This window comes from Balaenoptera physalus, assembly GCF_965194825.1.
Source record: "Balaenoptera physalus genome assembly, chromosome: 9".
NCBI lineage: Eukaryota > Metazoa > Chordata > Mammalia > Artiodactyla > Balaenopteridae > Balaenoptera > Balaenoptera physalus.
This window is the reverse complement of record NC_138888.1, coordinates 63,983,163-64,055,251: the sequence shown is the minus strand read 5'-3', so window position 1 is coordinate 64,055,251 and position 72,089 is coordinate 63,983,163.

The window sequence follows — 72,089 nt, the reverse complement described above, 5'->3', positions numbered from 1 at the left end:
TATATAGTAGTGTGTATCTGTTAATCCCAAACTCCTAATTTATCCTTCTCCCACCCCCTGTCCCATCTGATAACCATAAGTTTGTTTTCTATGTCTGTGAGTCTTTTTTCTGTTTTGTAAATAAGTTCATTGGTATCATATTTTAGATTCCGCTTATAAGTGATATCATATGGTATTTGTCTTTCTCTGTTTGACTAACTTCAGTTAGTATAATAATCTCTTGTTGAGTTTTAAGAGTACTTTGTATATTTTGGATAACAGCTCTTTATCAGATGTATCTTTTGAGAATAATTTTTTCCCATTCTGTGGCTTGCCTTCTAATTCTCTTAATATTATCTTTTGAAGGGCAGAAGTTTTTAATTTTAAAAAAGTCCAGCTTACGCATGATTTCTTTCATGGATTGTGTCTCTGGTGGTGTATCTGAAAAGACATCACTACATCACTGTATCCAGGTCTCCAAGGTTTTCTTCTATGTTATATTCTAGGAGTTTTACAGTTTTGGGGTTTACATTTAGGTAGGTCTGTGATCCATTTTAAGTTAATTTTTGTGAAGAGTATATGTGTCTAGATTCTTTTTCCTTTTTTTTTTTTTTGTGGAGGGACTATCTTTGCTCCATTGTGTTGACTACATTCCTTTATCAAAGATCAGTTGACAATATATAGGGGCTCTCTATTCAGTTTTATTAATCATTTTGTCTGTTTTCCCACCAAGCTTGATTACTGTAGCTTTAAATCTGGTAGCTTTAATTACTTTAATTACTGTAGCTTTAAATCAGTCTTAAAATCTGGTAGCATCAATTCTTCAACTTTGTTCTCCTTCATTATTGTGTTAGCTATTCTGAGTCTTTTGCCTCTTCATATAAACTTGAGAATCATTTTGTTGATATCCACAAAATAACTTGCTGCAATTTTGATTGGGATTGCACTGAATGTATAGATCAATTTGCTGTAATTTTGATTGGGATTGCATTGAATGTATAGATCAAGACCTTTATCTTGAAAATATTGAATCTTCCTATCCATGAGCATGGAATCTCTCTCCATTTATTTAGTTCTTTGATTTTGTTCATCAGAGTTTTTTAGTTTTTCTCATATAGAACTTGTATATATTATTTTATACTTATACTTAAGTATTTTATTTTTTGGGTGCTAATGTAAATGGTATTATGTTTTTAATTTCAACTTCTACTTGTTCATTTTTGGTTAGGAAAGCAATTGACTTTTGTATATTAACCTTGTATCCTGCAACCTTACTATAACCACTTTTTAGTTCTAGGACGTTTTTTGTCAATTCTTTCAGATTTTCTACTTAGGCAATCATGTCATTTGCAAACAAAGAGAGTTTTATGTCTTTCTTCCCAAACTGTATACATTTTATGTTCTTTTCTTGTCTTATTGCATAAACAAAGACTTCCAGTATGATGTTGAGAATGAATGGTAAGAGAGGATATCCTTGCCTTGTACCTGATCTTTGTAGGAAAGCTTCAAGTTTCTCAGCATTAACTATGGTGTTAGCTGTAGCGGGTTTTTTGTTTTGTTTTGTTTTGTTTGTAGATAGTCTTACATATATACATGAAACACTCTAAACAAAAATTTCTGTGAGGAACAAGTAGAATACTTTGTATAAAAGCAACTTTCATACTTCTGACATCAAATGTGTGGGATTTTCTTTACATCAACCAATTCTCCAGACACCAACTGGATGTCCTACAATTCCTTTCAGTTCTAACACTAACTACCTGGAGTTAGTGCAGCCCCCATAGGTGAAGGGCTCAGTCTTACCAGACTGTCTTCACTTCAGATGCCAACTGCAAATCCAGGCTTCCCATACTTCTGACCAACTGGCTATAAATCACTGGTTCCCATGACCCGCGTCTCAGGTTTTATAATTTGCTACAATGGCTCACAGAACTCAGGAAGACACTTTACTTACTGTTGCTAGTTTATTATAAAGGATACAACTCAGGAACAGCCAAGCAAAAGCAATTCATAGGGCAAGCAACGGGGTGCACTCATTTTGTTCACCAATCCATAAGCTCCCTGGGGTCCTTCATTTAGCAGTTTTTATGGAGGTTCCATCACGTGGGCATGATTGAGTAAATCATTTGCCATTAGTGACTGAACTCAATTTCCAGCCCCTCTCTCCTACTTGGAGGTCTGAGGGGGAGGGGTGGGGCTGAGGGTTCTCTAATCCCATGGTGAGCTCCCATCCTGAAACTATCTAGGGGACCACTGAGTCATCTCTTTAGCATAAATTCAGATATGGTTCTGAGTGGTTCATATTCAGTTTCCACTTCCACTTTTACATAAGTTTGTGCAACAATCAAAAGAGACGATGCCTGTATACAGTCAGAAGTACTCAGGACACAGTGCTCCTATGCATGACACATACTGTAGCTGCCTTGGCTGCTACCACCACTATTACTGTTGCCGCAATTAAGTCTGTTACTAACATTTGTAAAACAGTATACTTGATTAAGCTTCATAGTAGACATAAGGCTTAAAGACTTTTTAAATATAAAGAATGAAAAAATATTTATATGTAAAATATAAGGTGGTTTGAAGGGTTTGGAAAAAGCAGGACAGGACCAGGTTATGGGTGTGAGCAAGACAAAAGCCTGGGCTAATTTCCAAAAGAGTCCTTTCTATGTGCTTCCATACCATTTTACGCTTACCTCCGTTAAACCATTTAATAGACAGTTTGGAGATTATTCGCATCTGAGTTTGTGTTTAGACTGATAATGATTTGTAGAGAGAAAAAGTGCTTGGTTTTCTTTATTGTTTACATTCACAGAATAAACCCAGAATCTACCACTTAGTAGGTACTCAAGAAATACAAGTTGAGAAAATAAGAATCCATGTCTAAGATTTTTTTTAAGCTATGTGGCTGTTTCAGTAAATTTTGACAATATCCCTAAGACATGAAGATACCATGTGTAGGTATCTAAAAGTGTATTTGATCTTGCTAAGAAATAATACCACAAACCACAACAGAACCTCAATGTGCTAATTTATGGGCTAGAAAACCCATATATTTTTATTCTTCACATTTATATTTTGTATAAAAATTCCTCTCCATTTTATTGATAGGTGAATGTTCATAAGTTTTTAAAATTTATTTTGCTATATGCAAAATTTTTATTAAGTTAAATATCTAATATACTTTTTAAATGTAGTAAATTTCTAATTTGTTATTTTCCAGTTAACCTTTTGCCAGAAAATTAATTATCATGACAATTAATCATAGTAGTCATTAAATGTATAGTGGCAGTCATAATCAATAAATCATCATCTAAAATAATATTTTTACAGTGGTAAAGTATGTATTAGTTGATAACACTTAAAATGAATTACATATTGACTTTCAAAACAATTTTAAAAACAAAATTAATTACATATTATAAGGAAAGAAAAATACTTCAAAAATGTCTATGTTATTCAGCTTATACACATTCCTATTACCCTTAGAATACATCCTTAAGTGTCTCTGCTCAAAAACCCTATATTTCTATTAATCTACTTTAGAAATTACAAATGAAATATGTTTAGTGAAGAAATAATATTTATAAATAAAATTATGGGGAGAAAGATTAGCTGTAATCCCATGCCCCTCCCCCAACCACTGCTAACATGCTATACTGCTTTCCAGTATAACATATATATTTGTAAAAGGAAAAGTGGACTCTCCAAAAAAGCAATAAGCAAAATGCTATCATTAAAAGAAGAGAATCAAACCTGTGTACCTATTCACATTGAGAACTTCCCAAACACCTGGGAACTTTACCTTCAGTTCACTACATATCAGCTGGTTGCCATATTTTATTTGTTACTTTACATTATAATGACATGGTAAGGAAGAGACAAATCTGTTGCTTTCTTGCTGACGATGTAATCAATATACACCTGTTTTCTTCTGGGAAAACTGCAGCAGTAGATGTGGTGGCATTTTAACCAGTAAGATGGTGACAAAGTAGCAGGCTGGAAACACATGAATCTGACAAACTTTCACATACTGTTTGCAAATTGATCACAAGCAGTGGGATGCTGGCATATGCTACTATTTCCATGATGACAGATTATGATGCTTCAGGTAAAAGCATCATTCATGGAAACGAAGAGGAAACCCAGTCATGAGACAAAGCTATAAGATATATATATATTTTTTCATGTTTTCTAATATCTTCCAAATATATTTATTTTTTAAAAACATCGTTATTGGAGTATAATTGCTTTACAATGGTGTGTTACTTTCTGCTTTATAACAAAGTGAATCAGTTATACATATACATATGTCCCCCTATCTCTTCCCTCTTGCATCTCCCTCCCTCCCACCCTCCCTATCCCACCCCTCTACGTGGTCACAAAGCACCGAGCTGATCTCCCTGTGCTATGCGGCTGCTTCCCACTAGCTACCTATTTTACGTTTGGTAGTGTATATATGTCCATGCCACTCTCTCACTTTGTCCCAGCTTACCCTTCCCCCTCCCCGTATCCTCAAGTCCATTCTCTAGTATGTCTATGTCTTTATTCCCATCTTGCCACTAGGTTCTTCATGACCTTTTTTTTTTTTTTCCTTAGATTCCATATATATGTGTTAGCATACTGTATTTGTTTTTCTCTTTCTGACTTACTTCACTCTGTATGACAGACTCTAGGTCCATCCACCTCTATATTTTTTAATATGAAGTTTCTTCTAAAAGCAAAAATGTCAGCAATATATAAAAGTAGGGAGATGTAAAATACATTAAACTTTTTCTTGAATTCTTGGTATTAATATATTTCAGACAAAATTCAAAGATCTAAATATGATGTTTTGAATAACTTTTAATTTTCTTTAAAATTAGTCACTTATGCAATGCATATGTAAAGATAAGCTGTATCTGAATATTATACCATCAGTTACTCTTCCTCCAAATTAGGATATATTATCTACATTGTTAGTCTGTTTCACACAGAATTGAACAAATTGGCCACATGATCAAATACTTTCTTACTTAGAACAAAACAAACAAGAAGAAACATTATTGGGTTTGTGATCAATTATACTTTGTCATTTGCTGTGTATGCTTTTAAAGAATGTTATTATTTCACTTTTATATTGAAGGGAAATCCAATAGCATTTTAGAAACTATTCAAAAATTATTATTTGTGTTGGCAATTTTGTAAGTATTCTTTATTAATAATAACAAATAAAATTTCAAGTCTTTGTATGTTTATCAATACATTTATAGATTTATTAGTTAGCTATTTTTCTTCATACATGATCATACAAAAATAAAGTCTATTTGTCTTCAAGCTCTAATTAAGAAAAGTTGATCTGAAGACAATCTCCAACCAAAATCATGGTATTTTGAAAGAATTACATTGTAACTAAATCATCTAAAATTATAATTTTTTGTTTAAAAAGAGCACAGATTTTCTAATTACTCTTTGTTATCCTGTATATTTTGTAGATTATATTATAATATTTAATTTAGTTGTTATTTATACAGTTTGTATAACGCCATTTTCATCAAGTATTAAATAATAAACTGGTTCAGAATGCGATGCTAAAAATTTTAATTGCACATGATTCTTTTTACAGCAGGAAGTTAATGCTTCTGTAACAAAAAAGAGAAGGAAAAACTGAGATAACAAAAGCATTAGCTTTCCCTTTTAAAAGTTTGCTTTGTGTATAATAAAATCAACCAATCACCCACGTGGAGATTATAGGAGATATAGCACCAAACATTTCTCTTATCCTGATTAGCCAGTAGACCCCTCCATCACTTGCAATTTATAATCTGCCATTTACTGAGAGGCAAAATAATAATGCTGTTGAGCTGCCACTTATGTCTCATAAGTCTAGGTCTTTGGATGACGCCTTGCCTGACTCATTCCTATTTTGTTCAAGTATCTTACTCTTATATAAAATTGTTCTTGTTTATTCATTTGCCCTTGGTTTTGTTGCACTTGTTGTCAGACTTCCTAAAATAAAATGTAAAAATTCTTAAAGGAAGTATCCTTGTCTATCTGATTCATTGCTATTCCCAAGATGTCAAGGACAGTGTGTGATACATGTTACATACTCAGTCAACACTGGAGTTTACTGGAATGAAAGAATAAATAAATGAACAAATGAACCACCTATGCTAAAAATTTAAAAAGTGTTTTAGAACTTGACCCACATTGTCTACACTATGTAGCTTTATTTGGACCAATCTGTGGCCATATAATATAACCTTCTGTCAATAAGAATTCTCTCAAAATCCAGGCTAAATCTCTAGGGCCACTAAGAAGTTCTAGTCAATTTTGCTGACAAGACTGATGTTTATTTTCTCTATTATTGATCCTTTTCCCCACTGCATTTATTTCGAAACAGAATAAAGCCATGATTTTAGACTTGGATATTTATCTATTTATGTTTATGCTTACTCTACTTGAATACCCTGTAGTAATAGAATCTATGGTAGAAATTACAGATTCTTAATTCTGTATGGAAGAAAATCTCATATAAAGAAAATTATTCTTGAAAATACGTTATGAAACCATGACGTTGCACTCTTACACACCACCCCAGAACAAATCCAAACCAGCTAGTTTTCCTTCCAGTTTGAAAAAGACTATTGTTTCTTCAGTTAAGTGTTAGAAGATGCAATTGGTTTGTGTTTAAGGCCCATTTCAGTTAAAATATGAACCTTAAACATGAGAATTGCACTTACTATTTTATCATATTTACACTACCAGAGGGCATAGGGGTATACATTACAGTCTCAAATCTTACTTCTGGACACACATACCAACTGAGAGGAAAAGTGGGGATAAATGCTTATACAACTAAACTTACTGTCTCTGGGGAGTAGAATTCAACTTCACTCTAATACATCAAGGTTCCTTTAAGATCTGCTTCAAAGGAAAGAGACAATACATTTTTCTTGCCTTGAATCAGATAATTATTACGAGATTGAACAAAGCAGTAATAGCAGCTCACACAGAACTGACCTTAGTGCCCCTATTGTCTGTGTTCATTTTGATACATTCAGCTGGCCAGCATGTGTTTGACTTGCGTTCAGTCCATCTCTACATTCTTAAATCCAGCTGTCTTGGGATCTGACACTGCCAAGGCATGGTCTACACCATCTGCTCTGACTGACTGCCACGATTCCCGGCTGCCCTGACAAGCCTGGAGAGACATTCTGGTTTTTGTGTCTCCTGTGAATATTTGAGGTTTCTGAATAGGTGACTCTCAGAGAGGTGAAATATTACAATGTCCCAATCATAGACAATAATATTTCCCTTCCACTGGTATTTGAGATGATTTCTCACTGTAAAAATCTCAATCACCTAAAGTATGTTACTTTGTTTTAGGTGACAAAATTGACAATAAACATTGACAAACTGAAGCATATGTAGAGTAGACTAGCACGATGATGTTAGTTCTTCTAACTATATTTGAGAAGTAGTATATAAAGAAACAGACATTTGAGTCTTGGAAAATGGAATATTAAGGAATAATAGTCTAGTGGTGACTTCATCTTCAAATGAGAAAACACAGTTCAAGGAATGAGGAGAGTCTTTTAAAGAGTCTACACTCTCACTGGGTGTTCATCAATGAAAAACTCTTTTCAGTTCAGTTTAGCAAATGCTTTCAAAATTGCAAGCACTTGACTGTTTTACGGACTGGAGTCTCAGCACTCAAGATCCTCAGGGTCTGGTGTTCAAGATTTGTTCAAATGTAGAACATGGTCGGTCTCAAAATTGATTGATTCATAATATCATCCTACAAAGCACTGACATTAGTCTTTGTATAAAGTAGACAGTTGTGTGCAAACTATTTTAAATCACTTATTGTTCTTTTTTTCACCTTCCTCATTTGTAAAATAGAGATACTGATGATATATCAATCTGAGTCCTGACAATTTATGTAAAACGTTCAGCTTTCAAGCTATTTTAAAAACCATGAGAAATCTGAACATACTAAAATTCGAAGTAATATGTTTTCTAGTAATTCAAAAACAGAGAACTTTAAACCCATTTATTATTTGTAATATTTATTTTCGTTATATAGGTTAGATTAATGGATTGAAGAAGACTATTTTGTCTTTGTTTTCAATTTTACTGCTTATATTTGAGCCAATTCTATGATGGGAAAGTTTTTAAAGAATGAAATTAAAGTGATTCTTGCTTTGAGAACTTATATTTAAAAGATATGAGCCTCCTGACGCTATGAGGTTTATTCATTGTAATTAATACATGACAAGACTTTCTGTTGAATGTTTTAAAACACTCAACAACTTGCAAATATACTTTTCTTAAAAACAATTTATAATCCATCATATATTAACTGCATTTGGAGAAGCTATGGAATCAGATTACCCATAGTAGTATAAAAGGCAATATAATTGATAAATATAGTTGTTTAATCTAGAATAAATATTTTTTCATTGAGCATTTGGCATTTTATTTATTGTTTGCTTATACTGATTTATTAAGAAGTTTTAGCAAATATGTTCAAAGCTGAAGTTTTAGAGAAGATATATTTTAGAAAATATATAATTATTTTATGATTGAAAGGTTTCTCTCTCGCTCTCTTTCATATACACACACACGTACATACATATACGTATCTCTAACCACACACATATGTAAGCATAATATATTTTTTCCTGATATCAGTAATAGAAAGGAAAAAAGAAGTAGCTGAGTAAAATAAAGGCAGCATCCAGCAATAACAGCCAGGAAGAAAGAAGAGTAGAGGTTTGAATGAGATCCAGATTAACAAAACTAGAAATTTTGTTCACTGTATCTAATGTGTCACCTAATTTTCCACTTGTAGGCAACCATGGATTATTTAATAGAGAATGTTTGTCACCTTGTAAAAGGGCAGACTATGTCTATTTATCTTCATTTCCCTTCCCTTCTTGCTAAAACAAGGTTGGGAGGGGGGAAGTGAGAGACCCAAAGACAAAACTATATAAAGGAAGCTCAAATATATTAAGACTATTACAGGAAGACCACCAAAAGATAATATTTATTATAGCACATACAGTAGGCTAGGGTTCATACTATACAGTAATTATATAAGAGAGTAGTATGGTAAGTGGAATTCATAATGTACTAATCATTAATAACTAGTGAATTATTGAGTATTTCTACACCAAAGAATGGTTTAATGCTTTGAGCATAAAAATATATAGAACACATTGTAACTCTCTAAATCAAATGAGTATCATTATTAGTAACAATGATGAACATTGTATATATGTTAAATATATATACAATGATTAATATCATAATCATTGTAAATATAACAATATAACACAATTGATTTTCTGTATCTTTCGATTTCAGTCTTTTGTCTCCCAGCACCTTTCATGAAAGATTTTACTACATCATCAGAGAGATGTTCTTCAGCTGAAAGTCTAAATCTAGTCAATGCAGTTTCTAAAAGTGCTATAAATTATCACTTAATAATAAATATTTAATTATAGGAAGCCTGCTATTTATTTTTAAAAGCCTGATTCTTAGCCAGTATACAATTCAAATATAAATTTTTATTCTCCTGTCCCACCGAAACCAAACAAACCCCATATATCTTTCTACTTAGATACTTTATTTATTCTTCAAATACATATTAATTGAGCATGAATTTTGTGACAGATTCAATCATCTTTAAGTATCCATATGTGTCATGCATATTTGCTTAATGGAAAACAAGTGGGTATCAGTTCTCTCCATTTCTGTAAAAGGAAGACTGATTATTGCTCAGAACTAGTGAATGGTATTCACTTTTCATTTTCCACTTTACTAACTCAGAGTTTTTTGAGGTTATTGTCATCTCCCATTATGGAATGAGTATGTTATGAGCAGATAAATGGAACTTTAGTTTCTGGGTTACAAATATGAAGAGCCACATCTATATCTGATATCAAGAGCTACCCAGCACCAGATATAGAAGACATTGGGCTTCACTGAGTAACTGGATATGATCTTGTGGTTGTTCCCCTTTGGCAAGGATGAATGCGACTAATGAGACATTGATTTTAGCACAGTTAATAAGTGATATTTTACATCTTCCTTTGCAGGTAAGATGACTAAAGGAAGGAAAGGAAGACTGAGTGTAACTTTATTTTTATTTATTTATTTATTTTTTAGAGAAGGGTCTTTTTTTTTTTTAATTTTATTTTTGGCTGCGTTGGGTCTTTGTTGCTGCACTCAGGCTTTCTCCAGTTGTGGCGAGCGGGGGCTACTCTTCATTGAGATGTGTGGGCTTCTCATTGCGGTGGCTTCTCTTGTTGTAGAGCACGGGCTCTAGGTGCGCAGGCTTCAGTAGATGTGGCTCGCGGGCTCTAGAGCGCAGGCTCAGTAGTTGTAGAGCATGGTCCTAGTTGCTCCGCGGCATGTGGGATCTTCCCGGACCGGAGCTCAAACTCATGTCCCCTGCATTGGCAGGCAGATTCCTAAGCACTGTGCCACCAGGGAAGCCGCTGAGTGGAACTTAAAAAAGTTGTTTAAAAGGGATTATCAAAGTTGAGAGAGGTGTATTTTACCTTTCACATACAATCCTTCTTTTCCCTTGAAATAGTAATTTGATGCTGAAAATCGTAACCACTCACTAAGGAAGGCAGAGAAGGGTTGAAAAACAAAAAAACGAAAAACAGGAAGATGCTGTATTCCTGATGTCCATGGAGCGTCCATTAACATACTTGGGTTTCAACCTCCAGAATCCTTTTAGGTAAGAGAAACTAAATCAGTATCTTGAAAATTCCATTACTATTTTGGATTATAAAAAGTATATATCCTAAATGATAGAGCATCAGAAGGACAACAGGACTAAAGAAGCAGTTTGTGCTAATATTTTTAAAGGAAAAGTTAGGAATAGAGTGAATTTTTAAACAAGGACAGACATTATCATCTCCATTAACAATGATATAAGTGCTTTTCAGGGAGTTAAGTTTTATAGACAAATGATAAATAATTGGTGGATACACATTTACTATCATTTCAGATTCTTTAACAAAAGCCATTTTTTTTGTTCTTTTGATAAAATTTAGCCCAAAAGTATTTTAGAAAAAAGTGATAAAATCACCGTAGATACAAAATAGTAACAAACAAAAGTCTCAGTAAGACAGCAGTTCTTTTACTATAGGAGAATTTAAGATCTCAGGTTAGTTGACATAAACCGTTGCACTAAAAGCACAATCCTCCAACTCTACATGGGCATTTAAATACCACAAGTACTAGATATCACATGTGTATTATATCAATAAAATGACATTAGGTTATTTTCCTCCTACATTGAGAAGATTGTTAGAGCTCGCACTCTAAAGTACTAATAACTGCAAATTTTCATTTGGGATAGTTTCTCATTCTTTATAGAGAACGAAGTTTCACTGTGGTTCACAGTATATTCATTTTGGCATCCAATTTAAAATAATAGTTACATAGTTATTATTACTACTAACAAGAGTAATAAAATTAATAAAATAATTACAAAATGAGTATTTTAAAAGTTTCTGCTATTTGCTAGGCATAAAAATTATTTGAATCTTTTCCAAAATTGATTGTAGGCATTATTACCTTTAATTAACATGCGTACTTATAAATACTTAAATCAAGGCAGTTACTTTCTCAAGGTTACACATCTATAATATCTTAATGGAAATTCCACTTTCTGTTCTTAAAACTGTACTCACTCTATTATGTTATAACATTGGCACTAATTTACCAGTTTATATTCTCAAGAACAATGGAATTTGCATTCAAGATATTATGAATAAGGAAGAAGAGTAGGCTTGATCATTGTCTTAAAATCATGTTTTCTTTTTATCAATGTGTCTATGTATGTATTTATGTAATTTACACCTAAAATTCGCTATTTTTGTTATAAGTTCTAATGAGCTTTGACAAATACACAGAGACGTGTCTCTTTCACCACAGTCAAGATAAAGAGCAGTTCCACTACCCCAAGAAATTTGCTTGTGCAGCCACTTTATAACCAATCCTCTCACACTCCCAATCACAGGCAACCATTGTATTTATATAAATGGAATTATTCAGTATGTAGCTTTTTGAATGTGGCCACTTTCACTAAATTGCCATGTAGATTCATCTATCCTATTATAAATATGTATTAACTGTTTGTTCCTTTTTACTGTTAAGCAGTATTCCATTATATAGATGTAATACAGTTTGTTATCCAATCACCAGTTAAACCTTTTCTTAATTTAGCAATTATAAACAAAGCTACTATAAACATTTGTATAGAGGTTTTCACATGAGCAAAAACTTCAAATTTTAATCATACAGTTGACATCAGTTTAACTTTATAACAAATTGCCAAACTGTTTTCCAAAGTGGCCAACCATTTTGCATTCCCACAAACAATGAATGAAAGCTCCAAAACCTAGGTATCTATGTCAGCACTTGGTCTTTTCTTTTTAAGTTTCATTTTAACTCCACTTTCTTTTATAAACCATTCTCTACTGCAAATAACACTATCTGGCATAGAGATTTAATTCCCTCTTTCAAAGCATTTCTCTGCCACAAACTATGTGATCAGGTGCACACAATTGATATTTTTCTTATAAAGTGTAATATTTACCCTTAGTATAACTGACAATGTCTTCAAACAGGGAAAACTTATTTTCTAAAAGCTTCTGTTATATGCTCACTTTACTTTTGAGGTTCTGAGGGTTTTTTTTTTTCTTTCAGTTGTTATATAATCTCTCAAGAATTCCAAGCTGTCTATAATCAGTATAAACAGGATGCCAACTGTTACACATGCAAACTTGCATTTGATTTTCAAATAACAGTGATTCAAAGGCAAGTCTAAAGAGCATAGGTTAAAAAATGATTAAACACATTACTAGATCAATCCTGGTTATCCAAATATATATACAGACCCATGATTTGAATTTGCATCTATACATACATACATGCATCTATAATACATGCATGCAAAAACACATTTATATATATACATTTAAATATTTATATTTTAATGATGACAATGATAAAAGTTTTTCTAAAGATTTTTCATTTAAAAAATGCAGTACTCATTAATTTCTAATATTGAAAGAACATATTAAGTTGAAAAATAAAAAAGTTATAAATTATATGTTTTAATTAAAATCTGTATGTGTATATCCATCTAAGATCATAATTTAAGTATAGACAGTGTCCAATTTGTATAAAATTGGATCATATTCTACAAACAGTTCTCTAAAATGTGTATTTGAAACACATACAAATTATGGGTTGGAAGACTGCATGTCAAAAGCTAACGGCTTTTTTGGAGACCTTCAAGATGGCGGAGGAGTGAGACGTGGAGATCGCCTTCCTCCCCACAAATATGTCAGAAATACATATACATGTGGAACAACTCCTTCAGAACACCAACTGAACGCTGGCAGAAGACCTCAGACCTCCCAAAAGGCAAGAAACTCCCCTCGTACCTGGGTAAGGCAAAAGAAAAAAGAAAAAACAGAGCCAAAAGAATAGACATGGGACCCGCACCAGTGGGAGGGAGCTGTGAAGGAGGAAAGGTTTCCACACACTAGGAAGGCCTTTCGCGGGCGGAGACTGCGAGTGGCGGAGGGGGGAAGCTTCGGAGCCACGGAGGAGAGCGCAGCAACAGGGGTGCGGAGGGCAAAGTGGAGAGATTCCCGCACAGAGGATCGGTGCTGACCAGCACTCACCAGCCCGAGAGGCTTGTCTGCTCAGCCGCCAGGACGGGCGGGGCTGGGTGCTGAGGCTCGGGCTTCGGTCGGATCGCAGGGAGAGGACTGGGGTTGGCGGCATGAACACAGCCTGAAGGGGCTAGTGCACCACAGCTAGCTGGGAGGGAGTCCGGGAAAAAGTCTGGAGCTGCTGAAGAGATGAGACTTTTTCTTGCCTCTTTGTTTCCTGGTGCGTGAGGAGAGGGGATTAAGAGCGCCGCTTAAAGGCGCTCCAGAGACAGGTGCGAGCCGCAGCGATCAGCGCGTACCCCAGAGATGGAAATGAGACGCTAAGGCTGCTGCTGCCGCCACCAAGAAGTCTGTGTGTGAGCACAGGTCACTCTCCACACCGCCCCTCCCGGGAGCCTGTGCAGCCCGCCACTGCCAGGGTCCCGTGATCCAGGGACAACTTCCCCAGGAGAACACACGGCGCGCCTCAGGCTGGTGCAACGTCACGCTGGCCTCTGCCGCCACAGGCTCGCCGCGCATCCATACCCCCCTCCCTCCCCCACGGCCTGAGTGAGCCAGAGCCCCTGAAGCAGCTGCTCCTTTAACCCCGTCCTGTCTGAGCGAAGAACAGATGCCCTCAGGCGACCTACACGCAGAGGTGGGGCCAAATTCAAAGCTGAACCCCGGGAGCTGTGCGAACAAAGAAGAGAAAAGGAGATTTCTCCCAGCAGCCTTAGGAGCAGCGGATTAAATCTCCACAATCAACTTGATGTGCCCTGCATCTCTGGAATACTTGAATAGACAACGAATCATCCCAAAATTGAGGTGGTACACTTTGGGAGCAACGATATATATGTATTTTTCCATTTTCTCTTTTTGTGTGTATGTGTATGCTTCTTTGTGTGAGTTTGTCTGTATACCTTTGCTTTTACCATTTGTCCAAGGGCTCTGTCTGTCCGTTTTTTTGTTTGTTTGTTTTTTCAGTAGAGTTTTTAGCACTTGTTATCTTTGTGGATTTGTTTTTTGGTTTGTTCGCTCTCTTCTTTTTTTAAAAATTACTTTTTAATTTTTAAAAAAATTTTAATAATTATTTTTTTTATTTTAATAACTTTTAAATTTTTTCTTTCTTCCTTCCTTCCTTCCTTCCTTCCTTCCTTCCTTCCTTCCTTCCTTCCTTCCTTCCTTCCTTCCTCCTTCCCTCCCTCCCCGCTCCCTCCCTCCCTCTCTCTCTCTCTTTCTTTCTTTCTTTCTTTTTTTCTCCCTTGTATTCTGAGCCATGTGGCTGACAGTGTCTCGGTGCTCCGGCCGGGTGTCAGCCCTGTGCCTCTGTGGTGGGAGAGCCGAGTTCAGGACATTGGTCCACCAGAGACCTCCCGGCTCCACGTAATATTAAATGGTGAAACTCTCCCAGAGATCTCCATCTCAACACTAAGACCCAGATCCAATCAATGACCAGCAAGCTACAGTGCTGGACACTCTATGCCAAACAACTAGCAAGACAGGAATATGACCCAACCCATTAACAGAGAGGCTGCCTAAAATCATAATAAGGTCACAGACACCCCAAAACACACCACCAGATGTGGTCCTGCCCACCAGAAAGACAAGATCCAGGCTTATCCTCCAGAATACGGGCACCAGACCCCTCCACCAGGAAGCCTAAACAACCCACTGAACCAACCTTAGCCACTGGGGGCAGACACCAAAAACAACAGGAACTACGAACCTGCAGCCTGTGAAAAGGAGACCCCAAACACGGTAAGTTAAGCAAAATGAGAAGACAGAGAAACACACAGCAGATGAAGGAGCAAGGTAAAAAACCACCAGACCAAACAAATGAAGAGGAAATAGGCAGTCTACCTGAAAAACAATTCAGAGTAATTATAGTAAAGATGACCCAAAATCTTGGAAATAGAATGGAGAAAATAAAAGAAACATTTAACAAGGAGCTAGAAGAACTAAAGAGCAAGCAAACAGTGATAAACAACACAAAAAATGAAATTAAAAATTCTCTAGAAGGATCAATAGCAGAATAATGGAGGCAGAAGAACGGATAAGTGACTTGGAAGATAAAATAGTCGAAAAAACTACTGCAGAGCAGAATAAAGATAAAAGAATGAAAAGAATTGAGGACAGTCTCAGAGGCCACTGGGACAACATTAAATGCACCAACATTCGAAGTATAGGGGTCCCAGAAGAAGAAGAGGACAAGAAAGGGACTAAGAAAATATTTGAAGAGATTAGAGTTGAAAACTTCCCTAATACAGGAAAGGAGACAGTTAATCAAGTCCAGGAAGCACAGAGAGTGCCATACAGGATAAATCCAAGGAGAAACACACCAAGACATATACTAATCAAACTATCAAAAGTTAAATACAAAGAAAAAATATTAAAATCAGCAAGGGAAAAATAAAAAATAATATACAAGGGAATCCCCATAAGGTTAACAGCTGATCTTTCAGCAGAAACTCTGCAAGCCAGAAGGGAGTGGCAGGACATATTTAAAGTGATGAAAGGGAAAAACCTACAACCAAGATTACTGTACCCAGCAAGGATCTCATTAGAATTCGACGGAGAGATTAAAACCTTTACAGACAAGCAAAAGTTAAGAGAATTCAGCACCACCAAACAAGCTCTACAACAAATGCTAAAGGAACTTCTCTAGGCAGGAAGCACAAGAGAAGGAAAACACAGTAACAAACCCAAAACAGTTAAGAAAATGATAATAGGAACGTACATATCGATAATTACCTGAAATGCAAATGGATTAAATGCTCCAACCAAAAGACATAGACTGGCTGAGTGGTTACAAAAACAAGACCCATATATATGCGGTCTACAAGAGACCCACTTTAGATCTAAGGGACACATACAGACTGAAAGGGAGGGGATGGAAAAAGATATTCCATGCAAATGGAAATCAAATGAAAGCTGGAGTAGCAATTCTCATATCACAGAAAATAGACTTAAAAATAAAGACTATTACAAGACACAAAGAAGGACACTACATAATGATTAAGTGATTAATCCAAGAAGATATAACAATTGTAAATATTTATGCACCCAACATAGGAGCACCTCAATACATAAGACAAATGCTAACAGCAATAAAAGGGGAAATCGACAGTAACACAGTCACAGTAGGAGACCTTAACACCCCACTTTCACCAATGGACAGATCATCTAAAATGAAAATAAATAAGGAAACACAAACTTTAAATGACACATGAACAAGATGGAAGTAATTGGTATTTACAGGAAATTCCATCCAAAAACAACAGAATACACTTTCTTCTCAAGTGCTCATGGAACATTCTCCAGGATAGATCACATCTTGGGTCATGAATCAAACCTTGGTAAATTTAAGAAAATTTAAATCGTATCAAGTATCTTTTCCGACCACAACACTATGAGACTAGATATCAATTACAGGAAAAAATCTGTAAAAAATACAAACAAATGGAGGCTAAACAATACTCTACTTAATAACCAAGAGATCACTAAAGAAATCAAAGAGGAAATCAAAAAATACCTAGAAACACATGACAATGAAAACACGACAACCCAAAACATATGGGATGCAGCAAGAGCAGTTCTAAGGGGGAAGTTTATAGCAATAAATTCCTACCTCAAGAAACAAGAAACATCTCAAATAAACAACCTAACCTTACACCTAAAGCAATTAGAGAAAGAGGAACAAAAATACCCCACAAAGTTAGCAGAAGAAAAGAAATCATAAAGATCAGATCAGAAATAATTGAAAAAGAAATGAAGAAAACAATAGCAAAGATCAATAAAACTAAAAGCTGGTGATTTGAGAAGATAAATAAAATTGATAAACCATTAGCCAGACTCATCAAGAAAAATAGGGAGAAGAATCAAATCAAAGAATAAGAAATGAAAAAGGAGAAGTAACAACTGACACTGCAGAAATACAAACGATCATGAGAGATTACTACAAGCAACTATATGCCAATAAAATGGACAACCTGGAAGAAATGGACGCATTCTTAGAAAAGCACAATTTTCCAAGACTGAACCAGGAAGAAATAGAAAATATGAACCGACCAGTCACAAGCAGTGAAATTGAGACTGTGATTAAAAATCTTCTAACAAACAAAAGCTCAGGACCAGGTGGTTTCACAGGCGAATTCTATCAAATATTTAGAGGAGAGCTAACACCTATCCTTCTCAAACTCTTCCAAAATATAGCAGAGGAAGGAACATTCCCAAAGTCATTTTACAAGGTTACCATACCCTGTTACCAAAACCAGACAAAGATGTCAAAAAGAAAGAGAACTACAGGCCAATATCACTGATGAACATAGATGCAAAAAATCCTCACTAGAATACTAGCAAACAGAATCCAACAGCACATGAAAAGGATCATACACCATGATCAAGTGGGGATATACCAGGAATGCAAGGATTCTTCAATATATGCAAATCAATCAATGTGATAAACCATATTAACAAATTGAAGGAGAAAAGCCATATAATAATCTCAATAGATGCAGAAAAAGCTTTCAACAAAATTCAACACCCATTTATGATAAAAACCCTCCAGAAAGTAGGCATAGAGAGAACTTTCCTCAACATAATAAAGGCCATATATGACAAACCCGCAGCCAACATCATTCTCAATGGTGAAAAACTGAAACCATTTCCACTAAGATCAGGAACAAGACAAGGTTGCCCAGTCTCACCACTATTATTCAACATAGTTTTGGAAGTTTTAGCCACAGCAGTCAGAGAAGAAAAAGAAATAAAAGGAATCCAAATCGGAAAAGAAGAAGTAAAGTTGTAACTCTTTGCAGATGACATGATACAATACATAGAGAATCCTAAAGATGCTACCAGAAAACTACTAGAGCTAATCAATGAATTTGGTAAAGTAGCAGGATACAAATTTAATGTACAGAAATCTCTTGCATTCTTATACACTAATGATGAAAAATCTGAAAGAGAAATTAAGGAAACACTCCCATTTACCTTTGCAACAAAAAGAATACAATACCTAGGAATAAACCTACCTAAGGAGACAGGAGACCTGTATGCAGAAAACTATAAGACACTGATGAAAGAAATTAAAGATGATACAAACAGATGGAGAGATATACCATGTTCTTGGATTGGAAGAATCAACCTTGTGAGAATGACTATACTATCCAAAGCAATCTACAGATTCAGTGCAATCCCTATCAAACTACCAATGGCATTTTTCACAGAAGTAGAACAAAAAATTTCACAATTTTTATGGAAACACAAAAGACCCCGAATAGCCAAAGCAATCTTGAGAAAGAAAAACTGAGCTGGAGGAATCAGGCTCCTGGACTTCAGACTATAGTACAAAGCTACAGTAATCAAGACAGTATGGTACTGGCACAAAAACAGAAATATAGATCAATGGAACAGGATAGAAATCCCAGAGATAAACCACACACATATGGTCAACTTATTTTTGATAAAGGAGGCAAGAAGGTACAATGGAGAAGAGACAGCCTCTTCAGTAAGTGGTGCTGAGAAAACTGGACAGCTACATGTAAATGAATGAAATTAGAACACTCCCTAACACCATACACAAAAATAAACTCAAAATAGATTAAAGACCTAAATGTAAGGCCAGACACTATAAAACTCTTAGAAGAAAACACAGGCAGAACACTCTGTGACATAAAGCACAGCAAGATCCTTTTTGACCCACCTCCTAGAGAAATGGAAATAAAAACAAAAATCAACAAATGGGACCTAGTGAAATTTAAAAGCTTTTGCACAGCAAAGGAAACCATAAACAAGATGAAAAGACAGCCCTCAGAATGGGAGAAAATATTTCCAAAGAAGCAACTGACAAAGGATTAATCTCCAAAATTTACAAGCAGCTCATGCAGCTCAATATCAAAAAAACAAACAACCCAATCCAAAAATGGGCAGAAGACCTAAATAGACATTTCTCCAAAGAAGATATACAGATTGCCAATAAACACATGAAAGGATGTTCAACATCACTAATCATTAGAGAATTGCAAATCAAAACTGCAATGAGGTGTCACCTCACACCAGTCAGAATGCCCATCGTCCAAAAATCTACAAACAATAAATGCTGGAGAGGGTGTGGAGACAAGGGAACCCTCTTGCACTGTTGGTGGGAATGTAAATTGATACAGCCACTATGGAGAACAGTACGGATGTTCCTTGAAAAACTAAAAATAGAATTACCCTATGACCCAGCAATCCCACTACTGGGCATATACTCTGAGAAAACCATAATTCAAAAAGCCATGTACCACAATGTTCATAGCAGCTCTATTTACAATAGCCAGGACATGGAACAACCTAAGTGTCCATTGACAGATGAATAGATACAGAAGATGTGGAACATATATACAATGAAACATTACTTAGCCTTAAAAAGAAATGAAATTGAATTATTTGTAGTGAGGTGGATGGACCTGGAGTCTGTCATACAGAGTGAAGTAAGTCGGAAAGAGAAAAGCAAATAGTGTATGCTAACACATATATATGGAAGCTCAAAAAAAAAAAACAAAAGTTTATGAAGACCTACGGACCAGGAATAAAGACGCAGATGTAGAGAATGGATTTGAGGACACGGGGAGGGGGAAGGGTAGGCTGGGACAAAGTTAGAGAGTGGCATGGACCAATATATACTACCAAATGTAAAATAGCTAGTGGGAAGCAGCCGCATAGCACAGGGAGATCAGCTCCGTGCTTTGTGACCACCTAGAGGGGTAGGTTAGGGAGGGAGGGAGAGGGACGTGAGAGGGAGGAGATATGGGGATATATGTATATGTATAGCTGATTCACTTTGTTATAAAGCAGAAATTAACACACCAATGTAAAGCAATTATACTCCAATAAAGATGTTTACAAAATAAATAAATAAATAAAAAATAAAGTATTTTTTGATATTTAGAAAAAAAGCTAATGGCAATTATCCACTAGGTGGTAGAATTTTTGTTTTTTAATTCATCACATTAACTCTATCAATTGATAATTAAGTATAATAAACCCTAATTTTATTTGCTCTTAAAGCTTTTTAAAATTATCAGTAATTTTAGAGTAGTTAAATTGCACATACACACAATGTGAAATTAAATGGCTATAAATAAGCATAACGTTAAACATAAAACTATGAATATTTTTAAAAGGGTATGCTTAAAATTGCGAATTTTATAACTCACTGACATGTTTATAGTTATGCAAAGTAGTAGAAGAGAATTCATATCTCATACTTCAGCACTCAAAGAATTATTGATGTAAAATAAAATAATTACTTATAATTTTTATGTTGCTTTTACAGAATTATGTTCTATAGGTATAAAAAGACACACTTAGTTTTAATTACTGGTACAAGTAAAACAATTACTTGTTCAGTTTTACAAAATTAGTTTAAAATACTTGTTTTCAAGATAGTGTTTCACAAAAGTAAATAAATATTTATAGGCAAGGAGAAATTTCTTGGTACAACACTGTTTGGACTGTAAATTTCTTACAAGTAAGCCCCATAACATTGCTTAATAGTATTATTTTACTGAATAAATTAGTTTAATTTAACTTAATTTAGTCAATTAATTATTTAATCCTATCTCTGAACTTTTATTCTTTTTTATTTTGTATTTTTTAAAACATCTTTATTGGAGTATAATTGCTTTACAATGGTGTGTTAGTTTCTGCTTTATCTCTGAATTTTTAAATGAGGTTTGATTTTCTCTCTATTCCTTCCTGAATTCCTGTATAACATCCCAAGAACACAGCAACCCAGAATCCTGCATTACATCTCAAGGTTGCTCTGATTCCTCCTTTCATACTCATGTACAGTTCGTTCTCCTCTAAGTTGCTTTTACCTGGCAGAATCCCTTTGCCAGTATTTCACTATGGTTGGCACATTATTTCATTAATGTTTTTTTAATTGCTTTAACATCATTTTTTAAATTCTACTTTTGTTCTCTTATGGTTTTGTGATAAAGAAGTAAAAATAACATGCCTTCTTGCTTTTTAAATAACACCGCCACAATAATTCACATATTTCTGTTTGTTGAACTTGTCTAAACTTTTCATTCTCATTCAGTGCTATAGGATAATATTAATTCTTGCTTATTTGAGTGTCTTGTCCAATAAAACATTAGTTCAACAATGCATAAGACTTAAAATGCCTGCAGTATTTTATAGTCTCTATTGTTGATCACATTACTTAGGGTAGACATCTACTAGATGCCAGATGCATTGTTTACCAAATTTTTGCTCATCATGTTTCTTGCTGTATCTGTGTATCACAAGAAATCTTATTTTATTATAATATATAATCCAAAAGATCACAACTGTGTGCATAGAAATTCAGAGACAGAAATGTAGTGAGTGTCCCCTCTTGGTTCTGCTAGCCATATAGTTGAATACTTGCAGGGGAAGATTCAGTTGCTGCAGGTGTGAAGTTGACATAGATACACCTAAGCATCAGGTCTGTAATTCAGGCACTCAGAACAAGCTAGAATACTAAAACACTTCCCACAAAAGCCTCCTTCTAATCAATAATACCCCTAAAATCATAGCTTTTATGTTTTATGTTTTATGTTGTATATTTTTAATGTGTACATTTAAGTAAGTATATAAAACAAAAATTAAAATTTTCATCATTATTGATGTAAAACTATCTCACAAATCACCAGTAGTAGTTTGGGAAACAGTGACCAAGAACACTTAAATGGAACGAATTTATAGAATTTCTATCATAGCCTAACTTCCTTTCTTCTGATTGTATTTACATGAATACCAAATGTACCTAGGCATACATGTTTTGTTAAAATGATCCATAGGGGTATAAATACTATAACCTTACTATTTTATGAATCATGTTTATTTTTTGAGGAAAAGAATCAAGTTTATTTCTCTGTTATTATTACTCTTTACATTACTGGCATCTAGCATATTACTTGGGTCATAAGACTTATGCCACATATACTTAAACTGAATCCTGGAATAAATGCAAATTTTAAGGAACATAATAAAAATATTTGTAATACTATAATATGGTACTCTAATATATATATACATATATATTAACACACATATATATTCATTATGTACATTTACTACTGTAGTACTACAACTACTGTGCAAATTTCCCATGCCATATATTTTCTTTCTCATTTTACATCTATATTTCACATATTTTCTTTCCTTCTTTCTCTCTCTTTCTTTCTTTCTTCCTTTCTTTTTCTTTCTTTCCTTCCTTCCCTCCCTCCTCCCTTCCTTCCTTCCTTCCTTCCTTTCCTCTCTCCCTCCCTCTCCCTCCCCCTCCCTCCCTCCTTTCTTTCTTTCTTCCTTCCTTCCTTCCTTCCTTCCTTCCTTCCTTCCTTCCTTCCTTCCTCCCTTCCTTCCTTCAGTTCTTTATCTTTCTTTCTTCCTTCCTTCCTTTCTTTCTTTCTTTCTTTCTTTCTTTTCTTTCTTTTCTTTCTCTTCCTTCCTTCCTTCCTTCCTTCCTTCCTTCCTTCCTTCCTTCCTTCCTTTCTTTCTTTCTTTCTTTCTTTCTTTCTTTCTTTCTTTCTTTCTTTCTTTCTTTCTTTCTTTCTTTCTTTCTTTCTTTCTTTCTTTCTTTCTTTCTTTCTTTCTTCTTTCTTTCTTTCTCTTTCTTTCATTCCTCAAACATCAGTCCAGGGAGCTCTACAAATTCCTGAGTTGTGTTCTGAGATTCTGAAAGAGATTCTGATATAGTGAGTCTGGAGAGGTGCTCAAAGAAGTGAATTTTTAGCAAAGATCTCTGGTAATTCTAATGCAGATGGTCATTTGATAACACTTTAGGATTCCCTGTAGTTATAAAATGAAGATAATTTGGTTAATTTGTGAAAACAAAGCAATATGCTAATGAACCATTTTGGTAAATTGTAATGTTTGTGTAACAATGTGCCATAAATAAAATGGCACATCATTAATGCAAGAGATCAAGAAATAGAGAAATCAATATAAAATGGAAGTCTCTCCTCAATTAGATATTTAGCTTATAGTATATAGTCAGTAGAAAACATGTGATTGAGAAACATAACACCTACAATAAAAACATGAATGAATTTATGAACTCACTTAAAAGTTTAGCATGAGTAACAATAACAATGACAACCATAATAGCAGGATTGTAAATAAGAAGAATATCAATAATATTTTACATATGTTAAATATATAACAGTGGGTTATATTTTTCTTCTCTGTTAGACATAATTCAATGTCTATCTGAATGTGAGACTTGGATTTGCTAAAATCCACTGTTCAAGATGACCTGTGACCCTGGCGACCTAGAGAACATAGGTTCAAACATTCCAAGCCTACCCTACTTCATGGGCTCTTGTGGAACCACAATTACAATAGCTATTTTTTATAACCCTATATTCAAATCTTTTTTTTTAAAACATCTTTATTGTAGTATAATTGCTTTACAATGGTGTGTTAGTTTCTGCTGTATAACAAAGTGAAGCAGCTATACATATACATATATCCCCATATCTCCTCCCTCTTGCATCTCCCTCCCAACCTCCCTATCCCACTAGATGGACACAAAGCACTGAGCTGATCTCCCTGTGCTATGTGGCTGCTTCCTACTAGCTATCTTACATTTGGTAGTGTATATATGTCCATGCCACTCTCTCACTTTGTCCCAGCTTACACTTCCCCCTCCCCGTGTCCTCATGTCCATTCTCTATGCCTGCATCTTTATTCCTGCTGCACCTAGGAATATTACTCAGCCATAAAAAGAAACAAAATTGAGTTATTTGTAGTGAGGTGGATGGACCTAGGGACTGTCATACAAAGTGAAGTCAGAAAGAGGAAAACAAATACCATATGCTAACACACATATATGGAATCTAAAAAAAAAAACAACAAACAAAAAGTCTTTTATATTTACTGAAATATAGAAAACTAATGGAGAAATTTATTAGTGACCAAGATAGCCTTTACATTCCTCTCATGTTGACCAAATTTCAGACAGTTGTGTTTTTGTTTTTGTTTTTGTTTTCCTATCTACCTCTGACTTTCCTTTTCTCAGAGCATTTACTTTAGAAAACTTGAAATTGTAAATTCTTTCTTGGCCCCTTTGAGATGTACATTTTCTCCCAGCCTCTAGCCAATTTCACAACCCAGGTGTGCCTTTCTCAAGGATCTGGGAGCTATCCCTTTGAAATATAGTCATAAAGGAAGAAAGCATCCCAATTCCCAGTCTCCATGGGAGGGAAGGAGCCTAACTTTGATGCTGCAATTGCAAACAGATGGCCTAATCACACCCTCCAACCTCTGCGCTGATGTCCTCTAGCACTTTTGACTATCTCACCCTTCCTGCCTTGTGTTTTAGGGGGATAGGGTTCAATCTCTCTCCGTTATGGCAATAGTCTTGAATAAAGACTTTCCTGCCTGTTTAACACTGTCCAGTGCAATTTTTTTTGACATTAGTACTTACATTTTTCACTTAGTATTACAAGAAAAACTCTTAAAATACCAAGAAAACTTTAAAAATCAGAAACTTTTAACATGTGATATCAGAAAACTCTTCAGCTCCACGATATCTAGCCAGTCAATGGCTGCTTAATTAGACTTATAATTACTAGTAACTCTCTCATTATAAATAGCAGTCAATATTGATGTGTCCTTTTAACTTATCTCTGTAATCCCAGGTTGTCATACGTATCCCCACCAATAATCTCTTTCTACAAGTTCCACATTTGTATCAGCATTACTTCCTAATTCAAATAGAGGCATGTAAGATGAAAATAATTGGATGATTTTTTGAAAAGTGAACAGTTATTATTCTCTCCAAGTCTAGTTTTCGGATCTGTAAATGCTCTCTCAAAGTTTGATAGATTGAAACAATTTACCTAGTAAATTCTTGATATGTTATTTTAAAAATATAAATATCCAATTAAAACTACTGGCTATTCAAAAATATAAAAGTTGATTCATTCTAACAATGGGATATATATTCCCCATATCCTAATTTTAAGGCATCATCAATTAAATCATTTTTAATTTTCTCTAGACTTGATCATAATATTCTTAAAAGAAAGAAAATGACCAGAATGAAAATTACTTAAATTAAAATAATTTCTTTCCTAAGTATAAATCCTAATAGTATTGTTGATGTATTTGAATAACATTCACATAATTACAAGACAATGGCAACCATAAGTTGGCGTATAAATCATATGATGACATTAACGATTTTATGGGGGGAGCAATTAAGTTTCAATATGTAAGGGAATGCTTTGGGAAATTTAAATATCTTTTATAACCTCATTATGTTAAAATTTAGCTCTATAGAGTTGAAGCACATGTTCACAGCTAGGGCTTCCTTAAACTACACTAGAAAATTGTTTAATTTTGAAAATGAGTTATATAGCCACACTTTTACAAATTTTTCTCGTGAGTCTGATTTTTTTTCTAACTTGAAAAAAATTTATCTCAAATATGTAATAATGATTAAAATATTCACTGATTGCATGCAAACACAACAAAAAAGCAAAACAAATAAAACACCTTGTATCCTCCCTTTCATAATGCATATCACTTCTATCAGCTTATCTTAACGTCCTCTCACATTTCTCACAATTTAGGCACAGTATGTTCATCTAGTTTTTCTTAACATTTCTCATGTCTTGGCTCTAGTTATTGGAAGATATGACTTAAAGTCACAGCTATCAGACACTGAGCTTTGAATTCTCTGAGTTTGGAAATCCTAAAATTTCTGCCCAATAGAGGATTTGTACATGTCCCATTTAAGCAAAATCCTTAGTCACTAAATCTTGAGCTGTTAAAATCAGCTTTCAACTAAAACAGGTCTATTGGATTGTTCCTGGAACCTATAATCCTCTAACACTGGGATGTTGCCCCGGAAAGAATCTAAGAACCAAATAAAAATGTCGGTCTCTCTAGTAGGAAAAACAAAAGAGTCAGTATGACTTTATTGATTTTTATAACAAAGCAAACATTTGTTCTAGTAAAATTGTAGTCTTTCCCCCCAAAATATAACTTGCATTTTCAAAACATTTTAGAAGCAATATTAATTAATAAAAATGACATTAACTGTTAATGTCACATTTATTAGTTAAAAATTTACATTAAATTAAAAGTTCATTTAAACTTTCAAAATAGAAATAAAATAAGAGCTATGTATCTTTACTATTTGTATTTAGGAATATCTTTTCACATTCAGCTTCTTATATTTACCTTCATTCCCCATTTTTTAATGTCCCCAAACATTTAAATGGTAATAGTTTATTTCTCAGAAATTTGTTTTCTAAAAAACTATATGGATACTTGAAATACATGCATGGATACTTGAAAAACATTCTCCTTTCCAAAATATTTATATTGAAATTGCTAATGTATTAATTTTTATAACTATAACAGCACAAAATTTTGAAAATTATAAGGGAAGAATTTCTGCTTACTGAATTCATGCCCACAGCTCTTCAATATAAAATAAGTTTGCAAAATTCAAACTTTTATATATAATATTTGATTCTGTAGCTGTGCTACCAATAATTTACTGGCAGCATAAATCATGTACATAGATGAAATTGTACAGTGGTGAAAGGAATCCAGGTCATTAGTAGGGAAAAATAAGAATGTGGGATAAATATGGAGTGTGGTGATGATGAGGCATAGACACATCTACAGGTTCAATGATTTCTTCCTTTTAAATAAAATTACAAAAGATTCAGGAGTAATAAAACTTTAGCAAGCTTCTTGGCCCATTGCTAATTCTATGCTTAAATTGAGAAATGAAGTGACCATAATACTAAGTCATCTTTTAATTACATTGGACATACATTTTTATTTTCCTCCATTTAATATGGAAAATTGCTTTGTCTACAAATGTCCTTTTTTTTCTCCTATTTTAAAAATGTAGCCCCTGTGTTTTAATCTATAATCTCCTGAAGTATTGAATTATGTGGTTTGACTTTACACTATGTGAAGATTGAGTATTTCCTTTTATTCCTTTTAAATTAAACTTCCATTAGTTTTGAGTGATCTCTCCTTCTTATATTATGGAATAGCATATAAAAAGGATCTTATCAATTTTTACTATACTCTTCAAAATCTTAAATAACTCAATTATATTTGCTCTATCTCTTCACATTTCCAGGCAATAATCTTAGCTTCCCTACTTTCCTTTTGTGTATGCATAAGTTTCATTCTACTTTAAACATTTTATGTGTCCTTTTATGAACTCTTTGATCCTTATCTTCCCCCAGGGAATGTATCCTAACTTAAGACTGCTTCACTTTGGAAGATTCTGTATACAATTATAACATACATTAGTGCTATTAATTTGCATTTATATACCATTTCATTTATGCAAAGTGCTTTTCAGTTTATCTTTATAATATTGCTGGGAACTTATTAGCACATGTTTTTGGAAAGAGAAAGTACAAAGAGGTTGAAACTAACCCCAAATCACTAGAGGTGCATCTAAATCATCCTTTTAAAACAACAAAAAATGATCCCGTTTATTTAAATAATCTATTTAAAATGCTAATATGATTGATAGGAACTTACTAAAAGGCCTTGCTAATTTTCTAGCAATAGAAAGAACAAGTGAACAAAATGATAATTTTGATATAGTCATTCTTTTCAAACTAGTAAGACTACTTTTATTGAGTGACTTAGAAAACTATAACTTTGCCACTTACTTTGAGTTTAAAACAATCTTGTTCAAAGAATAACGAATTTCTGATATTTTAAAAACTAAAAGTAATTGCAATCAAAATTGAGATGACTTGAATCTAGGAAATACCCATTAGGACTACAGATTTCAGTTTGATATCCCAAGAAATGCCTCCTCTCCGTTCTTCAGTATATTAGAGATGCCTTTTTTAATTATCTGAGTTATACAACCCTGTTTGGGAGTCATGGCTTGGTATAAACTTATCATATTAATCCCTGGACTTTCTTTCCCTCACATTAGGTGTAATGTCTGAAATTAAGGTTCAATGTTATGTGCAACCTTGATTGGTGAAATTAAGAAAGTCTCAAATGGCCTAACCAAAAGTTTAAGGTTTTCTCTCTGTTCCTGCAGATAAGGTCCCCTTAGCCAAACAAATCCCCTTACAATGGACCAGGTGAAATTATTGCTTACCATTAAGTAGCAGATGTCAGTTCCAGGCCAGCCCACAAAGTGATTCAAACAAGCCCATCACATCCTCCCGGGAAATCAGTGGGCACCTTAGTTACCCTTTTGTGTGTCTGCCTTCCACAGACCCTGGTTCTTCACTCTGTTCCAGACTGCAGACCTTGTGTGGCCCTGTGTGGAGTGGGTGTCCTCCCCTGAACTGTGAGTATACGTGACTCGTAAATTACTGTCTTATCTGTCCAGTGCCCAGTATCCTATGTCTATCCATCCCTGTAATTGCAGGGTGGGCATCTCTCCTTCACCAAAGGGTTGAATAGGAAGTGATTAAAACATCACATACTGCAATGACAATTCTTACATAACTGGATATATTGTCCACCAATGAGGGACAGCCACAGAGAGCATTTCATTTGTTAGTCTGCTTGTATTTCACATTGATTCATTTCAAAATCGTGAAGATGTGGGCATTTACAAATAAGCATGAAGGTTTTCCAAGAATATTTTTTCACTCTAGTGTCCCCTAGGGGAGTAGTGTTTGAAAATCAATTTCTTATGATAAAATCAAATTCTTAAGGCATCCGCTGGTTGAAAAGAGAAAGCACATTTTTGCATTTTTAAGAACCTTAGAAATGTGGCTAATATCAGTTTGGCATGCAGAAATATCACAAGGAGTTAGCAAAAAATATCTCAGAGTAGACAAAAGAAAGGCCTATTAATATTGTAAATACCAAAATTATTGAGAAGATTCTATGTGACAAAACAAATACTAGGACATTATCTCACTTAATCTTCACAATATGTCTAAGGGATAGATGTATTTTCTCATTTAAAACATAGAGAATCTGGCTCTGAGAGATAGTATGTAACCTTTTCAAAATTTATAATAGCTGGTGAATAGAAGTACCCTTTTTAGTAAGCTTTAAAAAAATCCACATTTATTTTTCATTATAATAGAAAGCAAAAACAACACAAGAAAAGAAAGAAAGAGAGAGAGAAGAAGGAAAGAAGGAAGGAAGGAAAAACACAGATTGGGGGAAATCAGTTTCTTTACCTTTTTTAAAGTATAAAATAATTAAAACTATGGAAATAGGGTAATTCTGGTCCTCACTTGAAAAATGAATTCTCAGTTTCCTTTCCAATAAAATTACTGTGGAGAGTAGCGGTCCTCCTTACCTCTTTCTGTTGAAAAGAATATGAAAAGTGCTGCATAAAGAAAAAGCAAATTTAAAACTCAGAATGAGATTAGGAACAATAAAGTACCAGAACCATCAACTACTAAAGCCACTGAAAATGTCCAGAAGTCTCCTTTCAAAATCTTCATCTTGCTTCTCTTCCTCTTTTAGTTAAAATTGCTTTTCCTTAAATCCAAGCAGCCATGATAAGAGTAAAAACCTGGTTTACAGTCAGATTTTCAGTTTTATTTGTTTCCTATTTAACAATAGGCTATTTTTCTCTCTTTTAACATTCAATATTTTACTGATGATATGGGATCTGTAATCTTTTATGGAGTAGCCTAGAAAAGTTTAGAAACATAATCTATGTAAAATTGTTTATATGGAAAATGCATTCCTAATTCTAAAAATGGGCTGACTTAATTTTATTACTACAGCAAAGGGAGAGAGTGGTGCTTTATTTAGAAAAAAAATTGCAAGTTTTGAAATGCAATTTATTTGGAATATATGTTTAACAGTTTTTCCTTTTTATAAGAGAAAAGCACAGTGCTCTTCTCAAATTCTTCATGATCCTTGACTACTTCTCAGGTAATAATCCTGTGTGTTAAGATGTTCAATAGAGATGATATTACATATATCCCTGATCTTGACGCACATTTACCATATCATTTATAATTAGTAGTGAATAAGTACAATGTGACTTAAGCAAGATTAATCAGTCTCTCCACCTTCTAACCTGAAAATTCTTCATTCACTTCACTTGGCTTTAGAGAAAGAGAGTAAATATAACTTTGTTGTTAAAGTAGGGAATAAAAGTAAATAAATATTAATGCTTCCTGCTGTTATTTACCTTAAAAATCTCAAGTTTAGAAAATCTTCCATGTATCTTCAATATTTATATGTCTGTTAAGGAAAGTGAAGTGATTTTTTTGAGATAGAAACTACCTACATAACAAGTACCCTTTATAGGGAATTAATGGGTCTTTTTGTAATTGTGACTGTAGTCTGGAATCTCAAACTTCTCTGATAATAAAAATTTACCTAGGGAACTTGTTAGATGGAAGAATCAGCCTCAGAAAGGAATCCAGCCATGTGGGACCCAACCTTCTTATCCAGTCACATCACTGCATCCCAGTGTGTCAAATTCTTAACTGCTGAGCTAAAATATTATCTGTGTTACAGTTCTAGGCATCTATACATATAGTTCCTTCAGCTTGAAATTCTTTCCTCATATTCTCTGTCTAGTAAAATTCCACTTGTCAATTAAAAGGTTGCAGGTATGTGATCCTCATTCATGAAGTTATATTAAGTCCATTTACAGAATTGTTAATTTCTGTTTAGTTTCTCAGTTGTCACCTCTCTTTATCAATGACTTCATAGTGAGTCATCATATTATTATACTAGCTATGATATTACAGCATCTTTAAGTACCAGATACTATGCTATGTTATTTATATATAGTACTTCACTTAATCCTCATACAATCCTATATCCTCATTTTATCAAAAGAAAAACTGAGGTTAAGAATAAATTTTAAAATTTTCTTAATATCATGCAGTTGATTATGAAAGAAAGAATAATCAACATTTCTTAGTCTTTCGTCTTAAGTCACCTCTGGTTGAAGGAAACAAAAATTCTACAAAATAGCTTAAACAAAAGAAATGGAAGTATTATTTTAATGGCATATGTCTTACAAAATTCATGGAAAATTTTATATCTGTGTTATAGCGAGAGTGGGACAACTTTAGAGATTTTAGGGACAGGTGGCTACAGACCTGTACCTTTGTGCTCTACTCTTGATGTGATTCCATGACCAAGAGACAGTTTCTGTACCCCTGTGAAACGCTAGTCCAGAATGATACCAATAATCCTAAACCACCTTATTTTATGAGACAAAAATTGAGCAAAAGTACATGAAAGTATCTTTTAATTTACTGATCAACAACTAATTATTTAATTAAAAGAGTTAATATTTATTCAGGGACAATTTCTTGCAAGAAACCACTCACATGTTTTAAGTAAAAAGAGAAGTGAGTTGGAAGTTGAGAAAGCCATCTCATGGAAGCCAGGCAGAGTAAAAAATTCTAAAGCTCAAAGAACTGGTATTCACCTGGGATATCAGGAGAACAGTTCACTTTACCTGCAGCATGCTTTTGTCTCTACTTGCCTCTGCTTCTCTATTTGGGTAGACTTCATTCTTATCTCTTTCTATTGATGGACTTTCTTTGTACCTCATAGTTTTGCATAGCTTTCAGTTAAAATTTCCATCAGAGATGACATTACTTAAATATTAACTTTATGATTGAAAGAAATTGATACATCCAATTTGGATTGGTTGTTCACTTCCTGTCCAATCAGCTAGTAATGATGGGTTGATGATTCTCATTTCACAAAGAAGGCACTGCATGCCTGAAGTCTCCCCAAAAGTCATATTCCTATTTTCCTCCTAAGGGTAATACCAATAACACTCATGCCCACTCTGATTTATAGTTATATTTATAATAAACATATTTATTAATTTGGCTTTAATAGTTTAACTAGTAAGGCTGTATAACAAGAAATAAGGATTTTTAAAGCTTATAAAAAGAAAAATAAACATTTCTACCTTTTGATACTTTTGTCCTTGTCTATCTTAAAATATGGCAAACCAATGATTTGCATCAGTTTTTTTACTGAAGGGAAATGATTCAAACCTCCATAATGATATCCTTATGTGCCTATGTAAGCCTGAAAGATCATTCCAACATCATGACTGATGAATTTACTGCTGTCTCTGGTTTTAAAATTAATTGGAGAGAAATGAAAATTGTAAGACAACTTGCTTTGTCTGCACAGCATGCCTCCTATGTAAATCACTAAATGAACACCAGAGGGAATTAAATATTTTTGAATGGTGTAAAAATAAATTTGAAACAAATGCAAAACTTTGGAATAAAATATATAAAGATTGTTTAAAGTCTATTATAACTATTAAATTTTAAAATAGAGAGATATATTGGTCTGTAAAGATAATAGGGTTAGAATACATGGTTAATTAGGTCAGGTTTTTGCTCATTTTGTTTTATGCTTAAGAATAATGTTTTTTATTATAATTATAATGTAATCATATACATTTCCTCAAGTCATATCTTGTCAACATTTTCAGAAGCAGAAAGTCATTCTACATAATTTTTCAGAGTGAATAGACCCCTTTACAGAGTCAGGGCTCTAAATTTCAGCTAGTGGAACTGGGCTCCACTTCCTGGGCACAGACAACTCCACTAGATGTCAAGTTGATGATCTGCTTAACTGAATTTCTGAAGCTGGCTTACGTGCATTCTCTGTCACAGGGATTTCTCTTTTGAAAGGATAATCTGTTCTGTTTTAGATTACTGATGTCATTACTTTAGCTATATTTTGCTAGGGATGCCATGACTTTACATTTCGGATGCCAGGCTTGTTATTTCCCCAAACTTGGCCTATCCTACAATATTTGTCATACTCCAGTGACCAATATATCAGTAGTTTTAGTTTGAGTACCTTCTTTTTTTGAATTTTTACAGAAAAGCAGCTAACCATGAAAGACAGAATATTTTTAAAATTCAGGAATATATTTTTCCAAAGCACAGTAGAATTTCTGGTTCATATTTAGCCATTTAATATGAAGTACTTCGTGATGCTTCAGGAGAATTACCTGGTAGTCAATGCATTTGGCATATTCCAAATAATAAATTAATTAATATTTCTATGAATGCTTCTCTGTATGGTCAAAACCCATTATGAAAGTTGGGATTAATTTCCAGTCAAATCATGAGGAACACATTGAACAAATCCCAATTGATGGACATTTTACAAAATACCTGACTAGCATTCCTCAAAATCATCAAGGTTATGAAAAACAAGGAAAGTCTAAGAAACTGTTCCAACTGAAAGGAGTCTTAAGGAGACATGACAACTAAGTATAATGTTATATCCTGAATAAAATTTTGGAACAGAAAAAGGATATTAGGTAAAAAAATAAGGGACTCTGAATCGAGTGTGTATTTCAGTTAATGATAATGTGTCTATATTGGTTCATTAATAGTGAAAAGCATAAGATTTTAATAATGGGGGAAACTTTGTGCTGGGTATATGTCAATTCTTGGTACTGTCTTTGCAAGCGTCTATAAATCTAAAATTATTCAACTATAAAAAGTTTATTAAAAATAGAATTATTCATCTGGGTGATTTGAATTCATCTTGGATTATGAGTAAAAATGTATTTCTATATTATAGAATAAAACTCAGTGTTGTTTACTTAAAAATTATATGAGTTTTTCAGAATATATTCGATGAAAGCTAATACAAAACTGTATTTTTGTATTGTTAAGGAGTAAGTACATAGGAAATAGTAATTATATATATAAATAATAATTATATGTACATATATATAATGGAAAGAGGGAGAATATATTGCTTTATATTTATTCTAGAGTAATCCATTATTCACTTGAAATAAATATGTATATAATGTTTCTTTAGAGAAAGGGGAAAAGAAAGAAGAGTAGAAAAGAGTCATCCTAAGCTCCATAGTACATATACGTCCATTATTAACAGTCTGTTACAAATCTTTCTGGCCAGTCTATTATTTTTTTTTAAAAGTTTAAGTAGTCATATCACACAATATAAAAAATCTTGTTTCCTTAAATCACAATAGTAGAAGTATTTAGATATTAATAATCTTCATTGTGATTCATTTCAATAAGGACATAATTTTTCATTGAGTAAATGATTCCTGTTTACTTAAATATTTACCTAATGTAGGACATTTAGGTTGTTTCTAAATCATTTAAAAATACATTGTTTTGAAGTATTTGGTACTTGTAAGCAGTAGAGTGTTCAGGTTTATAAAGAAGAGGTACACTTGAAGAGAGAAAGAGAAGAGACACAGACAGATGGAGAGATAGAGAGAGGGAGAGAGAAAGAGAGTGAATTTGAGTGACTCTTCTCTTTGTGCATTTGGCATTTGTGTTTTCCGAAAAGAATTAAGGTGACTGCTCTTATCTATGGAATAGCTGTAATGGACTATCTCCTTCAAAGCAACTCAGTGAAGTGAACAGCTCACAGAAATTTATTAAAGACAATAAAATTTGATTCTGTTATATTTACAGAAATATTTTTATATTTCCATTTTAAGTCAGAGACATATGGACATAAAATTTTTATTTGAAGTTTTATAAATATTTCCAAATATTTGATAGTTAGCAATTTAATAGTTATTTAAAACTCACAAGTGATGGTTAAGCCTGTAAGAATTCTTTTACGAACAAGTTACAATTTGATTTATCCTAGTCACAAAATCAAAATGAGTAGCAGAAGATAAGTAAAAGGCAAGACTTTGTATATCTTACATTTAACTTATTTTGGACTTTCACTGTTTTATGGACCAGCATATAGTCATTCAAGAATAATTTCAATGCATCAGCAAAGGCAGTTCCCATTTAGAGCCGTGTGGCTCTAAAATTCTCCTAATTTTTACTTCTACACATTGTATTAGTTAGTTTCAGAGCAGCAATGATCTCCAGTACCTTGTAGTATATTTGCAATAAACATCGTTAAAGTCTGATTAACTGACAAGACTAATGCTTATGTTTGGCATCTAATCAATCTCAGAGACTCTTCACTGCTCTGTGTACTACGTATCTTAACTGCTTCCATGCTGCTGAAGGTAGCAGTTACCCTAATTACGTATCAAAACAGAAATGCCAGTTCTTCATTGCCAAATCCAGTAAGATCTGAAGGTATATTTTCTGTTATGCCAGTCTTATCAGCAATAAAGTAACCTTCTGATATCTCATCATAAGTAAGCATATTACCATAACATATTAAAAGCTCAGTTTTTAATTAACTAACCAAAAATTGTTCAAGTTTACACAAACAAATAATTCTCTACCAAAGGAGTACTTTTAAGAAAGGGATGCTAATGTTTCAGGATACCCCCTCTCCACTAGTCCTAACTCATGGAATTTCTGGGTTAACCAGAAGAGAACAGAGGTCAGTACTTATATATAGATTCTCTGTTTAATATGAGCAACCTGGACCTGAAATAGACAATGCAAGATTTCATTTTCAACAGATTTAACAATGTTTTATATATAGATTAAGCCTTTTCTGTATTGCATCACTTTTGCTATCTCTTTTAGTTTGATCCTCTTACCATCAACACAACAGCAACCAATATCCCATAATAGTTAGAAAGTATTATGAAGATAGATGGGTGAGGGTAACCCTCTTCATGGGATGAATTCCTCCCATTTGCAGTTGTCCCCACCAACTCTCAGGAATCTCATTAAACATTTTACTTATGAATTTTATAGCATCTTTTGATATATCAGATCTGTTCTTTCACTTGATGAAAGAGTACTGAGTGTCAGATATGTGCCAGACACTGTATTAAATGCTGAGCAAATAATAATAATCACAATATAATTGCAAACCTGTATGGAATGGATAACTCTATTAGCCCTAACAATTTCCCAGATGGATCTGGGTGCTCCCAGTATCTCACTGCAAAGGATATTGATGAAATCAGCATCCACATGTGGTAGATGAGACAAATCCTCTCCTTACATTAATTGTACATATGAAATGTGGGACGAGAGAAAATTGTCAGTACTGCTGTCTTCTTTATCCAAATATACCCTAGTAAACAACAATAACAAACAAATAACAACAACAACAAAACCCACCAAACACATGTAAAGTAGTTCTAAGGAAATAAATAGGAAATGTAGGTTTATTTAATATTTAGGCCAGGTACTGCCCTAGGCCCTGCTGGTTATGATGTTAACTATTCTGGGGAGAAAAAGGAATATAAACAAATAAGCACTTCAAGATCATTTTTGATACTACTGTGTTCAACAAATGAAATAAGATAAAGTGAATGACAGTATCAAGTATGATTTACAGGAGCGTGTACAGCTGCTACAATTTGGAAGGTAATGAATAGCTTGGATACTATATCAATTACATGGTTATCATGGGATTTTCCTATCTACTGAAGAAGAAATACAGAAGAATAGAGAATTGTGAGAACTATATTAATGGGGGAAAGAACACACAGGTCAAGGAGGTTTAAGGTGCAGTTTAACTTCTGAACAATTAAAGGTGGGGATCCTTTATAGCTATTTCAGTTTTGTATATGTGTGTCCCTTACTGAGACAGTAATAGCAACTTCTTTCTATTCTTCTTTAATTTTATAAGCAGATCCTAACCTTGTGCTTTGATAGTTTGGCTCTAAGGACATAAGACAAATTACTTAACCTCTTTGTGCCTCAGTTAACTCAGCTGTAAAATAGAGATATATATGTACCTCTTAGTTCTGGGAATTAAATCAATTAATTTATGAAAATATATACAAAATCATAAAGTTAATGCTAATGCATATAATGTAAAAAATTATACATTCATAAATAAGTTACCAAAGAAACTTATATGTATCTAAATGATACCTGGCACAATGTAAGCAATACTTATTTATATTATGGGTTTAAACTATCTTATTGGAATGAAATATGAACAGTTACATTCATTTCCTTGGGATGCCTTAACAAAGTACCATAAACTGGGTGACTTAAAACAACAGAAAGTTATTCTCTCAAACTTCTGGACACTAGATGTCCAAAATTAAGGTGTCAACATGGTCATGCTCTCTTTGAAAGCTCAAAGGAAAGCTCTTTGCTAGTCTCTTCCTTGCTTCTGATTGTTGCTGACAATCCTTATTCTTCCTTTGCTTGCAGACTCAGCAATCCAATCTCTGTCTCTGTCTTCACGTGGTATTCTCCCTTTGTGTATCTTTATGTGGTATTCTCCATATGTGTTTCTCCTATGTCTCTGCATCCTCTCTTCTTCACAAGGACACCAGTCATATTGGATTTAGGGCCTACCATAACCTAGTATGATCTCATGTTACCTTGTTTACATCTGCAAAAACTTATTTCTAAATTCTGTCACAGGCACCAGGTGTTAGGGCTTGAACATATCTTTTTTCGGTGTGGGGAAGACACAATTCAACCCATACAAATTCTTTTCAAAAATTCACTTGGTTGTGCCATAAATACTTAGTGAGTACTTTTTTATAGTCTGGTCACTGCACCAGGTGCTGTTTTGAAAATAATTTTAGAACATTTAGGTTATAAGCTGAAAGAGACACTAATATCAGTGGTAGCGCTCTTGTGTCAGTTAACAAATGTTGAGAACTACTAGGCAGTGTGCTTAATGATATCATAATTTTATTGAAAATGAAACTTCAGTATTCAAAAAGTTAAGTCCCTGTTAAGGGTCACACAATAGGTAAATTGGAACTGGATTCTAACACAGTTCTTTCTGCTGCCAGATGATTTGTGCTTATCATTAATCACACTTATTAAATAAAATTTGTAAATTATATTAATCAAAGAGAAAGCTAGATTGAGTTATAATTAGGCTTGGTCAGTAAGACACCACACTTTGCTCCATTGTACACTTGATTTTGTGTGTGTGTGTGTGTGTGTGTGTGTGTGTGTGTGTGTGTTCATCATTGCATAGACCCATTAATTTTCTTGATGTTTTCAATAGCTTTTAAAAATGAGCAAAAAATAATATGATATAAAACCAACCATAGAATTATTTCTCCGTAACTACTACCAAGAATTAGCATCCTCTGTAAATGCTTATTATTCACAGCTTTATAAACCTAGAAAATTTTGAGATGATAGACAGCAAAAAAATTATTTCTACCTGTCAGGCTATATGTCAATGAAGAGTCAGTAAATCTCTTTTGGGAAGACAAATGTCAAACTATTTTTTTTTAAAGTCAAGATGACATTTAATTTGGTGTTCAGTATCTTTATAAATAATATAAACTATTATTTTAAATCACCTTAATTATATTGATTATGTATAAAAGATTTAATAGAAGACTCAAAAATAGAATAAAAATATAAAAATATCATCCTGATTTCCATTATCGCTTATTGGTGGAAATATAAGAGAAAACATGTCAAGATGAAGATGGTGATTATATTTTTAAATAAGTAATTCTGGGAGGCAGTTCAAGATGGCAAGATAGGGAGCTCCTGAACTTCCCTCCTCCCATGGACACAGCACATTTATGACTACATAGGAAATAGTTTCCTCTGAAAAAGCCCTAAAAACTGCATGAACAGAGCCTCCACAACAAAAGCAGCATCAAGATGTGTAGAAGAGGCACAGACATGGTCTTACCAAAAAAACAAACAAACAAAAAATGCCACCCCAGGTGCCATGGTCCACAATTGTGAAGGACCTCAAAAATAGGGAAATTTTCCCTAAGAAATGAAGAGTTTGTGCTCCACATTAGGTACCGCAACCCTTAGATCCCACACAGGAGAGATGAAGCCCCCAAAGCGTGGCTTTGTGACCATGAGGATTATGTTAAGGAAAGACATAGAACTGTAGGGAACAGAGAATCCTCTCATAAAGGGCTCATGCACAGACTCACTAACCTTGGGATGCAGCACAAAAACAGCAGTTTGAAAAGTACCAAGACCAAAAATGAAGGAGACTTTCTAATATTAAAGCATCTATCAGGGAGGAGGGAACCTATTGAGACACTTTTAGGAGATGGAGACACTGACAGGCACCATTTTTGATATCTCATTCTACCTTACTATTGCTGGCACTGGCAGGCACCATTTGGAACTTGCCCTCTAACCTGCTAGTGCCAGGAGGCAAGCGTTGCTGAAAGCCTTTCTAACTGTCAAGGCACAGCTGAGTACCACAGCAAGGTGGGAGAGCCCTGCCCATACCCACTCCACAGCAGGCAGGCATGCACAGTCCACACAGGTAATGCCCCTTGAGAGCCTAGCTCTGGTGGTCTGGGGGATTGCACCTCTGGCACCATGGGACATCTCCTACCCAAGGCTGTTCCTTCAACCTGGAGAGGTAACTTATTTGCCTAACACACATAAACAAACACAGAGAGTCAGGCAAAATGAGGGGACAGGGAACAATGTTCCAAAAGAAAATATAAGACAAAATCTCAGAGAGAGAACTTAATGAAATGGAGACAATTGATCTACCTGATAAAGAGTTTAAAGTAACGGTCGTAATGATGTTCACCAAACTTGGGAGAAGAATGGATGAACACAGTGAGAATATCAGCAAAGAGATGGAAAATATAAGAAAGTACCAAAGAAAACTTACAGAGCTGAAGAGTACAAAAACCAAAGATAAATATACAATAGAGGGGTTCAACAGCAGACTGGATGAAGCAGAAGAAGTCCAGGACCAGATGGCTTCACTGGTGAATTCTATTAAACATTCGAAGGAGATTTAATACCTAGCTGTCTCAAACACTTCCAAAAAAAAATGAAAAGGAGGCAAGGCATCCAAATATATTTTACAAGGCTAGCATTACCATGATAACAAAACCAGCAAGGACACCACACACACACACACACAAAAGTTACAGGCTAATATCATTGATAAACAGGCACAAAAATCTTCAACAAAATATAAGCCAACAGAATTCAACAATACATTAAAAGGATCATACACCAATACCAAGTGGGTTTTATTCCAGGGATGCAAGAATGGTTCAACATCTACAAATCAATCAACATGATACATCACATTAACAAAATGAAGGAAAAAGTCATATGATCATCTCAATAAATGCAGAAAAAGCTTTTGACAAAACTCAACATCCTTTTATAATAAAAACTCAACAAAGTGAGTAAGGAGGGAACATACCTCAACATAATAAAGGCCATATATGACACACCCACAGCTAACATCATACTCAGTGGTAAAAAAGGAAAACCTCTTCTCTAAGATCGGGAGCAAGACTAGGAGGCCCACTCTCACCACTTTTATTCAGTATACTTTCGGAAATCCTAGCCAAACATTTAGGCATCCAAATTGGAAGGGAAGAAATAAAACTGTCACTCTCTGAAGACATAATACTATATATAAAAAACACAAAAGACTCCACCAAAAGATTGTTACAACTAATAAATGAATTCAGTAAATTTGCAGGGTACAAAATAAACATACAGAAATCTGTGGCACTTCTATGCACTAATAATGAACTATCAGAAAAGAAATAAAGAAAGCAATCCCATTTACAATTGCATCAAAAAGAATAAATGCATAGAAATAAATTTAACCAAGGAGGTCAAAGACCTATACAATTAAAACTATAAGGCAGTAATAAAAGAAATTTAAGACAACACAAATAAATGAAAAGATATACCATTCTCATGGATTGGAAGAATTTATATTGTTTAGAAGTCCGTATACCAAAAGAAATCTACAAATTCAATGCAATCCCTATCAATATACCAACGGCATTTTTCATAGAACTGGAACAAATAATCCTAAAATTTGTGTGGAAACACAGAAGATCCCAAATAGCCAAAGCAATATTGTGAAAGAAGAACAAAGCTGAAGGTATCACACTCTCTGATTTCAAACTGCAGTACAAAGCTCCAGTAATAAAAAAAACGAAAGTGTTGTATTGGCATAAAAACAAGCATATGGATCAATGGAATAGAATAGAGAGCTCAGAAACCCACACATATATATGGATAATTAATTTATGACAAAGGGCCCAGGAACATACAATGGAGAAAGAACAGTCTCCTTAATAAATGGTGTTTGGAAAATTGGACAGATCCATACAAAAGAATGAAACTAGAACACTATATCATACCATACAAAAAGTTAACTCAAAATGGATTAACGACTTGACTGTAAGCCCTGAAACCATAAAACTCATAGAAAAAATAACATAGGCAGTACACCCTGACATTAGTCTTACGAATATCTTTCTGGATATGTCTCTTCAGGCAAAGGAAACAAAAGCAAAAATAAATGGGATTACATTAAACTAAAAAGCTTCTGCACAGCAGAGGAAACCATTAGCAAAACCAAAAGAAAACTTACCAAATGAGAGAATATTTGCAAATCATGTATCCTATAAGGAATTAATATCCAAAATATCAATATATAAAAAACTCATACAACTCAATAACAAAAACACAAAAAGCCCAATTAAAAACAGGCACAGTATCTAAACAGACATTTTTCCAAAGAAGACACACGGGCACATGAAAAGATGTACAACATCAGTAATTATTAGGGAAATGCAAATTAAAATCATAATGAAGTATCACCACACACCTTTTAGAATAGCTATTATCAAAAAGACAACAAATAACAAGTGTTGGCAGGGATGTGGAGAAAAGGGAACCCTTGTACACCATTGCTGGGAATGTAAATTGGTGTAGCCACTACAGAAACTAGTATGGAGATGCCTCAAAAAATTAAGAATACAATTACTATACGATTTAGCTTCCTTCTCTGGTTTTTTATTCAAGGAATATGAAAACACTAATTAGAAAAGATTTATGCACCCCTATGTTCAATGCAGCATTACTTACAATAGCTAAGATATGGAAACAACCTTAATGTCTTTCAATGGATGAATGGATAAAGAAGGTATGTTTGTCATTTGTGACATGAATGGACCTTGAGGATTTATGTCTGTGAAATAAGTCAGATGGAGAAAAACAAATACTGTATGATTTCACTCATATGTGAAATCTAAAGAGAACAAAACAAAAACAAACTCATTGCTACAGAGAACAGATTGGTGGTTACCAGAGGGGAAAAGGGTGGAGGGGTGAGCTAAATGGATGATGGTGGTCAATTGTATGGTGATGGATAGTAAGTAGACCTGTGGTTATCACTTTTTAAGGTATACAGATATTGAATTATAATGTTCTACACTCAAAACTTATGTTACGTACCAAGTTTACCTGAAAAATAAATAAATAAATAAATACTCTGATAGATTGAGGAAATTCTTAAGAGAAAAAAAAAAAAAAACCTCTCACAAAATTTAACTATTAAATATCCAACCAGGTACATGTTGTTTTCCTTTAAAACTATGGCCGTTTGAGAAATAAGGCAAATTTTTAATCACTAATTACAGATTTCTCACAGTGTTTCATTTACTTGGAGGAGAACAAAAAGGTAGGAGACTCTTATTTCTATATAAGACAGTAATCTAAAAGTGCCAAGGACTTCACCAAAACTCTCTCCAGATGAGAAAAATGGCCCATTGCAAAAAGTGCAATTGTTGGATGAAGAAGTTTCATTCTCCCTTGGTGCAGCTTGTGTGTTCTAACTCAAACCAGCTACCCCAACCTCTAAGAACAACTGGAAAATGTTTCCTTCTGTATCTTATGAGCAACATTTCTCTCCCTCAGCTTTGGAAACAGATAGGAAAGGAATATATAGTTGCTTTGGTCAGGGCCAAATTTGTGAATGGTTAGTCACATTTTTTTGTTCCAAGTAATGAGTTGTTTATAGAAATATTCAAACACTGGTTTTGAAATCACACTGATATAATCAATCATTTTAAATAGGTACAGCATAAAATATCTTTCCCTGAGATGTCCACGGTATATTGAGAAAGAAAATAGTTCAAAAAAAAATCGGACAAAGCAAGCTTCTTTTCATTTGCTAATACTCACTATTTTTACATTTGATATGTGCCTGGAGATTCTACAATCACACACCTTTTATAAATCACAGAAATGAAAATAAATATACATGGACTGCTTATATTGTAGAAGAAAAAAATAACTGTTTACTTTCATGAATGTCCCAATCTTCTAATCATAATGTACCTTTCCTTTTATATGCCAATGAAAAGAATACCCCCTACAAGAAAAAGTCTAAAAATGTCTAAAAATTATCCACATGATAGGGTTTTATAATATAGCTTTTAAAATACATGAATATATACCTGTATATGAGAACAAGCCCATTACATCAAATTGAATATCCTTCAAAATGATAAAAACCCTTTTACTGGTGCTTGCACTTGGTGTAATTTGAATACCTAGGAAATCAATATCTGCTTTAGTATGTGTTTACAGTCATATAATTGAAGTATCAGACAAGCAGTGAACCACAGGATTTTTCTGTGCAAACAGCAAGGAGTTCTAACTATAAAGCTCCTCTCAGTGCTAGTGGACCTCAGGTTGTAATTACATAAAACTTTTAAATGTACTATTTTTTCAAAAGAACCTGTTGGGGTAACAATTCAAGGGAAGAAAAAATTCTAAAAATACCAGAATTGACACTTCATACTGAGGCAAGAAAGAAGGAACTGTTGAAAGGGAAATTGATAAGGAAGATTCTGGAGGGCTCTCATTCACAAAACCTTAACAATACCATCCTCCTGATCACTTGAAGCTTTTCACGCACAGCCTGGAGTACCTTAGAAGCATTCAGCTTCATTCTTCACCAGATCATCAGGGAGTTTACTGTTTCTTTACTTACTTCTAAAAGCTTAAACCTCTTTTTCTGGCCGACTCTCATACCCTGTCCTGAAAATACTTTCTATCTGATAAGAATAAATTCTTCTCAGCCAGAGCCAGTGCACCATTGCAGCCTCTGGGACGCACAGTCCTTACTATCCTCTCATCCAGTAGTGCATTGGATTCAAGACACATGTGCCTACAGGCCAGGCAGGTGGGGTTGAAGCAAAGCACCAGTGGAGCAAACAATTAATAAATGGCAATTGACATCTAGCTTCAGAGCAGCGATGGAGTGGGTGTGGCTTGGAGTGTAACCCAGAGAATTTATTGCATTTCTTACTGTATATTATTTGAAGTTAATTATGTTAGTATGATTGGCGACCATATTTTTTGATACTCATGGAGCAATGCTGCAAAACTAAAATATTTGACTATGCTTTCTAATTCTAACTTCCTATAGAAATAAAACAATCCATTTACCTTAAGAAAAACTGAGCTATAGACTCTTATATTTGATAATGTATGCTGTAAAAGTTACTATGTAATAGAATGTATCCAATAACTTCCTAATTTCAAGACAATTTCTGATCTTGATGATGTCATTAATTTCAAATCTATGCTTATTAGAAGGAGGTCATGTTTTTTTTGTATTGCTCATTTAAAGGAAAAAAAAGAAACAATCTAATGTGATGTGCCACATTATGAATTTAATTAATAATAATAATAGCTACTGCATTTTAAGCAACAACCATCAAAGACCTACATGTTAATAAATGTTTATTGTATTCAGTCATTCAAGTTGTTGCTCTGTTATTTTTATATATTAGGTCCATTTCTCTGCAGCATGATGACATTTTTCTCAAATAAAACTCTTTAAGTTTCAGAATTGTAACTGGGATGTTACTTAGCACATGCTAAAGGAAAAGAGGGAGTGGAAAGTATTGTAACTTTTATCATTGTCTAGGTTCTAGAGACTATGTGCACTTTTTCTTGGTCTTCAAAGATAAATAGGAACTGAATAATAACATAAGGACTCACAAAATGGGCTAAAGTTCAATAACTTATGGTCCATTAATATATGAAACCACATTAATAAATAGTTTTCTATGAATCACATTGGTTTTATCAGCAGGTTTTTGACACCTGCCTGGTAGTCTTAATCTGTTCCTCTGTTTATAACACTTGGGCCATTACCGTTCTCTCCTCGGTGGGTGAGTTTTATACTTCCAAACAAGATTAGAAAAATCATGAACAAACAATTCTTTATAATTTATCCTCTTGACATTCTAGACCAGCCTAACTTTGGTTCCAAAGGGTTATTCTTGCCTTATTTCTCAATACACAGTATTACTGAATACATATATTCTCAATATATACAATATTGAGCAATATATACTCAATGTAAACATGGTGAACATCTAAAGTACTCCATCATATGCCTCAACTATGCCTTTCATTCATGTTCCTAAATTGTTAGCTTTCTCTTCTGGGAATACCTTTTTTCCTACCACCATCTTTAAACACCATATTTAAACACTTTACTTAGATCTGATGTTCATAGTTCAAGACTCCCATGTAGTGAAAACACAGGAGTGACCTAAACATGGGAAGTTAGGTATACCTGCTTTGGATTTTGAATTGGAAGCTAAAGATACCAAAAAGCAAGACTGATGAAGTCATGTTTGTGACAGAAGTGGTAATAGTGATATTTAGTATATACAAACAGAAATGACAATGATAGCAGAGGCAGTGTCCAGTGGTCTTTTTATGGTAAGACTACATAAGACGTCATCTTTTTATAAGAAATTGTTGCTTCTGATGTTTACTGATTGATGTAATAGTACTCTAAACAAACTGACCCCATGGTAGGATTGTGACAGTGATTCTGGGTACATAACCTTCTTTGTTACTGTCTGTTTCTATAGCCTGGTTCTTCAATTATCCCAGGATTTCTGTGACCAATAAATATATTTTCTATTTAAATAATTAAGAATCAGTTTTTATTGCTTGCAACTAGGATAACTCAGAATAATACATATTGATGCCAAGCTAGAGTAGTAAAGAAACTGGTATCTAGCTGTTGCTGAAGAAAGTCCTTTATATTCTCAGTCTCATTAAATAAAAATATTATAGAAATTGTTTTTGTCTGTCAGAGACATTAGAACATCTTTCCCATTTTTTCCTTCAGATTAAGTGAATTTTAAATTCTGCACCATAATTTGGATTGTAAGATTTTAATCATGTACTCATTTCATAAACCCTTGAATTGGTCCATAAATTTAAAATATTATATTGATAAAACAGGAAATCAGAAATTAATAGAAACTCAATACTCTTTTATTGGTAAGAGATATATCCCATAACATGCAGAAGTTTGACCCTGAGTAAATCATCTGATGAAAAGGAAGGCCTGGCATGTTGTGATATCTCTCTCAAAATGGAGGACAAAAGGCATCATATGACATATTTAGGTGTTCTGATGAATTAACCAGTTGACCCAAAAGGCTAACAGATTTGAGTTAGACCCATTTCAACAGAATCTCTTCAGGTGGTGCAAGTTTCTGTACAAGAAGCTTGGTTGAAAGAACTGTGGGATCTACAGCATGGCTTGGCAAACTTTTCTTATAAAACCAGACACTAAATATTTTAGGGTTATGGGCTACACAGCCTGTGTTACAACAGCTCAGATCCACATCATTTTAGCATGAAAACAGCCACAGACAATTCTTTAACAAATAGGTGTAGCTGTGGTCTAATAAAAATGTATTTATAAAAATAGGCAACAGGACATAGGCTATAGTTTGCTGATTTCTGATTATAGGATTCAAGTATCAGGGAATAGGTTTGAGGGGAAATTAGTTCTCAATTCAAAATGTTATTCTGACTTTTTACTATGGTAAATAAGAAGTCAATTAAACAAACTGTCTCAACAGCTCCTAAGTAAAATGAAGATAGCATTATTTTAATTGTATGTATGATTTTTAAAAATACAAGATTTCTGCTGGAATATTTAGGAATAAATTGGCATGAAGCCTGCACTTTACCTTCTAAAAGTATGGCAAAACCAAAGAGAGAGCTAAATCAAATATGGCAAAATTATTTTTTCTTTAAATCTAGGTAAATCATATAAGAATATGCACTGAAAAATTCAACTTTTCTCTAGGATTCAAAATGTTTACAGTAGGTAGGAAAATCATAGTAAAATAAGAAGAAAATCACAATATTCTTATTTAGATTATTTTGAATATCATTAATTCAAATTATTATGAATTTTAAATTCTTGGCTATAATATCCACTAGCCTGAATTTGGTATTTCTACAGTAAGTAAACTTTAATATGTAATTTACTATTTGTATTAATCATTGGAATTCTTCAACTGGTTTGTTTCATAGGCTCATTTTATTTTTTATAATTCTAATAAAGCATTTTAACATATACTAATTGTTTGAGTATTATAGGAAAAGCTAGGATTAAGTGTTGGGACATCTTTAGCACTTCATACTTTGCAGAAAAACATAAACAATTATCATTATACTTTCAGGTCATCTGACCCTTCCAAGTTCACATGATACTAGGAAGAAAATTAAATGGCCTACTCTAGGGGAAGCTGGGGTGAAGTGAGAATAGCACTGACATATATACACACCAAATGTAAAATAGATAGCTAGTGGAAAGCAGCAGCATAGTACAGAGAGATCAGCTCGGTGCTTTGTGACGACCTAGGGAGGGTGGGAGGGAGGGGATATGGGGTATATGTATGCATACGGCTGATTCACTTTGCTGTACAACAGAAACTAACACAGCATTGTGAAGCAATTATACTCCAATAAAGATATATTAAAAAAAAAATATTGTTAACGCACTAGTTCCTTCTTCTGAGTTGATCACAACTTCATTTTCTGCAGCCACACTGAGAAACAAATTATGCATGGATTAGTCAGACTTGTTTGTAATTAACTAAAAATCATTCATTCCATTCTAAAACAATCATTCTCCATGCATTATGTCTAAACATTCTGAAGCACGTAAAATAAGTGGATCATTTCCACTTTAACATATAGTAAAATAAAATCGAGGGTGCTGGATTCAGGAGAGAAGCTGTTTAGATTTAATAGCAAAGTAAAAAGAGTAATTTTAAAAACCAAAGGACATTAAGAGATAGTGGCTATGATATTAAAAACCAAAAATATCATACCATAATTGAATCTCATTTCTAAAATAAATAATACATTTTTATAATTTCTATTGAGGATAATTTCACAAATTAAATATATATATGTGTATATATATTTTTTAAGTTGCAATAGATCTGGCACGGAAAATAGTAAATTTTCTACTAAGTATGCAATTTGATGTACTTTTAAGTCTATGTAACTATAAGAATGTGAAGGAAGTAATTCTGGGAATAGTAGAGAAACAAATTACAAGTACACTATATTCACTGGGCGAATATAGTTGATGGAAGAAGTAAATAAGAGAAATTCAAGCAAAAGTACTGGGATGAATAGATAAGCAGTTTTGATGAGTGGCTTAATCTTTGCAATATACATTTTCCATAATTTGCTTATTCTAATGTTTGGAAAGTTAATACTCATATATTTTATGTTTGAAGATATCCCAGGGATATGAGTTTTTCCTTCAACAAACCTTGCCTTTTTTGTCAACTCTGATGTTTTCCAAATTTGTTCTGATCCTCCTGTTTTTATTTAACCAGAAACTTTTCTACCTCATTTTCTCTTTTGGGTCTTCACTATAATTTGAGATTAATTATTTTGCAAGTAATTTCACTAATTCTGTTGTGGTTTGATCAGAATGAGAAAAAGTCAAATGGGCCTTTCAAATGAATTTATGTGTATGCATAGAGATTAAAAGGGAAAAAAAGCATCACAAATTGAATCAACTGGCTCCCTCATAAGAACTCTAAATAAAATTAGCTCAAGGTTTATCTGTCATTTAGCGTTTCTAGTCTCTGGCAATACATATAGAGTTAAGAATATATTTTCCTCTTTGTTTCTAGAACTTATCCAGAGAGAAAACAAATTTAGGGGCACAATTTTCTTTTCTCTTTCTTCCATTTTTATTGAGATATAATTGACATACAGTACTGTATAATTTTAAGATGTGCAACATTATGACTCTCTTAACAAGTTTCATATATAGCATACAGCAGTGTTAATTGTATTAATCATGTTGTGCATTACATCCCTAGTACTTATTTATCTTATAACTGGAAGTTTGTACATTTTGACCACCTCCATCCAGTTCCCTTTCCCCCAGCCCCCACCTCTGGTAACCACAAATCTGATCCCCCTTTCTATGAGTTTATTTGTTTATTTGTGTTTTGAAGTATAATTGACCTATAACACTACGTTATTTTCTGGTGCAAAACATAGTGATTCAATAATTCTATACATTACAAAATGATCACCATGGTAAGTCTAGTTACCCTCTGTCACCATACAACGATATTACCTTATTAGTGACTATATTTATTTATATTTAAGTGGAATAAATATTCGGTGTATTATTAAATTAATATTTAAGTGGAACAATCTTCAAGATTATATGGTTGTAGTTAAATGCACAGACACTAGAACTAAATTACATAGATTTAAATTCTGACTCTACCACTCACTAAGATGTTTAATCTTTGGCAGGTTAACTCAACACTCTGTGCCTCAGATTCCTCATTTATAACATGGAGTTATTTTGTCACTGGAAGTTTGTCCCTTTTAACTTCCCTCATCTATCAAACCTGATAGCCTATAGATAAAGTTTTTGCCAAACTATTAAAGACTTGATTATTAAAGTATCTTAAAATTCTTATAATTTAATGATGCATAGATCCTGGACAAGAGAGCCATCCAATTGTATCCAGATAATTCTATGTAAAAAATTAGATGAGTGGCTAATCTAATGATATGGCCGTTAAGGTGAATAGACAGCATGAATCAGAATGACAAACTAGAGCAGAAACAGCAGTAACCTTTCCCCAACATGAAAACACATGACACTTTATAAATTACAAGATAGCATAACAGTTTAAACAAATGTAAATTTCCCTAACTTCTGGTATGTTTAGTCCCAAGAAAACCATTATACATTTAGTGAATATTTAGATATACTTCTAAAACTCTCTATCTCTCCCTCTTTCCTGTTTTCTGCTTTATTCTTTAATTTTTTCCAGCTTCATTGAGGTATAATTGACAAATAAAATTGTAATAAATTTAAAGTGTACAGCATGATGATTTGATATATGCATACATTGTGAAATCATTCCCACCGTCAAGTTACATAACACATCTATCAACTAACAGTTACTTTTTTTTTTTCTTTTTGGTAAGAATGTTTAAGATCTACTCTCTCAACAAATTTCCAGTATACAATATACTATTACTAACTATAGTCACCATGCTATACCTTAGATCCTCAGAATGTATTAATCTTATAACTGAAAGCTTGTACCCTTTACCAACCTCTCCTTCATTTCTTCCATCCCTCATCCTCTGACAACCACCATTCTACTCTCTGTTTCTATGAGTTTGACCAAATTTTTGGTAAAACTTCACATGTAAGTGATAACATGTAGTATTTGTCTTTTTAAATCTGGATTATTTTGCTTAGTAAAATGCCCTCCAATTTCATCTGTATTATCACAAATGGCAGGATTACCTTTTTTAATGCTGAGTAATATTCCCTTGTGTGTGAATGTGTGTGTGTGTGTGTGTGTGCGTGTCTTTAGCCATCCATTCCTCTACAGACACTTAAGTTGTTTCCATTCTTGGTTATTGTGAATAATGTTGCAATGAACACAGCAGTACAGATATCAATTCCAGACAGTGATTTTGTTTCCTTTGGATATTTGGAAGCAGGATTGTTGGCTCATCAGTTACATTTTTAATTTTTGAGGAATCTCTGTATTGTTTTTCATAATGGCTGTGCCAATTTACAGTCCCACCAACACTGTACAAGGCTTCACTTTTTTCAATATTTTACCAACATTTGTTATCTCTTGTCTTTTTAATAATAGATATCAGAAAAGATGTGAGGTGATAACTCTTTGTGGTTTTGATTTGCATTTCTCTGATGATTAGTGATGCCAAGCATCTTTTAAAGTACCTATTGGCCATTTGTATATTTCTCAGGTCTTTGCCCATTTTGTAAGTGGATTATTCGTTTTTCTGCTATTGAGTTTTGTGAGCTCCTTATATATTTTTGGTATTAACACCTTATTGATATATGATTTGCAAATATTTTCTCACATTCCTTAGGTTACCATTTAATTTTTTTATTGTTTCCTTTGTTGCTGTGAGGAAACATTTTAGCTTGATGTACGCCTACTTTTTTAAATTTATTGCCTTTGCTTTTATCAAATCTAGAAATTTATTACCAAGACCAACGTCAAGGAGATTTCCCCTATGTTTTCTTCTAGGAGTTTTACAATTTCAGGTCTTACATTTAGCACTTTAATCCACTTTAAGTTGATTTTTGTGTATGGTGTAAGATAGGGTTCTTATTTTATTCATTTGCATGTGGATATCCAGTTTTCTCATCACCATTTATTGAAGAGACTATTCTTTTTCTGTGTATTCTTGGCATCTTTGTTGTGGATTAATTGACCATATGTGTGGGTTTATTTTTGAGCTCTCTGTTCTATTCCATTGATCTCTGTGTCTCTTTTTATGCCAATATCATACTGCTTTGGTTACTACAGATTTGTAATATAGTTTAAAATCAGGAAATGTGATGCTTCCAACTTGGCTCTTCTGGCTTAAGATTGCTTTCACTATTCAGTGACTTTTGTCATTCAACACAAATTTTAAGATTGTTTCTCCTATTTCTGTGAAAAATGCTATTGAAATTTTGATGGGATTACATTGAACCTGTAGATTGTTTCAAGTAGTATGGACATTTTCATAATATTAAATCTTCAAATCTATGAATATCAAATATCTTTCCATCTACTTATATATTCTTTAATATCCTCCATCATCGTTTTGTAGTTTTCAGTGTACAGATATTTAACTTCTCAGGTTAAATGTATTCCTAAGTATTTTATTCTTTTTGGTGTTACTGTAAGTGGGATTGTTTCCTTAATGTTTTTGTCAGATAGTTCATTTTTAATGTAGAGAAATACAAATGATTTATGCATATTGATTTTGTATCATGCACTTTTACTGAAGTTTTTAAACTGTTTTAACAGTTTTTGGTGAAAACTTTAGGGTTTTCTATATATGGATCATATCATATGCAAACAGAGAAAATTTTACTTCTTCCTTTCCAGTTTGGATGCATTTTCTTTTTCTTGCCTAATTGCTTTGACTAGTAATTCCAATACTATGTTGAATAGAAACAGTGAGAGTAGGCATCCTTGTTTTTTCCTAAACTTAAAGGCAAAGGTTTTAGCTCTTCATGATTGAATACAATGTTAGTTGTGGATTTCTCATGAGTGGCCTTCATTATGTTGCAGAACATGCCATGAGTATACCGAATTTGTTGAGGGTTTTTACATGAAAGGATGTTGAATTTTTTCAAATGATTTTTCTGCATCTATTGAGATGATCGTGATTGATTTTTATCTTTCATTCTTTTAATGTAGTGCATCACATTTGTTGTTTTACATGTGTTGAACTACCTTGCATCCCTCATATAAATCCCACTTGAGCATGGTGAGTGATACTTTCAATGTGCTGTTGGATTCATTTTGCTAATACTTTTTGAGGATTTTGCATCTATGTTCATCAAGGTTATTGGCTTGTAAGTTCATTTGTTTATAAAGCCATCAGGTCTTGGGCTTCTCTTTTTGGGGGAGGTTTTTGATTACTAATTCAATTTCCTTTTTTCATTTTGGTCCATTCAGATTTTCTCTCTCTTTATGGTTCAGTGTTGGGAGGTTATTTATTTCTATGAGTTTACCTATTTTTTCTAGATTATCCAATTTGTTGACTTAAAATTGTTCATAATAGTCTCTTATGATCTTTTGCATTTCTGTGACATCAGTTGTAATGTTTCATCTTTCATTTCTGATTTTATTTATTTGAGACTTCTCTTTTTTCTTCATTAGGTCTAGCTCCAGATTTGTCAATTTTGTTTATCTTAAAAAAAAAAAAAAAACCCCTAGTTTTGTTAACCTTTTCTATTGTTTTTCTGGTATCTATTTCATTTATATCTTCTCTGATCTTTGTTGTTTCATTCCTTCTGCTAACTTTGGGCTCAGTTTGTTCACTTTTTCTAATTTCTTGACTTGTAAAGTTGGGTTGTTTATTTAGGATTTTTTTTTCCCTTAAAGTAGATGGTTATTACTATAAACGTTCCTCTTAGAACTGCTTTTGCTGCATTCCATAAATTTTGGTATTTTGTGTTTCCATTTTAATTTGTTTCATGTTCACATTTCAAATGTTCATTTTTTTAATTTTTAGATTTCTCTTTTTATTTTTTATTGACCCATTGGTTGTTTAAGATTTTATTGTTTAGTATTCAAATATTTGTGAATTTTACAGTTTTTCTTCTGTTATTGATTTCTGGTTTCATATCATTTTATTCAGAAAAGATGCATGATACAATTTCAACCTTCTTAAATTTGTTAAGACTTGTTTTGTGGCCTAATCTATCTGAGAGAATGCTTTATGTGTGCTTGAGAAGAATGTATATTCTATGACTATTGGAAGAAAAGTTCTTTATATATCTTTTAGGCCTATTTGATCTAAAGGGTAGTTCAAGTCCAAAGTTTTCCTCATTTATTTTCTGTCTGGTTGATCTATTCATTGTTGGAAGTGAAATATTGAAGTCTCTTACAATTATTGTATTATTGTCTATTTCTCCCTTTGGTTCTGCTAATATTTGCTTTATATATGTAGGTCCTCTAAAATTGTATGCATACATGTTTACATGTATATCCTCTTGATGAATTGACCCCTTTATTATTATCTAGTAACCTTCTTTACCCCTTGTTACAGTTTTTGAATTAAAATCTATTTTTGCTGATATAACTATAGCTACTATGCTCTCTTTTGGTTTCCATTTGCATGGAATATCTTTTCCATCTCTTCACTTTCAGTCTATATGTAGCCTTAAAGCTGAAGTGTGACTCTTGTAGTTAGGTTTTGTTGTTTTTTTTGTTTGTTTATTTGTTTTTTAATACATTCAGCCATTCTGTGACTTTTGATTAGAGAATTTAATCCATTTACATTGAAAGTTAATATTGCTAATAAGGAATTACTATTACAGTTATGATAATTGTTTTCTAGGAGTTTTATGTCTTTTGTTCCTTTCTTCCTCTCTTGTTGTCTTCCTTTGTAATTTGGTGACTGTCTGCTTTGATATCTTCCTTTTTATCTTTAGTGCATCTACTGTGGTTTTTTGTTTTGTAGTTAACATGCAGTTTACATAAAACATCTTATAACAGTCTATTTTAAGCTTATAACAACTTTAAATTGATTACATACAAAGGCTCTATGTTTTTTACTCTCTCCCTCCCCACAATTTATGTTTTTGATGTCAAAATTTACATCTTTTTATTTTATATTGTGTATCCATTAACAAATTATAGTAGCTATAGTTATTTTCAATACTTTTGCCTTTTAATCCTTATGCTAGAGTTATAGTGAGTAAATGTGAGTTTATTACACATTTTATTTTAGAAATTATTCTTTTACTCATTAACATATAATTGACATCTTTGCTATTTATACAAATGGGACTTTATCATTGGGTCAAATTATATTTTCTATAAATATAAATGTAATAGTTTGTAATGTTTATGAATTTGTGTAAGACAAACTACTATGGTGAATAGGTGTAAAATTTATCAATATGATAGTTAAAATGAAAATTTCCTTATTAGTGAGGTAGGACATCTTTTTCAGTTGTTGAAGACTATTTTAAAGGTATTTTTTGTAGCTTTTGATTTTACTTATATAGCACTATTACTCAAAAGTTATTATTTGTATGACTTAAAAATATTTACTATTCTTTTTGATTTCTCGGTGTGTGTGTCCATGTTATGTATAAGGTCCTCATCCCATAGTTTTATTTTCTATACTTTAAACTTTAATCTATTGGGGATTATTCTCAGTATAATCAGTACTATACAGATATAACTTCATTGTTCAAAAAAATACCAAGTTTCTAAAAATACATTTTATGAGACTTTATTCACCATAATATGACATCTCAAATATTTAATATACTAACTTATCACAAAGATTAGCATTTGTACATTGCCATTATTAACACTTGTATTAAGTACTAGACAAATGGCAATACCTAAAAATACATATATAACTTTATAATATTTGATACAGAAACCTCTCTTTTCAACCAATTTCTTTTATTACTTTTTTCTTCATTACTTCTTTTTATGTTCCCTTACTTTCTCCGTTGGTCCTTTTCTTTTTTTTTTTTAGTATACTTTTTAGTGCTTGTTATCATTGGTGGATTTGTTTTTTGGTTTGGTTGCTCTCTTCTTTCTTTTGTTTTTACTTTTTTATTTTTAATAATTTAAAAATTTTTTTGTTTAATAACTTTTATTTTATTCTTTCTTTCTTTCTCTCTCTCTCCCTTTCTTTCTTTCTTCCTTCCTTTCTTTCTTTCTTTCTTTCTTTCTTTCTTTCTTTCTTTCTTTCTTTCTTTCTTTCTTTCTTTCTTTCTTTCTTTCTCTTTCCTTCTTTCCTTCTTTCCTCTCTTCTCCCTTTTCTTCTGAGCTGTGTGGCTGACAGGGTCTTGGTGCTCTGGTCGGGTGTCAGGACTGTGCCTCTGAGGTGGGAGAGCCAAGCTCAGGACACTGATCCACCAGAGCCTCCCAGCCCCATGTAATATCAAACAGCAAAAGCTATCCGAGAGATCTCCATCTCAATGCTAAGACCCAAATCCACTAAACGACTAGCAAGCAACAGTGCTGGACACACTATGCCAAACAACTAGCAAGACAGGAACACAACACCACCCATTAGCAGAGAGGCTGCCTAAAATCATAATGAGTTCACAGACACCCCAAAAGACACCACAGGACATGGTCCTGCCCACCAGAAAGACAAGATCCAGCCTCATCCACCAGAACACAGGCACCAGTCTGCTCCACCAGGAAGCCTACACAACCCAATGAAGCAACCTTACCACTGGGGGCCAACACCAAAAACAACAGGAACTACAAATGTGCAGCCTGCGAAAAGGAGACCCCAGACACAGTAAGTTAAGCAAAATGAGAAAACAGAGAAATACACAGCAGATGAAGGAGCAAAGTAAAAACTCACCAGACCAAACAAATGAAGAGGAAATAGGCAGTGTACCTGAAAAAGAATTCAGAATAATGATAGAAAAGATGATCCAAAATCTTGGAAATAGAATGGAGAAAAGATAAGAAACGTTTAACAAGGACCTAGAAGAATTAAAGAGCAAACAAACAATGATGAACAACACAATAAATGAAATTTAAAATTCTCTAGAAGGAATCAATAGCAGAATAAGTGAGGCAGAAAAACGGATAAGTGACCTGGAAGATAAAATAGTGCAAATAACTACCACAGAGCAGAACAAAGAAAAAAGAATGAAAAGAATTGAGGACATTCTCAGAGACCTCTGGGACAACATAAAACGCACCAACATTCGAATTATAGGGGTCCCAGAAGAAGAAGAGAAAAAGAAAGGGACTGATAAAATATTTGAAAAGATTATAGTTGAAAACTTCCCTAATATGGGAAAGGAAATAGTCAATCAAGTCCCGGAAGCACAGAGAGTCTGATACAGGATAAATCCAAGGAGAAACACACCAAGACACATATTAATCAAACTATCAAAAATTAAATACAGAGAAAAAATATTAAAGGCAGCAAGGGAAAAGCAACAAATAACATACAAGGGAATCCCCATAAGGTTAACATCTGATCTTTCAGCAGAAACTCTGCAAGCCAGAAGGTACTGGCAAGACATATTTAAAGTGATGAAAGAGAAAAAAATACAACCAAGATTACTCCACCCAACAAAGATCTCATTCAGATTCAATGGAGAAATAAAAACCTTTACAGACAAGCAAAAGCTAAGAGAATTCAGCACCACCAAACCAGCTTTACAACAAATGCTAAAGGAACTTCTCTAGGCAGGAAACACAAGAGAAGGAAAAGACCTACAATAACAAACCCAAAACACATAAGAAAATGGTAATAGGAATATACATATCGATAACTACCTTAAATGTAAATGGATTAAATGATCCAACCAAAACACAGAGTGACGGAATGGTATATATGCTGTTTACAAGAGACCCACTTCAGACCTAGACAAACATACAGACTGAAAGTGAGGGGATGGAAAAAGATATTTCATGCAAATGGAAATCAATAGAAAGCTAGAGTAGCAATACTCATATCAGACAAAATAGACTTTAAAACAAAGACTATTACAAGAGACAAAGAAGGACACTACATAATGATCAAGGGATCAATCCAAGAAGAAGATATAACAATTGTAAATATTTATGCACCCAACATAAGAACACCTCAATACATAGGTCAAATGCTAACAGCCATAAAAGGGGTAATCGACAGTAACAAAATAATAGTAGGGGACTTAAACATCCCACTTTCACCAATGGACAGATCATCCAAAGTGAAAATAAATAAGGAAACACAAGATTTAAATAATACATTAAACAAGATGGACTTAATTGGTATTTATAGGAGTTTCCATCCAAAAACAACACAATACACTTTCTTCTCAAGTGCTCATGGAACACTCTCATGGATACATCATATCTTGGGTCACAAAACAAGCCTCGGTAAATTTAAGAAAATTGAAATCGTATTAAGTATCTTTTCCAACCACAATGCTATGAGACTAAATATCAATTACAGGAAAAGAACTGTAGAAAATGCAAACAATGAAGGCTAAATAATACACTACTAAATAACCAAGAGATCACTGAAGAAATCAAATAGGAAATCAAAAACTACCTAGAAACAAATGACAATGAAAACACAACCCAAAACCTATGGGATGCAGCAAAAGCAGTTCTAAGAGGGAATTTTATAGCAATACAATCCTACCTCAAGAAACAAGAAACATCTCAAATAAACAACCTAATCTTACACCTAAAGCAATTAGAGAAACAAGAACAAAAAACCCCCAAAGTTAGCAGAAGGAAAGAAATCATAAAGATCAGATCAGAAATAAATGAAAAAGAAATGAAGGAAACAGTAGCAAACATCAATAAAACTAAAAGCTGGTTCTTTGAGAAGATAAACAAAATTGATAAACCATTAGCCAGACTCATCAAGAAAAAAAGCAAGAGTACTCAAATCAACAGAATTAGAAATGAAAATGGAGAAATAACAACTGACACTGCAGAAATACAAAGGATCATGAGAGATTGCTACAAGCAACTATATACCAATAAAATGGACAACCTGGAAAAAATGGACACATTCTTAGAAAAGCATAACCTTCTGAGACTGAACCAGGGAGAAATAGAAAATATAATCAGATCAATCACAAGCACTGAAATTGAAGCTGTGATTAAAAATCTTCCAAGAAACAAAAGCCCAGGACCAGATGGCTTCATAGGCGAATTCTATCAAACATTTAGAGAGGAGCTAACACCTATCCTTCTCAAACTCTTCCAAAATATAGTAGAGGGAGGAACACTCCCAAACTCATTCTATGAGCCCACCATCACCCTGATAGCAAAACCAGACAAAGATGTCACAAAGAAAGAAAACTACAGGCCAATATCACTGATGAACATAGAGGCAAAAATCCTCAACTAGAAAACAGAATCCAACAGCCCATTAAAAGGATCATACACCATGATCAAGTGGGGTTTATCCCAGGAATGCAAGTATTCTTCAATACACACAAACCAATCAATGCGATAAACCATATTAACAAATTGAAGGAGAAAAACCATATAATAATCTTAATACATGCAGAAAAAGCTTTTGACAAAATTCAACACCCATTTATGCTAAAAACTTTCCAGAAAGTAGGTAGAGGGAACTTACCTCAACATAATAAAGGCCCTATATGACAAACCCACAACCAGCATCATTCTCAATGGTGAAAAACTGAAATCATTTCCACTAAGATCAGGAACAAGACAAGGTTGTCCACTCTCACCAGTATTATTCAACATAGTTTAGGAAGCTTTAGCTACAGCAATCAGAGACAAAAAAGAAATAAAAACAATCCAAATCGGAAAAGAAGAAGTACAGCTGTCACTGTTTGCAGATGACATGATACTACACATAGAGAATCCTAAAGATGCTACCAGAAAACTACTAGAGCTAATCAATGAATTTGATACAGTAGAAGGATACAAAATTAATGCACAGAAATCTCTTGCATTCTTATACACTAACGACAACAAATCTGAAAGAGAAATTAAGGAAACACTCCCATTTACCTTTGCAACAAAAAGAATACAATACCTAGGAATAAACCTACCTAAGGAGAAGAAAGACCTGTATGCAGAAAACTATAAGACACTGATGAACGAAATTAAAGATTATACAAATAGATGGAGAGATATATCACGTTCTTGGATTGGAAGATCAATATTGTGAGAATGACTATACTATTCAAAGCAATCTACAGATTCAATGCGATCTCTATCAAACTACCAATGGCATTTTTCACAGAACTAGAACAAAAAATTTCACAATTTGTATGGAAACACAAAAAACCCCGAATAGCCAAAGCAATCTTGAGAAAGAAAAACTGAGCTGGAGGAATCAGGCTCCCAGACTTCAGGCTATAGTACAAAGCTACAGTAATCAAGACAGTATGGTACTGGCACAAAAACAGAAATATAGATCAATGGAACAGGATAGAAATCCCAGAGATAAACCCACACACATATGGTCACCTTATCTTTGATAAAGGAGGCAAGAATATACAATGGAGAAAAGACAGCCTCCTCTTCAATAACTGCTGCTGGGAAAACTGGACAGCTACATGTAAAATAATGAAATTAGAACACTCCCTAAGACCATACACAAAAATAAACTCAAAATGGATTAAAGACCTAAATGTAAGGCCAGACACTATCAAACTCTTAGAGGAAAACATAGGCAGAACACTCTATGACATAAATCACAGCCAGATCCTTTTTGACCCACTTCCTAGGGAAGTGGAAATAAAAACAAAAACAAACAAATGGGACCTAATGGAAATTAAAAGCTTTTGCATAGCAAAGAAAAGCATAAACAAAGTGAAAAGACAGCCCTAAGAATGGAAGAAAATATTTGCAAATGAAGCAACTGACAAAGGATTAATCTCCAAAATATACAAGCATCTCATGCAGCTCAATATCAAAAAAACAAACAACCCAGTCCAAAAATGGACAGACAACCTAAACAGACATTTCCCCAGAAACAATATACAGATTGCCAACAAACACATGAAAGGATGCTCAACATCACTAATCATTAGAGAAATGCAGATCAAAACTGCAATGAGGTATCACCTCACACCAGTCAGAATGGCCATCATCAAAAAATCTACAAACAATAAATGCTGGAGAAGGTGTGGAGAAAAGGGAATCCTCTTGCACTGTTGATGGGAATGTAAATTGATACAGCCACTATGGAGAACAGTATGGAGGTTCCTTAAAAAACTAAAAATAAAAAATCCTCAACAAAATACTAGCAAACAGAATCCAACAGCACATTAAAAGGATCATACACCATGATCAAGTGGGGTTTATCCCAGGAATGCAAGGATTCTTCAATATACGCAAATCAATCAATGTGATACACCATATTAACAAATTGAAGGAGAAAAACCATATGATCATCTCAATAGATGCAGAGAAAGCTTTCGACAAAATTCAACACCCATTTATGATAAAAGCCCTGCAGAAAGTAGGCATAGAGGGAACTTTCCTCGACATAATAAAGGCCATATATGACAAACCCACAGCCAACATTGTCCTCAATGGTGAAAAACTGAAACCATTTCCACTAAGATCAGGAACAAGACAAGGTTGCCCACTCTCACCACTATTATTCAACATAGTTTTGGAAGTGTTAGCCACAGCAATCAGAGAAGACAAAGAAATAAAAGGAATCCAAATCGGAAAAGAAGAAGTAAAGCTGTCACTATTTGCAGATGACATGATACTATACATAAAGAATCCTAAAGATGCTACCAGAAAACTCCTAGAGCTAATCAATGAATTTGGTAAAGTAGCAGGATACAAAATTAATGCACAGAAATCTCTTGCATTTCTATACACTAATGACGAAAAATCTGAAAGTGAAATTAAGAAAACACTCCCGTTTACCATTGCAACAAAAAGAATAAAATATCTAGGAATAAACCTACCTAAGGAGACAAAAGATCTGTATGCAGAAAATTATAAGACACTGATGAAAGAAATTAAAGATGATACAAATAGATGGAGAAATATACCATGTTCTTGGATTGGAAGAATCAACATTGTGAAAATGACTCTACTACCCAAAGCAATCTACAGATTCAATGGAATCCCTATCAAACTACCACTGGCATTTTTCACAGAACTAGAACAAAAAATTTCACAATTTGTATGGAAACACAAAAGACCCCGAATAGCCAAAGCAATCTTGAGAACGAAAAATGGAGCTGGAGGAATCAGGCTCCCTGACTTCAGACTATATTACAAAGCTACAGTAATCAAGACAGTTTGGTACTGGCACAAAAACAGAAATATAGATAAATGGAACAGGATAGAAAGCCCAGAGATAAACCCACACACATATGGTCACCTTATCTTTGATAAAGGAGGCAAGAATATACAGTGGAGAAAAGACAGCCTCTTCGATAAGTGGTGCTGGGAAAATTGGACAGATACATGTAAAAGTATGAAATTAGAACACTCCCTGACACCATGCACCAAAATAAACTCAAAATGGATTAAAGACCTAAGTGTAAGGCCAGACACTATCAAACTCTTAGAGGAAAACATAGGCAGAACACTCTATGACATACATCACAGCAAGATTCTTTTTGACCCAGCTCACAGAGAAATGGAAATAAGAACACAAATAAACAAATGGGACCTAATGAAACTTAAAAGCTTTTGCACAGCAAAGGAAACCATAAACAAGACCAAAAGACAACCCTCAGAATGGGAGAAAATATTTGCAAATGAAGCAACTGACAAAAGATTAATCTCCAAGATTTACAAGCAGCTCATGCAGCTCAATAACAAAAAAACGAACAACCCAATCCAAAAATGGGCAGAAGACCTAAATAGACATTTCTCCAAAGAAGATATACAGATTGCCAACAGACACATGAAAGAATGCTCAACATCATTAATCATTAGAGAAATGCAAATCAAAACTACAATGAGGTATCATCTCACACCGATCAGAATGGCCATCATCAAAAAATCTAGAAACAATAAATGCTGGAGAGGGTGTGGAGGAAAGGGAACACTCTTGCACTGTTGGTGGGAATGTAAATTGATACAGCCACTATGGAGAACAGTATGGAGGTTCCTTAAAAAACTACAAATAGAACTACCATACGACCCAGCAATCCCACTACTGGGCATATACCCTGAGAAAACCAGAGTTCAAAAAGAGTCATGTACCAAAATGTTCATTGCAGCTCTATTTACAATAGCCAGGACATGGAAGCAACCTAAATGTCCATCAACAGATGAATGGATAAAGAAGATGTGGCACATATATACAATGGAATATTACTCAGCCATAAAAAGAAATGAAATGGAGGTATTTGTAATGAGGTGGATGGAGTTAGAGTCTGTCATACAGAGTGAAGTAAGTCAGAAAGAGAAAAACAAATACAGTATGCTAACACATATATACAGAATCTAAGGAAAAAAAAAAAAAAACCATGAAGAACCTAGTGGCAAGACGGGAATAAAGACACAGACCTACTAGAGAATGGACTTGAGGATATGGGGAGGGGGTGGGGTGAGATGTGACAGGGTAAGAGAGTGTCATGGACATATATACACTACCAAATGTAAAATAGATAGCTAGTGGGAAGCAGCCACATAGCACAGGGAGATCAGCTTGGTGCTTTGTGACCACCTAGAGGGGTGGGATGGGGAGGGTGGGAGGGAGGGAGATGCAAGAGGGAAGAGATATGAGAACATATTGTATGTGTATAACTGATTCACTTTGTTATAAAGCAGAAGCTAACACACCATTGTAAGGCAATTATACTTCAATAAAGATGTTAAAAACTAAAAACAAAAAACTAAAACTAGAACTACCATATGACCCAGCAATCCCACTACTGGGCACATACCCTGAGAAAACCATAATTCAAAAAGAGTCATGTACCACAATGTTCATTGCAGCACTATTTACAATAGCCAGGACATGGAAGCAACCTAAGTGTCCATCATCGGATGAACGGATAAAGAAGGTGTGGCACATATATACAATGGAATATTACTCAGCCATAAAAAGAAACGAAATTGAGTTGTTTGTAGTGAGGTGGATGGATCTAGAGACTGTCATATATAGTGAAGTAAGTCAGTAAGAGAAAAACAAATACTGTATGCTAACACATATATAAGGAATCTAAAAAAAGAAAAAAAAAGGGTTCTGAAAAAACTAGGGGCAGGACAGGAATAAAGATGCAGATGTAGAGAGTGGACTTGAGGACACGAGGAGGGGGAAGGGTAAGATGGGACGAAGTGAGAGAGTGTTATGGACATATATACACTACCAAATGTAAAATAGACAGCTGGTGGGAAGTAGCTGCATAGCTCAGGGAGATCAGCTCAGTGCTTTGTGTCCACCCAGAGGGGTGGGATAGGGAGGGTGGCAGGGGGACGCAAGAGGGTGAAGATATGGGTATATATATATATGCGTATAGCTGATTCACTTTGTTACACAGCAGAAACTAACACAACACTATAAAGCAATTATACTCCAATAAAGATGTTTTAAAACAATAAATAAAATAAAATAGATAACCAAGAAAAAAAAAGTGAAAAAAAATTAAAGAAAAATAAATTATTCTGCGAAGTTCTTTAAATCTGGTCTACTTTCTTCATTCCTTGTACAGTGAACTTAATATACAGTTGATGCCAATTTATTTCCATTAATTTTTACATAAAAAATAAAATATTCTAGTTTCTCAAGTTGAAGGAATCTGATACTTGAATTCGGAAATGAGAATCAAAGCAGGATTTACTGTGGCATCTCTTTCCCTCCTACTTATGAGTATTTAAAAAAATTTAAGTAGAAAAATACAACTTCATAAGAGAATGTCACTTTTGTGCTTCTAAATGTAGAAGGATTTAGACTAGGGAAATCTTTATGCATTTGGAAGAATATTCAAAATTTATTTAATACTCTCAAATTGGATTTCCCAGAAAGTAGACTCTAACATACATTAGCATGTAAGATGTTCACAAGGGAGTGCTCTTGGGCTCAACCTTGTATAAAAAGAAGCAATATGAGAAGGGGTAGACGTTGAGCCACCATGCATTCCTGTCAAAGGCCTTAATTAAAACAGTGGGAGCTCTAGAGCTAGTATGGATTATCAGATTTACTCTGAGTTGGGAAGATGAAGCCATATCTATATAACCTTATATTTATTAAGTATTGAATGAGGGATGCCTCTGGAAGAATGTGTGACCTTGAGCAAGGCAGTTTTTTGAACCAAGGCGAAACGTACAATAGGCTGACAGATAATGGATATTTTCTGGCACTGATTCCAGAAACTGGGAGGATGAATCTTTAAATCGTAAGAGTGTATCTGGAAGTAATAACACAATATCCAACTCAAGTACTGTTGAAATTAGCCATTTTTGAGTGTGAGAATCACAAAGATACTACCTCTGGATCAACTGAATAGTTTTCATGACAAATGTAAAAATAAATTATCTAATTTTAGTGTATTAGCCAATCATACTTTTAATATCATGAATTGCCTATTAAGCCTGAAAAAGTATATTATTTGTATATACTTATAAAATAGAGTTTGCATTCCACAATGTATTTTTAAATTAATGTGCATATATCACTCACAAGTATAGAAGAAAGGTAAAAAACTTGTGGGAGCAAAAAGAAACAATTAACACTTTTATTGAAGAATTTTTTTGCATCTATGTCATGCATAGCATGGACTGTCATACCTCCTGAAGCAAACATTTTCAAAATAAGAATGAGAATTTTGTTCTGAAGGAAAAGCAGAAAGTAGTAGAGCTAGCATTTGTTGAACACTTAATATATGCCAGGTTATCTACTGGACATCCTCTATTGTTTTCTCACTTTTAGTCCTCACCAAATCCTAGAAGATTGGAGTTTATGTCAACAACTAACTAAAAGATATATTGCTTTCCATTTCCTCAAATGCTGACATAAATAAATTTGATACTGGCTGTAGTACATGCCCTTTACCCTGAGCAAAAGTTATTAATTTCTTCCTTACTTGTTTTTTTCTGAAGAATAAACACTGTTCAGAGATGCAAAGACCCCACCAGAAGACCCCACAGCAATGTAGTAATTTAAAATAAAAGGAAAAAGATAACATTTGAGAAAGGAAAAATTATCATTCATAGATAAAGATGGTAGAGATACATATCAACTATTCAACAGAGTCTATAGTAGTAAGGACCTTGCAATGTGCTGGGAGAAAGGAGAAATAAACATAGAATGCAAAAAAACATTGCAAGTGGTACCAAACAATTCATAGTGAAATACAAGATACATCAAAATGTAAAGTGTGATTAAAATTAATGGCTTATAGAATAAGAACCCAGGATTTCACTGGGAAGAGAAGCTACTGTGAGTTGAAGTAATCTAGAGATCTTTATTGAGAAGAATGAGATTTACCTAGGACTTAAAGGACTCTGGGAATTTGGGTAGTTACCAAGAGAGGGCAAAATAGTGAAGGAAGAAAAACTGCAGAGTGTGGTAGAGAGGGCAGCAATAGTTAGCCAACTACTAAGCTCTTTTGTGAAGGGAATATGTGACTAAATGTGAATTGTATTGAATTTGAGGCCAATAAGCCCTAAGTGGAGTGAAAAGTTATATTTACTCTCTAGATTTTCATGGGTAAATAAGCCCTGTAATTGTCAAAGGGAAGAATTATTTTTGTTATAGGAATTCTCTAATGGTTGGCATTCACTTGAGGAAAAAAAAAAAAGAAGAGAAAGCATTATGTTAGAAAGTGCCCAGTAGGGTAGCAAAAGAATATACTGCTCTTTGCTTTGGAATATAATCCTAGGAACAAAAAATAACAACAATAAAAACTTACTTATAGGCCCTGCTCCATTGGGAGTATAATTTTGGTCTAAAAACTTCACAGATTTTTATAACATTCTGCTAACTTTTTTTTCATTGACATAAAACAAAGAAAATAAGAACAATCCAAAACACCTTGCTGCTAGTATTTTTTGTGAGTATTATTAAAACCATTAATGTTTATAATTCAACATCAGTGTCCTGGGCTCAAGTAGGACTAATTATTTCTTTTTCCTTTTCAATATTTCATGGCCACAGCCCTAGTTTAATCCTTCATCTTCTTGCTTGGTGTGCTAACACCAATTCTCTCTTTCTTCTTTCCATTCCATCCTTCTGAATGTTATGGAACAGGTGTTGGCAAATTTTTTTTTTATGTAATTGGCAAGATAGTAAACATTTTAGGCTTTGTGAGTAATAAGGTGTCTGTTCAAACACCCAACTCTGCCTTTATAGGCATGAAAGTTATGTAGGCTACAGAAATAAATGATCTTTGTCCCAATAAAACCTTATTTATGAAAACAGTCAGTGGGTTAGATAGGGCTCAAGGGCTGTGAATTGTCAGCCCACATTGTAGAACACATTTATTACAGTGACTATGGCTTTGCTAAAATAAAAGGGGCACAGTCTTCTTCAAGGAATGGGAGAATGATGGGTGAAGACATTCTTACAAAATCATGTGGACACTGCAGGTATTAAAGTATATTATCTTTGAGGACCATAGAAGAGATGTTATTCTTGTCCTGAATCCCATATCCAAACAATCATTTCATATATACTATGCTTAACTGCACTATTCCCTGAACACGGTGAACACTTGAATAGCTCAAATCATATTGTTTTGTCTTTACCTATGGCTTAAATATCATCACTACCTTTGCTCTATTTTAAATAACATCCACACATTATCCAAAGAGAAACTTGCTGATCACTAAAACTCAACCTAAATATTACTCTCTCTCTCTAATTTCCCTTGAGTACTCTCTGAACATGCTCTGATATGTGTTTCTAGAGAAATTGAAAGCAAAAATAATAGCTAAAATATATTTTAAAGCTTGAGCTGCATAATTAATATATAGTTTCTCAATTATAAAAATATGGCAATCTGTCTTCTTACATACATTCAAAAATAAGGGCACAGTAGCCTTGACTATTTAATTTATTTTCCCAAATTTAGTAAAAACAGACAAATATTTGTTTGAAACTAAAGCACATTTTCTCTCCTCTATGCCAGCTTATCTCAATTATAGCACTTGCCAATTTTGTTGCATTTATTTTTTGCACTACTATCTTTAGTGCTGGATTAAGTAGTTCCTTGAAGGCATATTTGTGCATTTCTAGCCTTTTACACAATTCCTGAAACCTATTACCCAAAAAAGGTTTATTGAAAAAAATTAATTGAAAAAAGTTGTCAGACATGCTTACCTCCATTATCAATCTTCTTAATATAGAAATGTTTATCTATTCTTGTGAACCATTATACATGTATGAGAAAAAAGACAATAAAAATGTACTTCCCAATTTGTTTTTCAAAGTGACCTGCAGAAAAACCACATGTCCTTGAAGATATAACCAATTAGACTACACTAGGCTAGGGGAAGGTTTCAGTTTTACTTATATCTTGGAACTGCATCTTATATTGCCAATAATAAGGCCAAAGGAGGAATTATGAGAGGGATAGACAGCAGAATGCCATCACCAACTCTATTTTGCTTTTGAGTTTTACCCTTTTAGCACCAGAGCACATAGGTAAGTTTGGGGTGATAGGTTAGATTTTTCTAAATCTCACCATCAATTCTGGCCACTGCTGCTGATATCAAGAAAAGATAATGGAGACTGAAGTAACTGAGACCCTGGAAATAGCTTTGAGATTTAACAACATGGACTTGAGTAATTCTTCCTGCTTTTGAATACTATAATTCCCATTTCTGTCCATATATTTAATATCTCAGGTGATTAATGCAACACACACACATACACACACACTGCAAAATCTATTACTCTGTATTTACCTGTATATACCAAGATGTCAAACATCATGAGCCCAGCAGATTTTTGAGTATTTTACTAATACTCTTCACAACTATTTTTGTTGCCATATCTCTCTTGCTTGGTTTTTCTCAGAGATTTCCATGACATTATTATTTTGACTAATTTTATGTGGAAATTATATGATGCTTGAAATACTCTTCATACTTATTTCAAATATGACACCTGTTAATATTTTAGTTTATTCAAAATGCTACTCAGTTTGATTAAATGTATTGTTTGTAATGCCCTTGTGACAAAGCTACTCTATTTTAAAGAATAAATCATCCTGTTATTATAGATTATTCAGTATTTTATGCTTATGGCTACAGAATATTTAAATAATTTGCTCTCATTAAGTACTTCATATTTTAACTAAAATAATTTTTATATTACTGCAATGCAATTCTGATTGTTGACTACCAGAAGTTAGGTCAAATTTCATAGGTTATGGGCACAGTCTTCCACAACACTTCTCTCAAATTGGACAACTACAAATTTGGAAGTTCCCAGGCTACACACACTTCTGACCAACTTGCTACTAAATTTGGGGTTCCAACTACCTCCTCAGGTTTTGTAATTCAGTAGAATAACTCACAGAAATCAGGAAAAGACTATACTTATGATTATAGTTTTGTTATAAAGCACAAAAATCAGAACACTCCAAAATAAGACACATAGTGCAAGGTCTGAGAGGGTTCCAAATGCAGAGCTTTCTTATAATTTCCCCATGGAGTCAGGATGAGTCACGCTCTGGCATATCAATGTGTATCACCTACCAGGAAGCATACCTGAGCTTTGGATGTTCTCAGTTCTTTTAGGTTTTTTTATGTAGGCATGATTGATCGAATCATTGGTCATGTGTTTAAACTGAATCTCCAGCCCTCATTTCTTCCTAGGAGATTGAACTGATATCATGTGACTCAAAACTCTAACCATCTAATCCCACATGGCTGGCCTTTCTGGTATGGCCAGGCCCATCCTCAATCTATGGACCCACAGGAGTCACCTCATTAGCATAAACTCAGGTGTGGTCCGAGAGGCTCACCATAAATAAAAAGACGCTCCCCACAATTGGGGAAATACCCAGAATTTGGAGGCTTCATCCCAGGAACTGGGTACAAAGACAAGCCAAAGTTTTTATTACATAAGAAGTACACTAAGATTTTGCTTTAATATTTTAAGGGGAATCATTGAAATAAGTAGTGTACTGAAAACAAGTCAACAGATCTTAACTATAATCTCAATTTCAGTCAGACTAAATGAAAGTTCAATGTGTGTTTTAGAATATCTTATTATAGCTATCATGTTAATAGGTAGACACCACACTAATTCATAAGAATGTAAGTAACTTCTAACATTGGACATATTCATATGTGTGTGGTCTAATTGAGCATGGTCAAAAGATTAAATCAATCTGATTGACTATGGCCCACTTTTATAACCCTTTGACCATGAGGGAACCACAAATACCAATCTCATTATTCACTGAACCATTTTAGGAAGAAGAGAAACTCAATTATATTTATGCCCTGTCTAACCCTAAAATTTAGCCATCCAAATGTTATTTAGAAAAATTTTTAAATTCACCTCTTTGTCCCCAAATTTATTTGAACAAAAACAAATCACTGAAACTCTAACTTGAATTTTTTTTTTCTTCTAAAACTCAGGTCAAGGGATAAATTGGCTTAAATAATCTAAAAAATTCTTCCATGGTAACTATTATTAAATTTTCAAACATGAAAATGTGTAAGTATTTGTTGAATTTTTTTTGATGCTATAATAAAATGACTAAAGATTTGTAACATAGGGTTTTAGACCCTTACTCCTTTTTCCCTATACTTTTGCAGACCTCAGAGCCCATGACAAAAGATACTCAATAAGTAGTTTTTAATTAGTGACTGTAATGGAGGAATAAGACAATCTTTAGATTGTATTTTAATTATTCTTTTTATATAAAAATGGGTAAAAGTATACTTCTCTTGGTTTAAAATCATTTTGTATCAGGTAATTTCAAATCTCAATAAACATCATCGTAGAAAATCAAAAGTAGTGCATTAGTGTTAAATATATTAACATATTACTATCACTTTGTAGATGCATACTAGGATTGATAAAAATTTGTATATTTAAGATTATTTTTATATATGTTGTTATTATTCCTAGTATGTATATTTAAAAGGCTGAAAAGCAATACATGGAAGGCATAAAAATAATTTATTTTTATTTTTGATAATAATGTCTATCATTTATAACATGAGTCTTGGGATTTGAGGATGTACATAAGGAAATATGCATGTCTTTTTGTTTTCCATGTAGTTTATCTGTTTATTATAAATATTGACAGTAATAATTATTTTTAAGTACTACATTATCTTCTCAGGTAACAAATCTAACCTTAAAAAATAGCAATGGTATATTGAGGACAATTTAGTGAAAATAATTTAACAATTTTCCATATTCCTTTTAGAGGTTATATATGGCTGTGGCCTATACAGCATTGTCTCATTTAGGAACTATCTCTGCATGTCCATATTGCTGTGAGAGGACTGACAGTCCACTGTATGCTCCCAACCTACACAGAGAGAGGCAAGTGAGCCAGTTTGACCAATAAGACACTATCTCTTGATGGTGGTGATTTGTATAAGGAAGGGAAGGAAGAAACATCCTGATTTATCCCCCAGAATTGAAAAATAGATATTCTCTACTCTCTTGGTTAATTTTTAAGTAGACAATGTAATAAGGGACTAGGAAGAGTCATGTCTCACATCATTTTGGAAGAGCCTACCTGCAGAAAAAAGAATATGAAACCTGGAGGCAAAGAGAAAGGAGAGACTAGACTAAGAGATGGAGAAAGAAAATCAAGAACTCAGATGACATTTTTGAGTATTTACATACAGCTTGTCTGAAGACAGTTCTACAAATAAGTTTCACAGTTACATGACCTGATGAATTTTATTTATTTATTAATGATGCTGTCTTGGATTTGTGCTCAATAATAAATACTAGATTTATGATAGCATACCACTGTGGAAGTAAAAAATACCTAATGCAATGCTCAGAGACACCTTGGGTTATATACTGGATATATAGCTACAAGATATAAAGATTTAATCTGTTGAATTCTCTATGTACAGGAATATATTAAATTTAATAGTTGGTATATTTCAGATTGCTTACTATGTGTCAGGCAATACTCAAGGCCCAGTACATTTTGACATCACTAATTCTCATGACAGTCATATGAAGGAAGCACTATTATGTAGTACTTTTATAGATGAAGAAACTGAGGAACAGAGAGGCTGAATAAATTGCCCAGTTAACACAGCTATCAAGGGCCAGAATGAAAGGTGAATTCTAAGTCCAGAGTCTCAGCTCTTAATGTCTAATTACTATCCCTGCAAGGGCCACTGGGAAGTTTCTCTTCTGCATGATAAAATTCTTATTGACCTAAACTGTTGTCAAATGCTGACAATATACTCATTATAATCTGAACACCAAATAAAATTTTGTTTACTCAGAAGATATGTTCCTGTGGGGGAGTGTCTGATCATTGGGGTGCAATCTGCATAAACATATCATATAATTT